The sequence below is a fragment of the Cebus imitator genome, unplaced genomic scaffold, assembly GCF_001604975.1.
Source record: "Cebus imitator isolate Cc_AM_T3 unplaced genomic scaffold, Cebus_imitator-1.0 Scaffold7, whole genome shotgun sequence".
Taxonomy (NCBI): Eukaryota; Metazoa; Chordata; class Mammalia; order Primates; family Cebidae; genus Cebus; species Cebus imitator.
In genome coordinates, this window is record NW_016107322.1 from 7,542,532 (window position 1) to 7,595,545 (window position 53,014).

Genomic DNA, 53,014 nt, shown 5'->3' on the forward strand with positions numbered 1-53,014 from the left:
AAAAAAAAAAAAAAAAAAAAAAGAAGCAAAAAGATCTTAAGAATTTATTCCCCCAACAGAAATGTATTAGAAAACAGATTTATAACAGGAAACTCGTAGCATAAAAAGTTCTAAACCTTCCCAATTAATTGTATCGAGCATTCACATAGTAGTGATTTTCCATGCCTGGTGTACATTTTTCTTCTTCATAATAACTCACAATAATTTTGAAAAGGTAGGTCTTCCACACAATCATGGCCAGACTGAGCACTTTAGGAGGATAAAAATAATTCATTCAGTTATCGAAAAGGATGAACCTAGACCAGAAAAAATTGATAAGAAAATTAATGAAAATGGACATGGGTTGTTAGTTACTAAAAAGTAAAGATACAGATATTTAGGTGGTGTTATAATAAAATTAATGAAAATGGACATGGGTTGTTAGTTACTAAAAAGTAAAGATACAGATATTTAGGTGGTGTTGTACTGATGTAATGATTCTCAGACAACAGTGATTTTGCCAGTCCTCATCAGAGGACGCTTAGCAGTGTTTAAAGACATATTTTGTTATCCCAATGGGGAGAGGTGGGAAACTGCTGTTAGTATCTAATGGATAGAAGTTAGTTGCTGCTGAACATCCTGCAATGTGTAGTTCAGGCCACAAAACAAACAATTATCTGGCTTTCAATGCCAGTAGTTTTGAGTTTGAGAAACTCTGCACTAATGTAATAATTAAAAAGGGATTAATGTTAATAGTACAGTCATGAAAAACAGAATCAGCCTATGTATGTCATACATATACAAGAATCCAATATATAGTAGAGTTAATATATTAAGTCAGAAACAAAAATAATTTTTTAAATGGTTCTGTGATCATTGCTTATTTGATATCAAAAGATACATTTTTACCTCATGTCACACACTAAATAAAATCCTAATTAAAATGTTGTATGTAAAAATCAAATGTGGGAAACACAACAGATGACTTTACATTACTATTTATCTTCTTGTAATGTGAAAGAGTCAATATAGAAAAAAGTAAATGGTATAATGCAGGAAATTTATAGATTACAATTCATAAATTTAATACATGTTTTTCTAAATATAATGCATGTTTATATTAAAATGTCTTAAATTTTATAAGAGAAATGAACGACAAAGTACTTAGATTATGAGGGTTTACTGTAAGTGAACTATAATGATCTCCTAAAATAATTGATAATAATCTCATGCATTTAATTAGCACTTTATATTTGCTAAATGGGCAGTATTATATATTGTTCCTGCTTTATATTCATTATTCTTCATAACTAACAATATTGGGTAAATATCACCCATTAGATGAGGGTACTTATTTTACCCTTCTTTATGTTTATGTGGAATAATACTATCCAGTGTTACACTTAACCTTTCTCTGCCTTTTCACTCATTCCCTGAGGTGTCTAAACCCCTAATATTTGATGTAATAGACTGGGAACCTGGGAAATAAAGACAAAAAGTAGAATTTGGAGATCAAAGTTATACAACAAAAATTTCGTGGGTCTAGGGCCCATCAGTTTTGCCCACAGATTTCGCTACACTTGAAACACACCTGCCTTTGATCATTCCAGTTTCTTAGCTCTTTTAAAGGCTTACCTGAAATCATCCCTGTTGGCCGTTTTGCATTGTGTTTCACAGCCAGAGAGTTTTCCAGCTTGGAGTCATTAGATTTGTCGTGCATCAGGGCCAAGGAATTGGATCTATTATTTGAAATCACAAGTTTCTTCGGCCTTTACATTCTCCTGAAACCCTAATTACCACCACCCCATAATTATGCTTGAGAGTGTTGGAGACTCAGGCTATGCCTATTTTTATAAATTTGTGGTAGTCTCTCTTAAGAAACTAAAGGAAATGGGCTATAATCTTCACTTGGGTGGTGACAGAGAAAAAACTGGATGACATCAATGAAAACACAGATGCCAACAAAGTATTTTCAAACAGCTTGATTCTTCTAAAATGGCTTAGGCTTAGGATTTCATTTGGCACAGAAGGAGTACATGTAAATGGGAGAGTAGATAGGAAAAATTCAGGATGCTTTAGATGAATGAAAGATTGTGACTCAGAAAACAGAGTTAACTCAAAGAAACAACAGAGGACAAACTGGCTGAGTACTAAAACTTCAAGATACAAAGGGCGTTTGAATACCCAGAAGCTCAACTAGACCCATAATGAGAGAGAAAAGGGAACTAGAACTCAAACTACATATCTACACCGACTTAGTTTCATAAAGCAAGCTAGGGAGTAATTCCTGGGGAAAGCTGATATAGAGGAGTCTCAAGAGACTCAACTAGAGAAGAAAGGGAGGAGATTAGATGATTCCCAGAAGGAGCCATAATTTAGGAAAATATCAATAAGGTCTATTTCAAAACTTCAGATAAAAACTATTGATAAATTCTCCATCAACACTATAGGTAGAAATTGCAGGGAGGGTCCTGGCATGATGGCTCACACCTGTAATCCCAGCACTTTGGGAGGCCAAGGCCAGTGGATCGCCTCAGGTCAGGAGATTGAGAGCAGCCTGGCCAACCTACTAAAACTCCGTCTCTACTAAAAATTTAAAAAATTAGCTGGACGTAGTGGTGGGAGTCTGTGATCCCAGTTACTCGGGAGGCTGAGGCAGGAGAATTGCTTGAACCTGGAAGGTGGAGGTTGCAGTGAGCCAAGATTGTGCCATTGCACTCCAGCCTGGGCAGTAAGAGTGAAACTCCGTCTCAAAAAACAAGCAAGCAAGCAAACAAACAAACAGCTGCAGGGAGAGAATCTGTAATGAAAGCAATCAAGACATCAATGATAGACTGTGTAAAGAAAATGTGGCATATATATGCCATGGAATACTATGCAACCATAAAAAAAACATGAGTTCATGTCCTTTGCAGGGACATGGGTGAAGCTGGAAATCATCATTCTCAGCAAACTAACCCAAGAACAGAAAACCAAACGCTGCATGGTCTCACTCATAAGTGGGAGCTGAACAATGAGAACACATGGACACAGGGAGGGGAATATCACACACCAGGGACTGTTGGGGGGTGCGGGGCTAGGGGAGGGATAGCATTAGGAGAAATACCTAATGTAGATGGCAGGGTGATGGATGCAGCCAACCACCATGGCACATGTATACCTACGTAACAAACCTGCATGTTCTGCACATGTACTCCAGAACTTAAAGTACAATAAAAAAATTAAAAATAAAAGCAATCAGGAAGGACCCAGTGGGGGACATGAAGCTGCACCACCCATACCACCTTCAAGGAAGGATTTGCCACCCAGTTGGTGAGATAAGTGCCAGCAAAAAGCCTTTAGTTGCCAAGCCCTCCCAACATTGCCTCAGCTGCTGAGAGCAGCCTGGCCCAAGGCCACACATTTCTGTGGTAGCCTACTGCAAATGACTGGTAGAGTTGGGGTATGAAGACCAGACCATTTCAGTCCAAAACAGGATAGCTCCCATTATGAGAAGGAAGTGATCTCTTCACTTTTCCCTCTGTCCATTGCTGCTCACATCTCTTCCTTGTCACTGGTGTTGATCCCAAGAGCATTCTCTAGGAAATAACCTACACACTGAACTCCATCACAGAGTCTACTTCCTGTAGAAACTGACCTGTGATACACACCTTAAAGAGTGAGAGAGCAATATCAAAGGGTTGTATAAAGTATGGACAAATGTGACTGTGGAAGGATAATAAGAAGTAGTGTATTCATCCATGTTCTCTGGAGAAATAGAATCAATAGGATATATGTGTATGAATATAAATTTACTATGTAGATTATTAAATGTATATTTATTAACATATTTATCCTTTTTATATAAATCTATTATGATATAAATTATGTAAATCTAATAAAATATAAATTTATATATATTTATGTTATAAATTATATATTATATAAATTTAATGTAATATAAATCTACATAAATATAAATCTACTATGTAGATTTATTATATATAGTATAAATAAATATAAATAAGTTTATATTTATTAATATAAATTCTGAACAAAAAGCTCACAAATCACCAGTAAAGAACTAACTCATATAACCAAATGCCACCCATTCCCCCAAAAACCTATGGAAATAAAAAAAAATTTTTTTAATCCCTTTTGGGACATCCACAGAGTAGAAACATGAGTAGAGGGACCAACATATTCCTTGTAACATCTCTAGGCCTTTTGTTCTCTTAACCCACTGTGCTTAACCATTAGCTCAGTGGCCAAATAGGAACAAGATAGTCCCCTTGAGAGGAAGAGATTAGCACTGTCTCAGGGCAAATAGCTTCCACCTTTAAAAGCAAATTCCTCCAAAACCAAACAACACTCTTGGATTTCCTCCTAGTCCTATTAGTAACCAGTTTATATTTTCTTCCCAGGAAGCCATGAAATGAGACAGAATGCTGAAGCACAATGCCATGAACCCAAAAGTGAGTTTCAAGGTGACAGAGAATTACCCCAACTCTGAGAGACAGACTTCCTATTTCTAAGGAAGTTCTCTAAGGGAAGGCACAAAGTATCACTCAAGTGCTTTGTGGTATACTGACTTCCCTAACTTATAAGGGAAGTTGGCAACCCTTTAGATATGTTAGAAATTTTGTAAGGTGAAGACTACAGCAACCAAAGCAGCATGGTACTGGTGCAGAAACAGACACATAGACCAATGGAACAGGATAGAGAACTCAGAAATAAGACCAAACACCTACAACCATCTGAACTTCAACAAACCTGGGGAAAAAAAAAAAAAAAACAAGCATTGGGGAAAGAATTTTCTATTTTTAAGTGGTGTTGAGATAACTGGTTAACACCAGTTGAAAATTTGAAACTGTATCCCTTCCTTACACATTATACAAAAATTACAAGATAAAGACTGAAATGCAAAATGCAAATCACAAAAACCCTAAAAGAAAAACTATGCAATAGGCAATACCATTCAGGACATAGTCATGGGCAAAAATTTTAAGATGTAAATGCCAAAAACAATTGTAACAAAAGCAAAAATTGAAAATTGGATCTAATTAAACTAGAAAGCTTCATCACAGCTAAAGAAACTATCATCAGAGTAAACAGACAACCTTCAGAATAAGAGGAAATTTTTGTAATCTATCCAACTGACAAAGTTCTAATATCCAGAGTCTACAAGGAACTTAAACAAATTTCCAAGAAAAAAAAAAACTTCATTAAAAAGCGAGCAAAGGACATGAACAGACACTTCTCAAAAGAAGACATTTACGCAGCCAACAAACATGAAAAAAAGCTCTGGGAGGCCGAGGTGGGTAGATCATGAGGTCAAGAGATCGAGACCATCCTGAAATGTATTTAGGTTCTTGAGGAATTAGAATTATATTAAGTATTTCCTACATATTTTACAAAAACGGCTTTTCTGAAAACAAATTCTGTCAATGAACAATATCAAATAAAAATATCTTTCTTTTGATTAATTAACCTGGCCACAATTCACAGTGATTCATCCTGTTTTGTGTAGTAGAAAAAATCATTAAAAAAGGAGCTCCAATGAGGTTTCTGTTGTTGTTGTTGTTTTGTTTATTTAATGAAACTGGCAACTGACTTTTATTACCCATCTGTGAAATTCTGTGGGCCAAAATAATCTATTTTATTCTCAAGGATCATGTCTCAGCAAAATACCTATACACACAAGTGTGTGATTAAAACATTTTTTAAAAAAGCTGCCCATCATCACCTCTGTGATACATCTCAAGAAGGGTTCCCTTCCTGAGAGGGGATTTAGGGAGAACTCCTTACTTTTTGAAGCAGAACTTCCTATTATTTTGAATCTTGGCTTTTTACCCCTCTGTTCTCCAAACAATCAACAACATCCAATATCCACTGTTAAGGCACACAGTAGGCATTTTTGTATGAGGGGCTGGTATTCAGGGTGAACCTGTAGATGGAATATGGACACAGGTATGATTCACAGAGGTAATGGATGAGCTACAGCTATAAACCACATAACAACATTTCAGTCAACACCTGAACTATATGACAGCATATATGGTGGTTGACCATATAAGATTATAATACTATGTTTTTATTGTTTTTATGTGTAGATAAGTTTAGATATGCAGATACCACTGTGTTACAATTGCCTATGGTATTCAGGAGAGTCACATGCTGTACAGGGTGGTAGTCTAAGGTATACCATATAGCCTAGGTGTATAGTTAGTCAAAGTCTAGGTTTGTGCCAGTATACTCTATGATGTTGGTACAACAACTAAATCACCTAATTACACATTTCTCAGAATGCATCCCCATGATTAAGTGATGATGATTGTATTTTTGACAAAAAGCATGCTGAGAGAAGAGCCAAAGGGTCAAGGAGAGCTATTGATCAGTCCTAACATATACCGAATGTCCTTGACTCTATACCTTTTACTGGAAGCTTGATGACTACAGCTGCTTGAATTAAGATTGTCAGAGTGAAGTTTGCTTACCATATAGTTAACTGGTTGTTACTCTCTACTGGATTTGATAAATCAAAAAAAATTCTGCATACAAGAATAAGCTGGATTAATAGCTAAACCCTGTTTTTAAGCATTTTGTTTGTTTATTTTTGTTTTCTTCTTTTACAAAATCTCAAAGGAAACACATGGTTAGAATGCAAAATAAGAAGTCTTTTTTTCTGGGATTAGTGTTTCATTTGCCTCTATAGTTCTTAGGTCTGAAACAATTTTCTTAGCCTTCTGAAAGCTGCTTAGAAGGATTGATAATTCTGTATAATGATTCTGTATTTATCAACTGCTATTTGTCTTTCAGAAAGCTGCAGAATTATAAGATTGTAATTCTCAGACACAAGTAAAACATTTATTTTTCTTTTCGATTTCTTGCTGCAAAAATGAATTTTGTAAAGTATTTTAAACATTGGTGTCTCCACGGTAGCAGAGGAGGCGATGAGTCAGAACATGAACCTTTTCTTTGTGTAGAGAAAACTGCAGAATAAAGTAAGATGTTCTGTTGAACACTGAATATCTAGGCATGTCCATCATCACTGCACTCTGGGATATGAAGATAGCTGGCTTGGATTTGCTAGGAAGAATTTTAACTCACTGTTCTTGCTGTATCACTTTGTAGCAATGTATCCTTTACAATGTAAATGTAAAGGATAAATAACAAATTTTAAAAATGAGGAAATAAGATATATTCCTCTTAACGTTTTCTACAGGATAAAGAAATATTAAAATACATTCTTGCACAGATAACTTGAAGGAGGCTATCAATTATCTGATTCAATGGATAAACACCAGGCACAGAGATATGAAGAGCTGAACATACTGTAGCATGTCCTTTTGTTAACTTTGCAAGCTGTTAAACCATGCTGCTGTGTTGAGTGTTTTCTCATTTTTGGGGAAGAGAGCTTTGCTTTTCAGTGTTTGCACTGACAGAATGTTGGTGTATTTCCATGTACCTGCTCATTAGTACAAATAGAACTCTTGAAATAAATATGGCATAATTTTTTTTGGTCTAGAGGGAAAATCATATTTACTAAGCATTTATAAGGTACTTAGGATAATCTTAGTACTTTAGCTTCAATGTAGAAATAAATCATTATTTCCCACTTTGCATATAAAATTGTGCAAATTTCTTTGGCCCATGATTCTATACTTAATATGGGATGGCTATAAATTTCAGGTATTCCATTTCTTGAAGGAATATTAAAGGACCTGTTACTTAGGGAATTTAGCACTACTAGCATATGGTAATTTCTGAAAATGTTCTAAGTAACCATAAAAGTCAAATTAAATGCATATGTACCTGCAATCAGATTATCATTACACACTTGACTTAAGTATTAATAAGCAGTGAATATTCAGGTGAGTGTTAAAGATAATTAATACCCAGTTGACTTTATTTAATTAACCGAGAATCAAGGTACCTGCCTGTAATCCTAGCTACTCAGGAGGCTGAGGCAGGATAACCGCTTGAGCCCGGGAGATGGAGGTTGCAGTGAGCCAAGATTGAACCATTGCACTCCAGCTTGGGAAACAAAGGGAGACTTAAAAAAAAAAAAAAAGAGCTATAGTTACAGAAAAGATGAGTTTACTTTCAGGATATTAGGCTGCCATTAAGAGAAGTTATCATCACTAATGTGATTTTATAAGATGTTGATTTTTTATGTTTAAATTAATTATGCCCTAGCATGTCTTTATATGATTTTTCTAGTTAAAAAAGTGAAAATGACAGAAAATATCAGTATTTTAAATTTATTTTGGGATAACTTTAAAACAAAATCAGTCTGTATATTTTTCCTTTACCTGCTTGGTTTGATTTTTGCTTATTTTGCATCTCATGAATAAGATTATAATAATGTTGATGGGAGTGTAAATTAATTCAACCATTGTGGAAGACAGTGTGTTATTTAATAACCTCTTGCCATTTTAAGAAAATGACTGTAATTAATTTGCTTCACTCAGCTTCTAAGATAACCAGTAGTAGAAACAGAAAAAAAATAAAACTCACAACAGCCATGATAGTAATCTTGTCCGGGTCTGGGAGAATTTTCTGCAGACTGCCTGGCTGATGGAATTGAGAGGCCAATGAGTCAAGCTGTGAGAAGCAGCAAGCCATCCTCTCTTGATTTTCTGCCACTTTCTTCCTGTTTCTAAATTCAAATATCTTTATCGAATAGTAACCTTGACAACTACTTCTCTACTGCCTAGATGCTACCTTGTCATGTTAACATCTAAATCTCAAGTGAACTTTTGCTACATTAAATTAGAGACCGAAATTCCTATCACACAATAGGATGGAACCAAGGGCTATCCAAAAGTAAACTTGTGGTGGTAGCTTACTATTTTTTGCAAGATGTAATGTCTACAGGTGAGAAACAGGAAGGGGGTCAGGAAGACCTTCTGTCATGGTGCACAGTGGGGATTTTACAGATCCATGTATGTTATCTGGTAAGAATGTTAAAAAGTCAGGGGTGAATATAGAAAGAACTCATTTCATTTTTGAAGGACCCAAATAGATAAAAGCCTTTTCAGCAATGAAAGAGCATATGAACTCAGCCCAAGGTCCACACATGGCCTTCTGAATACAGGAAAGAATAGGATTTGTACCCTAGTTGAAACACAATGGGTATAAACTCATTCCTCATTTCATGTAATTGGGTAAACACTGCATCTGGGAGAGTTCTCCTCATTTAGGAATGAGTGTACTTATAAAAGAGAGAATATTTTTTTCCCATTGTGTTGGTTGCCGGTTCAATGTATTGATAGTTTCTTTTGCTGTGCAGAGCTCTTTAGTTTAATTAGATCCAGTTTGTCTGTTTTGGCTTTTGTTGTCATTGCTTTTGGTGTTTTAGTCATTAAGTCCTTGCCCATGCCTATGTCTGAATGGTGTTGCCTAGGTTTTCTTCCAGAGTTTTCATGGTGTTAGGCCTCATGTTTAAATCTTTAAAATAAAAAAGAAATTTTTTTTGCCATCTACTTATCTGACAAAGGGCAAATATCCAGAATCTATGGGGAACTTAAAGAAATTTACAAGAAAAAAACAAACAAACGCATCAAAAAGTGGGCAAACGATATGAACAGACACTTTTCAAGAGAAGAAATGTATGCAGCCTACAAACATGAAAAAAGGCTCATCATCACTGGTCATTAGAGAAATGCAAATCAAAACCACATTGAGATACCATGTCACCCTAGTTAGAATGGCGATCATTAAAAAATTTGGAGACAACAGATGCTGGAGAGAAGGTGGAGAAACACGAATGCTTTTACATTGTTGGTGGGAGTGTAAATTAATTCAACCTTTGTGGAAGACAGTGTAGTGATTCCTCAAGGATCTAAAAATAGAAATAACATTTGACCCAGCAATCCCATTACTAGGTATATACCCAAAGGATTATAAATCATTCTACTATAAAGACATAAGCACACGAATGTTTATTGCAGCACTGTTTACAATAGCAAAGACTTGGAATCAACCCAAATGTCCATCAATGATAGATTGGATAAAGAAAATATGACACATACACAGCATGGAATACTATGCAGCCATTAAAAAGGATTAGTTCATGCCCTTTGCAGGGACATAGGTGAATCTGGAAACCATCATTCTCAGCAAACTGACGCAAGAACAGAAAACCAAATACTGCATGTTCTCACTCATAAGTGGGTGTTGAACAATGAGAACAGATGGACACAGGGAGGGGAACATCACACACCGGGGCCTGGGGAGTGGAGGGCTAGGGGGAGAATAGCAGGGGATGAGGGGATTGAGGAGGGATAGCATTAGGAGAAATACCTAATGTAGATGACAGGGCAATGGATGCCACAAACCACCCACAAGGCACGTGAATACCTGCACAATCTGCAAATGTACCCCAGAACCTGAAGTATAATAAATTAAAAAGAGAGAATATTAAAATGTATAATACAGCATCAGAGAACAAATCATGATGTTTCAGAGAGGAGGCAAACTCCAAAAATATTTACTTAAAGAAATGTAGTGAGCATGTTTATTATTCTCTTCAGGACACAAGATGCTTCGACGTTAGTTAAATATGAGAAGAAGGCTACAAGAAAAGAACAAGTTGGTATGAAAGTGAATAAGATGTAATTTAAAAAGAGATAAATGAGATAAAGAGTGTTTTTGTATATTCCATAAGTAGGAAAAAAAAGCCAATTTAGAAAAATGGAATGTATTTCAGTGAGAAGAATGTCACATTTTAAATATTTTATAAATGAGATGGCAATAGTATTGATAGGGTTTGGATTTTTGTCCCAGCCTAAATCTCAGGTTGAATTGTAAACTCCAGTGTTGGAGGTGGAGCCTGGTGGAAGGCAACTGGATCACAAGGGTGTTTTCTCCTGAATGGTTTAGCACCATCCGCCTTTGGTATTCTATAGTGAGTTCTCAGGAGATCTGATTTTTTTTAAAGTGTGTAGTACCTCTGCCTTCACTATCTTTTTCTTCTGCTCCCACCATATAAGGTGCTGGCTCCTGCTTCACCTTCTGCCATGATTGTAAGTTTCCTAAGGCCGCCCCAGAAGCTGACCAGGTGTCGGCATCCTGCTTTCTGTACAGCCTTTGAAACCATTAGCCAATTAAACCTCTTTTCTTTATAAATTACCCAGTCCCAGCTACTTCTTTGTAACAGTGCGAGGAAAAACTAATGCAAGTATTGAGAAAAATTCTAAAATTATGAAGGCAGAATTATTAATTTGATACAAAGAATAAAAGTATATTCACACTGGCATCAGACTTAATCTTTGGGATTTTTTTCCTTGCATATCCATTGATAGTTTTTTTTTTTTTTTTTCTTTTGTGAATCACTGGTTAATGTTAGCTGTTATTTTTAAAGCTAAAACACATGGACACAGGGAGGGGAGCATCACACACTGGGATCTGTTGGGGGGAATAGGGGAGGGACAGTGGGGGTTAGGGAGTTTGGGGAGAGATAACAGGGGGAGAAATGCCAGATATAGGTGACGGGGGAATGGAGGCAGCAAACTACATTGCCATGTATGTACCTATGCAACAATCCTGCATGTTTTGCACATGTACCCCAGAACCTAAAGTGCAATTGAAACAAAACAAAACTAAACTGAAAGCTTTTACTTACATAACTGACTCATACATGCTGGTTCTTATTTAAAAGTGCAAACAATACTGAATTATAGAGAGGAAAAATAAGTTTTTTTTATCTCTATAGCACTTATCATAATTATAACGCTTTAAAGTTAATCACTTTCAAATAATATACTAGAAGTACTAAAATGGATCCTTCTGAATCCATTAACTCTTGGAGATATATGTTATTATATAATACATATACCAATTAACAATTTGCACAAAGTTGTCTAACATAGTACTATCTACAGAGGTGAAAAATATTCAAATTTCTGAAAATAAAGCAAAAAACAATTTTATGAAGTGTGGTTTATTTAGGCTACCTTAGCCTAGGGTTTAAAACACGATCATATGAACTCTCATAATCTCTATCTTGTTCTTGTCCATATCTGTTAATGGAAAAACAGGAGGTGGTCAGGGAAGAGTGGGATTAATGAAATTTAAATATAGAGAAGTTGCATTTTTTGTTGATTGGGTCAAGTTTTACATACAACAACGAAAGTGAATGTATTAGGGAGGGTAAGGCTTGAAATTATTAGAGAAGAGTTTAGGAAATCAAAGGCTCAGTGATTTGGGAGAATCACCTGGGTCTTATATTTGAAATCACCGAGAATTTTGGCAGGAATGGTGTTCAAAAGACTGGCAGTGACCCAGGAGTTAAATTCAATACATGGGAGCACTATGAGGGGTGCAATGAGGGGGCATGTCAGGTGTTATTAACATAGCGCCATGCCAGGGAAGAAGGAGCATGATCTGGAAGTAGCAATGTTGAGCAAAGAGGCAACTTTCCCTCCTCCAGGCCGAGTTGTATGAGGGGGATGCTAAAGAAAACAACCACTACTCAAGAAAGCTGCAAGGGAACCAGTGTCTTTAGGAGAGAATCTAGTTTCAGTCTAGGAAGGTAAGAAAATAAGTTAAGGACATAGATGATTTTATGTTGAATGACTGTGAGTTCTTAAAACACAGCAAAAACGCTCCAAAATGGAAAGGTGTGAGATATGAATCTGAGTTAGGATGTTCACATACCCAATGATGCCTATGGTATGAGAGATGAGGGATGGCCTATGTTTTTAGTAGTAGTTGAGGTAAATAAAGACACACACTATAATAAGATTGATCTTAATGGTGTTAAGGGAAACAGTGAGGAAGAAGCTTTAAGTACAGGGGTTGGAGTTGGAAGAAAAGAGTGGCGAGGCTCTTACCAGATCACAGAGATATGGAGCTCTACTTGACCCCTGCTGAAGAAAGCATGGAGACCAAAGAAAGGGATGTCTTGTCATTACACACCTGTCCCTTTTGAAGGCACTCCCAAGTAATCTGGCCTACTGTGGGATTTATAATTCTGATTTTTTTTAAAAAGCTATAGATTCTTGGGACCAACTTGGACTCTAATTACTTTAGAAAATACTGGGGTGCCTAATATAGCTAAATATTTGGAATTAGAAAGCCTGAGAACACCAGGCTGGATCTGTATGAATCACTGTGAATAAACATGGTGGGTTCAGAATAAAATGGGAAGAAACTATTTCATCTCCCTGAATAAAATATAAAAAAATATGAAAGGTGTTTATTGAGATAAACAGTTCTTTTGAGGCTGGGCGTGGCGGCTCATGCCAGTAATCCCAGTACTTTGGGAGGCTGAGGCAGATGAATCATTTGATGTCAGGAGTTCAAGACCAGCATGGCCAATATAGTGAAACCCTGTCTCTATTAAGAATACAAAAATTAGGTGGGCACAGTGGTGGGCACCTATAATCCCTGCTACTCAGGAGTTTGAGGCAGGAGAATCACTTGAATCCAAAAGACAGAGGTTGCAATGAGCCGAGTTTGCGCTACTGCACTCCAGCCTGGGTGATAGAATGAGATGTGGCTTGTGGTAGCTGGAGTGTAGGTATGAGGGAAGAAGTCCAAGAAATAGCTACCCAGATGGCCAACTCTGAGAGAAAACCAAAAACCAACAATAAGCAGAATTTACAAATTCTTAGAACAGCTTTAATGTAAATTATTTCCTATGAGTTTTTCAGACTGAGCTTTAAACATATTGATTTATGGATATAGTGCATGATTAAATGGAATTTTTATGTTTAAAATTAAATGATTGGTAAATAAATTTACAGAATAAGCTTTAAGGCTCTATAATTTTACTCGCCCTTTAAATATAGGGAGGGACCAGTATCTATGCAGATATAAACTTCCCAGTTAACAGATATGTATCAAAGAGATGAAAGGCAGATCAATTCACAGAGATGCATTTAAATTGTTTAGGGAGCCTATGGAAAGTTATTAGAGCTGACTAATGAAATATGGAAAATAAATCAGGTCTCTCCTTTCATCTTACTGGTTTTAAAAGCAAATCAAACCAACCTGATTGCATTAAAATTCTGAATGTTGAGTTGGCAGAAATACTACACACTGATGAAGTTTAGAAGTGGGTGAAGAAAATACTCCTTTCCCTACTCCCATATTTACCTGAGTTCTGAAGGTAAGAGAAATAAAACAAAAGAGTGGTAGATGGAGGGCAAAACACAGTTATTACTGATAAAGCTTGGGAGGGGAATGTATTGAGGGAGAAGATCCAAATGGCTTCCAATTATTGGATCCCAAAGTTTAAAAAGCTTACTAACCCCATAAGAATAGTAATGGTAAGATATACAGTATGGGGAACAAAGAATACCTACACCTTGAGGCCAACTCACTGCCAGGAAGGCCAAGAAAAGAGGAAATCCTTCTCCTTTGCCCTAATAAAATAAGGATGGCTTTTTCCCATGTCCCAGCAGCGGAAGCCTGGATGTCTCACACTGAAATACAATTTCAGTTATCTATTTCAGTGTAGTAAATTACCCCAAACGTTAGTGGCTAAAACCCCCAAAATTTATTGTATTTCATGATTTGCTCCCTGTGATGATGATGGGGATCATGTGGTAATGTTCAGCTGGTGGGCTGATTCAGAGGTCCAAAATGGGTTCACTCACATGCCTAACCATAGCAGGGATCATTGGAAGGCTGGGTTTATCTGGGCTCTTTTCCCTGTCCATGTAGCCTTAGTACTTCTCCACATGGTCCTTCCAGCAAGATAATTGCATTTCCTATGTGAAGGCTCAAGACTACAAAGGCAAGTATTCCAAGACACAAAATAAAAATATTCGTCTTTTAAGGACTGGGCTCAGGGGTTGACATAACATCATTTTGGCTGAGTTTTATTTGCCAAAGCAGTTGAAGAGCCCATTTGGATTCAAGGCGAAGGCATGTATACCTCATAACTACATGAGATCAACGTCAAATAATTTATGGTCATCTTTAATGGGCCATTGCCTTCCTCTGACCACACAAAAATACATTCAACCCTTCCCATGAACCTTGTGAAGTTCTCATTGCATTATAGCACCACGCTCAGGCCAGGTTTTAAGAGGCCATCATCTAATTCAGGTCCAGGTATCGATGAGGTGCTCTGACTAATTGGCCATGGTTCTTCTGTATCTGATGAGCTGTGAATTAAAAAGACAAGTTTTTCTACCTCCACACAATGGTGAGATGAAGAAAGGTAAGTGCAGTAGAAACGCCAGTTCAAAAGTGGAGAGGATACAAAGGCATGGCTGTTATTGGTCTTAGTAATTCTGACATTCAAGGTTGGGAACAGGTCTGCTTCCTGGAGATGATTCCCCTTGTTTCTTGCTACTGCCTTCTGTGCTATTGATTCTGACCTCTGGGTCCTTCTCCACGCAGAATGGCCAATTTTTGCAATCAAATAGCTGAACAGATGAGGCGAGCCACATCCCTGTCACAGGTCCTGTGAGGGGGATCAGGAAACTCTCCCGTTTCATCCTTAAAGTTTTTGAGGTCTTGACAAGAATATTTATAGCAGCCACATGCTTGTGATTTTTATCATGACTTTCATTTAGTGTGCTGTATTTTATATTTGCTGAAGCTGTTTTTCTTTTTGAGAATCTTTTGCTTGCAAAAACTAGGGATGAAAAAACATTTTCTTTTCAATTCAGAAATCTCTGGATCCTTTATATTCCTTCTAAATTCCTAAAATATAAATTAAAATGGAACAGTTTCTTTTCTAGCCTCTCTCTGCCCACCAATGTTGTATTTAATTACAGGAAGCTAGAAAAAGCCTGGTGTCATTTTTCTCATTCAGTCCACAAAGCTCTCCAGCTAAATCAAAAAGTTTGCTGGATATCTTATTTAATGTCCATATTACAACAGAGAACTGTGTGGCCAAACTTTCCAGTAAAAATATCCTCAGTGTTTTCAGCATCCTTATTGTCTCTTGAAGCCCCTTCCAGCTTTAATAGTCTTCTCGAGTCCCTTTCATCTTCTTCTTGCTATCTTATCCCAGAGCCGATGTGTTTCAGGTTTTTATTGTGGTAATACCTTTACTCTAGGCACCCAACTTTATAGGTTACAACCAGGGAAGAAGACTTATCATGAGTGATAAGGAATCGGGATTTATTATAGGGTAGACAAATCAATAGAAGAATGTCACCACTGCATTTGGTGGTCAGACTGAAGTTGCTATAGATCAATAAGGCCAGGAGTGGAAAAAAATACAAACCACAAATGTGAAGTCTGAAAAGTGTAGCACTAGCCTCGTTATATTCACACAGTACAAAATTACTGAAATGTATGTGATTTCTTAGAGGAGGGTTAACTCATCCCCAAGTCTAAATTTTTTACTGTTCTTTTTAAAAGCATATATATTTATGGGGTGCAACATGATATTTTGATATATGTATACATTGCGGAATGATTAAATCAAGCTGTGTAACATATCCATCACATGTACCTATTTTTTTTGTGTCATGACAACATTTAAAATAGACTCTGTAAGCAATTTTTAAGTATTACGTACATCCTTATTAACTGTAGTTATTGTGTTGTACAATAGATCTTGAGGATTTATTCCTCTTAACTGAAATTTTCTACAATTTGACCAGTGTTTTTCCATTTCTCCTCTAAACCCCTAACACCTTGACACCTGGAAACCCCCATCCTACCCTTCACTTCCATGAGTTTAACTTTTAGATTCCACATAGAAGTGAGGTCATGCAGTATTTTTCTTTCTGTGCCTGGCTTATTTCATTTAGTATAATGTCTTCCAGGTTCATCCATGTTGTTTTAAATGACGTTTCCTTCTATTTCATGGTTGAATAATATTTCAGTGTGTATGTGTGTGTGTGTGTGTATGTGTGTGTGTGTACACATATACTACATTTTCTTTGTTCATTCATCCATTCATGGACACTTAGGTTGATTCTATATTTTGGCAACCTTTTTTTTTTTTTTTCAAATATTAGGAGCTAATAGGATGCTCATGAATCTCACAGCACTGACCAGCCAACTTAGTCAAAAGCCAATTCCTAGTTGTGAGGGCTGTTATTACAGTACCCAACATTTAGCACTGCCAAGCCTACTGCAAGAAACTTAGTTGGAAATGAGTGAAAATGAGTAGATGCGAAGTAATCTGGGTTCAGCTCTGAAAGACTGTTAGGGCTGTTTGTTTAATGCCAGGCTATCAGTGCTTATCATATAGATAGATAGATAGATAGATAGATAGATAGATAGATAGATAGATAGATAGCAAATTTAAACTCATTTAAGGATGTTTCCTAGTAGAAAAATTTTTCTGATGACCATATTTACCATATTTTTTGGGGAAAATTCACCTAAACATATTCTCTTCTTTTTCTGCAAGTGTCATTTGAAACACTGCTACTATCTTACAAAGATTAGACATTTGAAAAAATGTATATCTATCTTTGCAATCCAGAAAGCGCTCTTAATTTTCATTTTCTGAAATTTCATTGCTGCACTAAAGGAGAGCTTAGTCAAGGAATGTTGCTTCCACAAGGATTTTTAGCTTCCTGCCTCTACCCTTTGTTATAGATTTGCTTAGGCCTTATCTTAGTCAGTTCAGGCTGCTATAACAAATATATCACAGTCTGTCTGGCTTAAACAGTAAGCATTTACTTCTTACAGTTCTGAAGGCTGGGACGTCCAAGATCAGAGTGCTGATAGATCTGGTATCTATGAGGGCCTGTTTCCTGGTTTGCAGATGACAGCCTTATATTTTCACGTGGTGAGGATCACGTGAGAGAGAGAGAGGAAACAAGCTCTCTTATGTTTCTTCTTATAAGGAGTCGTCTCATTCATGGAAGCCCCATCCTGATGACCTAATTACTTTTCAAAGGTCTCACCTCCAAATACCATCACAGAGTATTAGGCTTCAACATATGAATTTTGTGGCAACCCAAACATTCAGTCTGTAGTAGATCTACAAAACTTTCCTGGCTTCATGTTTGTTTCAGCTAGAAAAAATTTTCCCAGCAGATTTCTCAGCTGAAGCCAGATTGATGCTTCTGGTATTCATAAATCTAGCAGCCTAGAGAGAACAAATCACTCTGCTATGTGCTACAGTTCTTCCTTAATTTTCAAATAACTTTCAAGTACATGTTCACTTAAGACACAATGGCTATATACGTGTCAACCTGTAATAATTATACTGCCTTGACTCTCTCCAATAACACTTGGTATTTCCACTCTAGCCAGAGGTCACATTATATGAAATCCAGAGCAGGCTCTTCCTGGTTTCTAGATGCCACAGAGCCACACTATAAAGCTCTCTACATGATAAAACATTTTTTTTAACATAAAGATGTTCAAAGACTATGGGATATTTAGTCCTTTTGTTTTGAGTATTATGTATCAATACCACTGGAAATAGGTTTGGCTCATTTTAATAATTGGTAAATAATATGCATAATAAAAATAAATTTTTATGTTACAAGAGCTATCAGTTGAATAAAGATGAGAGAGAAGAAAAAAGTGAGAAAAGAAAAAGGGAGAGTGATTTAGATTGTTCAGTTTCCCTTATTATTTATTTCTAATGATATATTTACGTAAATGTTCAAAAGTATTGATGCTGTTTTATCCTCTTCATCCTGAAGTCTACTGAAAACTAGCAAAGTTGGTAAAAGTGTAAATTATATTGTCACAAGAGTGCAGTCTTTTCACATATATATTTAAAAAAAATTGCCAGTATTGTAGATCTTTCACCTTACATTGGAAAAGAGGGGATGCGAATCCAAAGCAAAGTTAACTCTTCAAAGTCATTATTTTGTCATGTTCTTTAAAAAATTATTAGTAAGAAATTATTGAATTTAAAATATTTTACATCAATAAAATAAAACAAGCAGAAAAATACATTTTAATTGCAACAAAATTTTATTAGCTTAAATGGTTAATGGAAATTTAAAAAAACTATGGAAATAGTACATTTGGAAGCTAGAGTGATTAAAACAATGCGGTGTTGTTGTAAAGCCAGATAGCTGAATCAATTAGAATAAAAAGTACAGAAACACAAGCAAGTAAGGATTTATTATACAGCTGAAGAGTCACTTTAACCTATTGGAGAATAAATGAGGTAGGCCCTTAACTTGTAACACAGAATAACATTAATTGTTAGTAGATTAAACATTTAAATGTGAAAGATGAAATAACATGCCAGAGGAAAAGCTAGAAATATTCACATAATTTAATAACAAAAAAGCCTTCCTGAGAAAATCACATAAGGAATGCACCGAAGTAGAGAAAATAGACTTAGGCTTGAGTACACACTGAAAATTCTCCAGCTCAAAGATACTTGAGCAAAATAGAAAGCAAGTGACAAACAGGGAAACTCTACTTGCAAAAATTACAGATGCCAATAATTGTTACTTTTTCTATACAAGGGCCTCTTAAAAAAAATTAAGAAACGGGCACGGTGGCTCAGGCCTATAATCCTAGAACTTTGGGAGGCCAATGCAGGCAGATCACCAGAGGTCAGGAGTTCGAGACCAGCCTGGCCAACATAGAGAAACCCCGTCTCTACTAAAAACACAAGAATGAACCGGGTGTGATGGCGCATGCCTGTAGTCCTACCTACTCAGGAGGCTGAGGCAGGGGAATCTCTTGAACCCGGGAGGCAGAGGTTGTGGTGAGCCAAGATCGCACCATTGCAACTCCAACCTAGGCAACAAGAGTGAAACTCCATCTCAAAAAATAATAATAGTAATAATAATTAAGAAAAACATAAGCCCCCCAATAGGAAGAATGGACCAAGAACTTAATTCACATAAATCAGGAATTGACTAATAAACAAGAAAAAAAATCAACCTTCTTTTTCTCATATGTGTTATTTTATAATAAAGCATATGAAAATGCAAATATCAACAAGGTAGCACTTGGCTTATTAGATTGGTGATTAGCAAATATTAAAGATATTAAATATCTAGTGAGGGTAAAATTGTTGCAAAATATCTCATATACAGCTAGCAGAAATGTAAATTACCATAATCATTCTGAAGAGAAAACCCAGACAAGAACTATTAAGCAACTTCCTCTAATTAAAACACTATAAGTGACGGAATTCAGATTTTAACAGAGAGATCTCTAGGAGCTGGATCTATGACTTTTACTTTACAAAAATTTTGTATTAAAGAGTGTATTACTTAGAATCCAAAGCAAATACCTAACCAAAAAGAGGGAATGTACTGTAAAACTACTAGATCTTGGGAAGTCTCAGATGTCTTTATTATTTTCTTTTTTTTCTGCATTCTCTGCATACCACTGTTAATCTATTTTGTAAAGGACTTCATGTTTCACTTATCCACAAGATGAAAACATGGCTAAAGACAGCTCTTGGATTTACATTTTCTGAATGTAGCCACTCATTCTCCTTCTCCTTTGTATTTTCCAGCAGAATCAGCCAGGATTGGCCCACTTTGGATTGAACAGCAATACTGACTTATCACTTTTGGCCAGAAGAGGAAGATTGCAAGGACGACTAGCCTGACGTGGGTCACATAAGCTTAGCTACTTCAGACATATGTGACCTAAAGAAGTTGTATCCTTTAATCAAAATGGTTGTTGCAATGTCAATTATGGTAAGAGAGGGATTGGTTTGTAAATGAGATTATTTAATGTGAAGCAATCCATAATAGGTGTCCAAATATTTATGAACTTCAAAATGAAATACTAGACACTGAACCATGTTGAATTCGACAATTCCACCTTGTCAGGTGTCTTGTCAGGCAGCCGCTATGTTCTCTGTGCAACAATCCTGCCTTATATTGCAGTTTTCTTTCAAATGTCAATACAGTCATGCCCCAATTTCAGATTTCTTCAAGCAAGTTTACTTAAAGTTTGATTCAATGAAAACCGAATCAAGCAAAAACAAAAAAGTGAAGTATTCAAAAATAGTTCAGAAGGTGACATTTCATTTTCATTCAACTTTGTAAAAGGTAGGATATTTTTGCATTCAAAATTTATTTACATTGTTTTGTTTTGCTATGATACCTCTTTTCTTAAACACACATTCACTTCATTAATTTTTTTAAAATTTTGTTTCTATATTTTCTAAATAGTATATATTATATCAATAAAACATATTTTCCAAATAATGCATATCCTATTTAAACTTGGGGAAATAAAGAACTAAAATAGGATGATTTGGGTGGTCAAAGAATATAAAAGCAGTATCATAAAATGGTTCTCTTGCATGGAATATCACAGGAAAGCCTCCATTTTGTTTACCTGAAGTAAGTTTAATAGATCTGAAGTTTACACCAAGCTATGGCATAATATTTACAGAGAGCCTCATCCTCAATCTAGTAGGTCCAATATTATATCTAAGAGACTAGTAACAATGTAAACAGTTCTAGCAAAGGCTAATCATCATTTCTGTTAAGCAAATTTTCATTCAAAATCACTTTCCAGTTATTGTAGATCTTGCAGGTAAATCTTTAGTACCACCAGTGTGGTAATAAATATTAAGGTCACTGGAACAAGTCTCACAAGATTTGTATTCTATTTTTTCTTTGTAACTTCCTCATCTTTATGATGTTATTCTCAAGGCTAATGTTTGGAATATAATAGTCATCTAAATAAATAGTAGTTATTGTGATTATTAACCTCTTACAGCTTAGTCCCTTATTCATTCATTCATTCATTCATTCATTCACTTTCCTACTCCCAAAACTGAGTAATGAACATTATTCAATTACTCAGCAGTAAACAAAGAAAGCTTGCTAAATGTTATTTTCATATTATTGCCTGAAAATTTAGTTCTTTGATACAGTTCAGTGAATTTAATGTTCTTCAGAGAAGTACATTATGGTATCCTGCACAAATTTTTTCATGTGGTTCCCAATTACTCCTGGAATACAGTGGATCAGAATGACTGGCTAAGTTCTACTTGGATGGACTTGGTTGAGGGGGAAGAAGCTGGTGGCCGGATGTTCTGTGGGTGGAAGGTGGGAGTAGACCCAGTTTGTTAGAAAGACAGGTCTGGAATTTTCATTGAAGTAATGGCCTGTAACTTCCTCTCTTCCATTTTCATGTAAAATTCACAAGTTGATCTTTTGGAGCTTCTTATATTGTTATTTTTTGAATATGATATGTATTTTAATTTGGCTTTACTTGTATGCATGTATTTGAAAGGTGGAAATTGCAGCAAATGGCTGTTCTGATTTGCATCTTTATAAAGAAAAACAAATTATAGCTCCATAGATCCATATCTTTGGAAAAAGAGATCCATTAATTTTTTTGTGTCTCTGGTTTCAAACACTTGTTTCTTATAATTCGATGTCTTGTAAGATGGATCCCTTTGGAAACACCACTTGTCTTACAACAGGACTCGGCATAAATTTCTTACCATCCTATAGATGGGTTGAAGAATAGACTTCATTGGAGAAGTTCAGAGCAAGACAAGATAAGGCACAGTTTATTATTCTTCATTTATTTCCTAAGAGAAGCTTGCTGAAGTTGCATATGGTGGGTTTGTGTGCTGTTGCAGAGGCCACTGCTGCCTTGAACTAGAAGATCCTGGGCACATGTGAAGTTTCAGTCCTTCCTTCTTGTGGGTAGAACTGAGGAAGCCACTTGTCCCATTGGAAATTGGGCTTGGATTTTACCCTTCTGGCTAGGAGGAGTGGGAGAAAATCCTCATTTCAGCTATTTCTTTGTCAAAAGCAGATACCTGGGCCATTTTCAGGAAGTCTAGCTCCTTACAAAAAGCTGACAATTTACTTTCCTTAGAGGCACACTCATTTATTTATTTATTTATTTTTAATTAATGACAACAGCTAAATTTTTGGCATTATTTTAACGTGTGTCATATTTCTTCAGATTTTTCTGACTCAGATTTTATTTAGTTGGCTTTCACATTTCAAAATATCTTTAACCATATCTTACTTAAATTCCCCCAATTTTATTTTCCATGTTTCATTTATGCCTTTTATTTTCCTACCTCTAAACTGGTCATTTTCCTAGAAAATAATCTCCTTATTCTGGATGTTTCAAAATACCACTAATTCTTCTAAAACTCAAGCTTAATGTGACCACCTGCTAAAACTTATTTTGTTACCTCAGGTGGAAATGGAATCTGCTTCCCTGGAAACCATTACTGAGTGTGCTATGTATTCTACGTAGAAGGCTGGCATCTCATTCTACAAACTCAGCTAAGGTAATGTAACCTTTACTTCAATTTACTTTCTGCTTCAAACTCCCATTCCAATGGCTGGGGAGGGAATAAATTAAGTCAGTTGGAATATTCACTCCTTTCATCAGGACTGCATCCTCTGCAGGATTACCTAGAGTCAGAATATAATTTCTTTTTCTGGTGTAATAAGCCTTCAAACAAACAAACAAACTTAAAATTTCTTAAGTTGTACTTTTTAAAATCTAAAGATTTTATCTCTTTATATATCATAATACAATAGTTCATGATCCAATATTTATATGTAATATTAAAAGTAATAAAATTCTAAGAGGAAACTTTTTTCTTAATTTTTGATTGTAAAAGAGTTTTCTAAGCATAATTATAAAAAGCCAGAAACCATAAAAAAACTGATGTTTGACTATACATTAATGATATAAGAACTAAACTCTTCTGGAAAGAACACAAAAAGCAAACTGGAAAATTTTGAAAAACATACACAAAAAACAGAGAGTTAATTTTCTTAAGACCTTAATAAAAATGATTTTTAAAATAAGTGAATAAGTACACAGAAGTTCTCTTTAAACATGACATATGAAAACCAGACAGTTTTAACTCCTCTTCCTCTGAAAATCCAATTACAACAAATGTAAAGAATTCAAAAACAAACTATTAAATCACAGAGAATGAAAAAAGAAACCACAAAATTTTAGAACTTCTTTAGGTCTTTCATTAAACAAACCCAACAAAAATCTTTCTTGATCATTTATTTCGAGTTGTGTCCTTTGTCTCTGCACCACTTCACAAGACATTTAGGTAAGTTGTCTCCTTTTTGCAGTCTTCCCTTTACTTATTTCTATTCTCACTTGAAATAACTCCAATCATGCCTTTGTCAGAATCATCCATTCAAAATGTCTTAGATCAAGGATCATGGCTAACTCTAATGATCAATTCTCTGTCTTTTTTTTTTTTTTTTTTTTTGAGATGGGGTCTCACTCTGTTGCCCAGGCTTGAGTGCGGTGGCATGATCTCAGCTCACTGCAACCTCTACCTCCCAGGTTCAAGTGATTCTCTTGCTTCAGCCTCCCAAGTAGCTGGGGCTACAGGCACTAGCCACCATGCCCAGCTAATTTCTGTATTTTTTAGTATAGATGGGGTTTTACCATGTTGGCCAGGCTGGCCTTGAACTCCTGAGCTCAAGTTATCTGCCTCCCTTGGCCTCCCAAAGTTCTGGGATTACAGGCGTGAGCCACCGCGCCTGGCCAATGAACAATTTTGAGTACACACCCTGCCTGACCTGTCAATAGAATTTGATACAACTCATCATTTCTTCCTCCTTAAAGTATTTATCTCATTTGTTTTTACAGACATCACATTCTGTTTGTCACTATATCTTGTTGGCTGATCCTCATCTCCTTGAGGGACAAATACTGACTGGTAAGACCCAGGGCAATTCTTGGACTTGTTTCCTTTCTATCTTCACTCACTTCTTAGACGAACTTATCCAATCTCTAGGTTTTAAATATCATGAGTATGCCAATGATTCTAATGCCCATATCTTCAACCTAGTCCTCTCCCCTGGGTTCCAGACTTGTGTGTACAAATTCCTATCTCCTATTAGCTGTCTAATATGAAAATCAGAATGAACATGTCCAAAACTTGCTCTTCCATTGTTTCCTCTATATCAATTGGTAACTTCATTGTTCCAGTTGCTCTGACCAAAAACCCTGGAATCATTGTTGACTACATTTGTTCTCTTTCCCAATGTTAGGCTGCTTAGTGAACTGTTGGCTCTACATTTAAAATATATCAAGAATATAACAACATCTTACATTTCTGTTTCTACCATTTGATCCAAACAATCATCTTTTCTTGGCTGGCTAACTTCAATGTTCTCAATATTTCTATCCTTGTCACACTCTCACTCTTACTCCCATTCACAAAAAACCCTCACTAAGAATATGTGTCAAAGTCCATACAATAACTTCTAAGGTCCCTTAGTTAACTTCCTCCACTGCTTCCTTTCTTTTCTCCCGGGAATGCTTCCTCTATGGGTCTTGCATCTGCTGTTTACTCTGCTTGGAATGCTCTTCCCTCAGCTATCCACATAGCTTACTCTCTCTCTGGCTTTTGCTCTTTAATATCTAAACCTTTCTCTGCATTTTTTTACTCGGCAGTTATCAGTTATTAAAATCTGATTTTACATTTAATTTATCCTAATTATTCTATCTTCCTCATAAATATAGGTTCCATGAAAGCAGGAATTTTAATCTTTTTTTAATTGCCATATCCTGAGCCCCTATATTCTCAGGGGGATTGGAGTAATTGGCAAGCTGCCAGCCATTTTACTTGCACAGGCTTAAAACTTGATGCCACCTAAGGAAAGATAAAGTGCAGAGCTGAAAATATGAGAAAGTCTTAGAGTTTGTACAGAAAGCTGTTGAACTCCTAGATCCCCGCCTTTATTCTGTGTAGTCAGATGATTCCCTCTTTTCTTCCCAGGATTTTCTTGAGGAATGATGCTTGTCTTGCACTCTCATTCTGCTTTGTGTTTACCTATATTATGTGATAGCACTATCCTGATGTTATCTGTCTTTTCATCAATACCAGCAGACCAGTAGCTTCTGGAATGTTGGGACCATACATTTTTAGTAATGTAGCCTCAGCACCAAAATTAATATTTAGAATGGCATTCGTTCATTGTGGATTGACTTGCTTAATGGATATTCTAAGCAGGAAATAAAGAGAAACTGAACGAGGTCACAATGAGGAGCTAACGACCTAATAGAAGTGGATATGGGAAGTTGTCTAGAATAACTCTCAGAATTCTGATTGACAAGTTCTGATTGCAGAGTGAGTCTGCAATGTTTTGTTTGTGATTAACCTTGGAGATTGGAATAAAATCAACAAAGACATAGCCTGGGTACGTGTCTGAGGTGAGGGTTATTTTTCTCTCCAGGATATTACTCTTTTCATATGACAAGAGAAGCAAAAACATTATTAGGATTCAAATGGTGTATTGAGGGTTCAGGCAGTAGATAAATATATTCATTCCAAATAAGAGAAATTGACCAAAACAAAGAGGCTACAGACCCCACACAAGTCTGAAATCCAATAGGGCAATCATTAAGCCTTAAAGTTCCAAAAGGATCTCCTTTGACTTCATGTCTCACATCCAAGTCATGCTGAAGCAAGAGGTGTGCTCCCATAGCCTTGAATAGCTCTGCACTTGTTGTTTTGTAGGATACAGCTCCCCTCTTGGCTGCTTTCACAGGCTGGTGTTGAGTGTCTGCAGCTTTCCAGGTGCATGGTGCAAGCTGTCAGTGGACCTACTATTCTAGAGTTTGAAGGACAGTGGTCATCTTCTCATAGCTCCACTATGTAGTGCCCCAATGGGGACTTGTGTCAGGCTCTGACCCCACATTTCCCTACTTCACTGTCCTAGCAGGTGTTCTCCATGAGGGCTCTGCCCATGCAGTAAACTTCTGCCTGGACATCCAAGTGTTTCCATACATCCTCTGAAATCTAGGAGGAGGTTCCCGCACCTCAATTCTTGACTTCTGTGCACTCACATGCTCAACACCACATGGAAGCTGCCAAGATTTGGGGCTTACACCCTCTGAAGCAATGGCCTGAGCTGTATGTTGGCCCCTTTTAGCCATGGCTGGAATGCAGAGCACCAAGTCCTGAGACTGCACAAAGCAGCAAGGCCCTGGGCCTGGCCCAAAAAAACATTTTTTCTTCCTAGGACTCTGGGCCTGTGATGGGAGGGGCTGCCAGGAAGACCTCTGACATCTCTTGGAGACATTTTCCCCATTGCCATGGTGATTAACATTTGACTCATTACTTAAGCAAATTTCTGCAGCTAGCTTGAATTTCTCTTCAGAAACTGGTCTTTTCTCTTCTATCTTATTAGATTGCAAATTTCCCCAACTTTTATGCTCTACTTCTCTTGGAAACATAAGTCCCAATTCCAAACTATATCTTTGTGAATGGACAAAACTCAATGCTTTTAAGAGGACCCAAGTCAGATCTTGAATGCTTTGCTACTTAGAAATCTCTTCCACCAGACACTCTAAATCATCTCTCTCAAGTTCAAAGTTACAAGATCTCTATCTAGGGCATGGGCTAAATGCTTCCCGTGTCTATGATACAGCATAGCAAGAGTGACCTTTACTCCAGTTTCCAACAAGTTATTCTACAAGTCTCTATGAAGTTCCAAACCTTCTCACATCTTCCTGTCTTCTGAGCCCTCCAAGTCTCTAAGGAGTTCCAAACTTTCTCACATATTCCTGTCTTCTTCTGAGCCTTTCAAATTGTTTCAACTTCTGCCTGTTACTATCCAGTTCCAAAATCTCTTTCACATTTTCTGGTATCCTTATTGCAGTGTCCCACTCCTGGTACCAATTAAGTGTATTAGTCCATTCTCATACTGCTAAGAAGAAATACTTGAGGCTGGGTAATTAATCAAGGAAATAGGTTTAGTTGACTCCCATTCTGCACTGCTGGGGAGGACTTCAGGAAATCTATAATCATGGTAGAAGGCAAAGGAGAAGCAGGCACCTTCTTCACAAGGCAACAAGACAACAAGACAAAGTGAGTGCCAACAGGGAAAATGCCAGACGCTTATGAAACCATCAGATCTCATGAGACTCACTCATTATCACAAGAACAGCAGCAGGTGGGAAACCACTCCCAATAATCCAATTATCTCCACCTGGTCCCGCCCTTGACATGTGGGGATAATGGGGATTATAAGTCAAGGTCAGATTTGTGTGTGGACAGAGCCAAACCATATCAGCTACATAAAGCAAAATTTAGTTTTTCATGTTGACTAGATATAGACTAATATTTCTATTTCAAACTTTACTGTATTATATATTTATAACCAAGAGTAAAATTCAGTTACTCTTTTTGTTAAAAACATATCTTTATTTTTTTAAATAATAAATACTTATAAAGTGCTAGGCAACATGAAAAAGAAACTGGCTTTTACTATTGAATGGGTGGTTAACTCCCAATTGAGTTGCAAGACTCTTTCAATTAGCTTTAGTAAATATATAGTTTCATCACTCTAGTTTGTAATGAGTTATACAATACACAAAATGCCCAAATAAACAATTAATTTTACATGTATCCTATTTTTCTTCTAAAATAAATGAACCAAAAATAGGAAACTTGATTTAGACAATAAGCATTACATATCATACATTAATAAATTATTCTATTTACTTGCTCATTTTCAAGATTTAAATATGTGAATATATGATCTCAAACTTTGCTAGCAAGAGATGATACACACTGACATAGCCAACTGATTTTCATGACATACAATTAATAAGTGAGAAGAAGCAGGTATCTCTATAAATACACAAATGTATACAAAAAAAGATCCAAAAGTTGATAATTATCTTTCCTTTGGTATCATTATCGTATGTCCTCACTTTATAAACCAGAAGAAGAGTATGGCTCAGAAACAACATATTTAGATACTAAGAGAAAGGGGTACTAATGCCTGTTTATTACATCCTCAATAGGAACAACATGCAATCCTTAAATATCTGCACTACTTTCTTTCAGAAAATCCGCCCTCCCACATAGAATCCCAGCCCATTTGTAGTTGAGTGTTGGTTATAGGTGATAACCAAAGGGAGCATGGTGCTTTATCAATGTGTTCAATAAGTGATTTTTGATTAATAGTTTAGTGAAATTTCATCATTGGTACTAATAAAATGACAAAAGTACACATTGCCAATGGATCAAAAATATCATGACAAATACAAAATTAGTACATTATATTATTTTTAAAAAGCTTTTGTCATTCAAGGCAAAAATTGAATAGCAAACTAGAGATAAGTCATATTACTATATATTTCAAAAGACAAGATAGCCACGAAATTGGTTATTTGATGGAATAAAATCTTATTTTTTTCAAAAGACTACTAAAATCAGTGTGGGTAAGTTTCATTTGTAGGTAATACTAGTATCTTTTCTTCTTCTTAGACTTTCGGAACTTTTGGTGACATTCGTTACCTCTGTTGTTGTCTGTGCTACTATCACTATCACTTGTTTGCTTTTGTCTCTTTCGTTTATTCATCTGATAAAGGTCAGAGTCACTTGGTTGTTGGTGAGTCCACTTATATGAGCTGGGCCCAGCCTCAACATCTGGAACATGATTCACTGAGGAAGACACAGATGTACTATTAGGAAGTGGAGTTGTCATCTCGTAGTAAGGAAGCTGCAGTACTGGATTATATGCATGCCACTGCTGTGAAAAAAAGGACATTCATCTACCAAAACTAATCCAAAAGGTTAAGGAAAAAAGTTAACAGTTTATGTGTATTATACAAATAGCCATGAGTAAACTAATCTATGTTTTGGTATAAGAAGGCAGTTAACTCTCATAGAAATGTAGGTGTTTCATTAAAGGGTCAATATAGTCAAGGATGTGTATAGCTCTACTAATCTACAATGCAGATTAGTGCTATGTAACAGAAATAGTTTTTGTTTCTGTTTTGAGATGCTGTCTCACTTTGTTGCCCAGGCTGGACTACAGTGGTATGATCTTGGTTCACTGCAACCTCCGCCTCCTGGGTTCAAACAATTCTCCTGTCCCAGCCCCCTGAGTAAATGGAACCACAGGCTCATGCCATGACACCCGGCTTGTTTTTGTATTTTTAGTAGAGACAGCATTTCACCCTACTGGTCAGACTGGTCTTGAACTCCTGACCTCAGGTGATCCACCTGCCTCAGCCTCCTAAAGTGCTGAGATTACCGGCATGAGCCACCATGCCCAGCCTATATGTAGTTTTAAATCTACGAACTGCAATACAAAAGTAAAAAAAAACACGTGAAATTAAACAATGTATTTCATTTATCCCACTATAACACTCTAAAATGTTATAATTTTAACATGCAAATGATATAAAATTAATGAGATATTTTACTTTTTCTTCATAAGAAGTCTTCAAAATATGGGGTATATTTTATAAATATGGCATATCTCAATCTGAATGCTAAATTTTTATTGAAAATACCTAATCTGAATTTAGATTACATCAAATTTAGAGTTGAAAAAATAGTCACATGCCCAAATTGTTTCAAATATACTTAAAAGTGTTCTGATAACTGAATCAAGTATGGGTCATAAATTTTAATTTAAATTAATTGAAATTAAATAAAATTTTAAAATTCAGCTGCCTAGGTACATATGTAGCTAATTGTACATATTGTATAGCACAGTTATTTACTGTTTATGTAGATAGGAGAGATGCTTCCTTTAAAAACACACAAGCTCTTAACTTTAAATTTATATTTAAAGCAGATTAAAAATGAATAGAGATGCCATGAACTTGTGTCTCTCTCCTACTCCATCTCTACCAAAAGATAAAAAATGCTGGGATGAAGACATTTATAGTTTCAGATGAGAACCGATTGTTTACCGTATCTTACCATAATTAAGAAAAGGTTTTTGTTTTTAAGTTCAAGCATTATTTTCCAGGGAAATTTTTTCTGTTTAAAAATTGAAAATGGATATTTAAAAAATCTAAAGCTCATGTATATGTTGGGTATTTGCAAAAATAACAGTCTGTGAATCAGAAGACCTGGGTGAGTCCTACACCCATCACTAACAAGCTGCAAAATCTTGGGCCTGTTGATTGACAACCTTGGACTTCAATTTCTTATTTATGAGGAATAGAAAAAAAAAATTAAGTTCCCCTTTAACAATGAAGTCCATAATTAAGATTTCTAAGTCAAAACCAATTTTTGGTAGTCTCTGGAAATAATTTAGTTTACCTGACCAATTGAGAACCTTCATAATAGTTTTGTCTTCAATGAAAAAGAGTAATTTACATTAAAAATCCATGTCCAAAAGCAATCTAAGTGAAATTATTCAATTCTGCAAACTTTTTTTTTTTTTTTTTTTTTGAGACAGAATCTTGCTCTATTGGCCAGGCTGGAGTTGTAGTGGCAGAATCTCAGTTCACTACAACCTCTGCCTTATGAGTTCAAGCAATTCTTATGTCTCAGCCTCCCCAGTAGCTGGGGTTACAGGTGTGTACCACCATGCCCAGTTAATTTTTTTCCATTTTTATGACAGACAGTGTTTCACTGCATCAGCCAGGCTGGTCTAAAACCCTTGGCCTCAACTGATCCTGCACTGGCCTCCCAAGCTGCTGCGATTACAGGTGTGAACCAACATGCCCAGCCACTGCAAACCTTTTTTAAAACAGTCATTCACATTAGAACTCTCTATTCAAATTTCACGTGGACTGCAGCGTATCATCACTGCCATCTGTCCCTTTTCCGTTGACATCCTGGCCATTTGCTGAGGCATTACAGGTGAAATTTAGGATGATGGTGTTAGGGCAGAAGACCACTGGAGGACAACGCTAGGACATCTTGTGTTTTTATCCCAGTTTAAATTTGTGCACCATATGTTACAAATAGTCTTCATGGTCTTCATAGTTTGTATCATATTATATGTTTAATAAAATGCATATTAAACTTACCATCTTCTGAAAGAGAAAATATTCTTGAGGTAAAGAAGTATTATTAATTGGGAAACACTGTATGGGGAAGGAAGATCTGCCCACCATTTCTTCATTCCTTTGAGATGAAAGAAGAAACAATAAAATCTTAAAATTTCTATGTACAAATGTCATTTTCTCTTAAGAAAAACATAAACTCTTCATAACTACAAACACAGAGAAAGCAAGCTTCTCTGACAGCATTCAGTTAAAGAGTAATTAATTACCTTAAACACATACACAAATAATCAGTTATTATTGCTGATAACATAGTGACATAGCAATAAATAATTAACTACTAGATATTGAAGTCTCAATACTTAGAGTCAAATTTGGCTTTTTGATAGAAAACTGATGGATAGTATTCTATTCATATAAAGACAAGCAACACTTAGCTATTGAAAGGGTAAAGCAAGTTGTTAGTATTCACTGAAGGTATACTTCAATCTTTTCCAGATATTAAAAAAATTTAAGAAGTTGGACATTTTCATCAAATTTAAAAAAAAAGTTTTTATTTTACTTTAAGTTCTGGGATACATGTGCAGAACGTACGGGTTTGTTACACAGATATATGCGTGCCATGGTGGTTTGCTGCACCTATTGAGCTGTCCTCTAAGTTCTCTCCCCTTACTCCAACTTATTTTTAAAGACACCTTTACTGCTGAACTGTAAAACTTATGCTCTTTCCTTAACTAATTGCTGATGCTAACATGAACACATTTGCTGGCGTCCTCCACACATTAATTAATAAAATACCTAATTTTAAAACTGTACCATTTACACCTTTATAAATGTAATGTGTGCTTCTATGGAGAGGTGACAAATGCTAGCCAGACTCTACAGCTACTCTTCAATAGTCTACATGTTAATTTTAATGCTAATACTATTAATTGTTAGGAGAGGGAGTGTACCATGAAGAAAGCTAAAATCAGCACAGGAAGGTGGAGACAAAGATGAGTCAAGAAGAATGACAGGAAGCAGTCAGATGGCTAGGCAGAACACCATTTATAAGTGGTGAGAGCACTATTACAGAAGTCAGCAGGAGCAGAATTCCCATTAAGAAAAGAATTAGGTGTCAGTTGTTATGGAAGAGTAAACTGGATATAGCACTGAGTCTTCTGAATTGCTCATCACTTTCAATGATCAATTTATCAATTTTTGATAACTTTCAAAAAGAGCAGCTTCTATAAAACAATGAGTTTTTTAGCAAGAATGGGAAGAAAAGAATGTGAGGGATGAAACAGTTTTCAGTGACAGAAAGAGAAAAATATAACAACCAGTTAAGGAGACAGTGCTCAGAAAGTCCAGAATGGATGTGGAGAAAGTGATGGCAAGGAACAAGATGAAAGGTGGAATGAGGTTACCCAGTGGGGAAGCGATGACTCAGTAGCAGAAGTGGTGAGATGAGCACCACCAGGAAAACAGCTGCAGATTCTTTAAAACCACTATCTTTCTTCAGGGCATGCAAAGTTGTCTGCATAGAGGAACCCCATGTAAATTGGGAACTGTGATGGGCTGACATGTCTCCCCAAAATTCAGCTGTTAAAGTCCTAAACCCTAGTATCCCAGAATGTTCCCATATTTGGAAAAAGGGTCATTGCAGATACCATAAGTTAAGATGAGATCATATTAAAACAGGATGAGTCTCTAATCCAATATGAGTGGTATCTTGCTAAAAAGGGGAAATTTGAAGACAGACTGTTTTAGTCCATTTTTTGTTGTTATAACACAACACCTGTTTGGTTGTAACAAACAGGTATTATAATAAACAGGTATTGTGTTTCCTATGAAGAAAAGAGATTTATTTTGGCTCATGGTTCTTCAGGTTGGGGAGTCCAAGATCAGGTGGCTAGATATGGTTAGCTTCTGGTGAGGGCCTCATACTATGTTACAAAATGGCAGAAGTCATCACAGGCAGGAGGAGCTCATGAGAGATGGTCAAACTGGCTTTTACAACAGAACCTACTTGTGATAACAAACCCATTTCTTCAATAACCAATTAATCCAATAATACAAAAATGAATTAAAATATACATGAGGGCAGAGCCTTCATGACCCAATCACCTCCAAAAAGTCCCACATCTCAACACTTCTGTACTGAGGACCAAAATTTCAACACAAGAACTTTTGAGGGACACATTCAAACTACAGCACAAATACCCACAGGAAGAACACCGTGTGAAGACAAAGGTGGAGATCTTGGTAATGCTTCTACAAGCTGAAAAGTACCAAAGATTGACATCAAACCACCAGAAGCTAGAGGAGAGGCATAAAACAAATTATTTCTGATAGCTCTCATAAAGAAGCCATCCTGCTGACACCTTATCTTGGATGTCCAGCCTTCAGAACTGTGAGATAATGAATATCTATTGCTTAAGCATTCTGTTTGTGGTACTTTGGTACAGTAGCCCTAGCAAACTAATACAGGAAATATTCATTAAAAGTGGAAGGTACATGAAACAACAAGACGCATTAAAAAAACAGTTCCAAGGAAGACCAAAGACTAGACTGTTATATAAGTATCATTTTTCTCTGCAAATCACATTGGGGACATGATAACCCATTTTTATACTTTCTTTATAATGTCAGAAATACTAGAACAATAAAGTACTATCAATGAAATGTCATAGCCAAAATATACACATACCTCAGGTCGTCTACTCCAGAATTTATGATGACTTAGAGTCCATTTATCAAACTTAACTAGAAAATACCAGAGTTTTACTGCTATATTCTAGTGCCCATCTAGTCTTTTCTCTTTTGTCTAAGTCCTAGCAATAGCTTGTTCCTTCCTAACTCCTGCAGAAGAAGAGATATCTTTTCCCACTTGGTATTAGTAGAAAAAAGGAGCTCTTACATTATATACATGGCTCGATCCATGAGACTATAGAGTGTTTCCTCCTCCAAAGTAGTAAATCCCTTTTTATGCTAACATTTGCAGAACGTTGTATGCTCAGTATTTTAGCACCTTGTGTTAATTACAAAAATCAATTCTCACACTAACCTTGTAAAGTTTTATCCTCATTTTAGAGATGGAGTACAGAGTGGTGAAATAATGTATCCAGTTCTTGTCTGAATCTCTGTCTTGCCTCTGCTGCTTTATTAACAGTGTTAATTGACTGTTAATAAGTGGCAGAGCCAAGATGCAAATTCAGGCAATCTAATTTCATCACCTCCTTTCCTAGCTTCTGATTTCACTGATGTCGAAATGCTGGGGTAAATGAAGATGAGGATCACACTGTTTTATCTGGGGTGCAATACTGCTCCTAAAGAGAAGCCTAGATATTTGACAGCCCAAGGGGCCACTCCCCTATGCTCAGAGGGTTGGGAGAACTAAAAGGGATAGGAGGGTCAGCTATTGTTAGTTTACTTGAGAATATTCAGTTCTGCTCCAGAAGACAAGAAAAAGGGAATTATGGATGACACTCATACTGTTAACATTTCTAGTGTTTATCATAGACTGTAAGAAAGCTAGCAGAACAATACTTCTGTCTCTATATATACATATGTGGATGGATGGATAGTAGAGCAATACTTTCTCTCTCTCTCTCTCTCTCTCTCTCTCTCTCTCTATGTGTGTGTGTGTATACACACACACACACACACACACACACACACACTCTGAATAGAGTATATCTGTTGCTCCCCTCTATATAGATATAGGTATCTATCTATATATACATCATTGACACATGATGTATCAGAACATAATATACCCTGACCTATTCTACCAGCCTGTAAGTTAAACCGACAGTACCAGAGAGCATGATAAAGCCAGACATTTAAAAAATTAGAAATGCAAAGAGAAGGCAAAGCAAAGCACTTTCCCTTTGCAAGAAAGCATTGTTTTGGTTATTCACATTTGTGTTTAGTACAGCAAGAGAAATTAAAAAAAAAAAAAAAAACAAGTGATATATCAACAAGCCTGAACCACTTAGAGGAGTCTGCAGAAGTACTGCAGCCAGCAGGGGAGGCCAATACAACAGAGAGAAACAAGACATGTTGATATTAGTGTAACCAGCAATCAGCTAGTTGGTCCTTCTGCCCACTTGGATCTTATCCTAAGTGTGGTAAGTTATCCAATATCTTTCTTCTTGCTTTTCACTGTTTTAAAAATGCATTTAATAAAAGGTATAAGTTGAACATTTTCATTTGGTGTGGGAGCCTTTTAGTTTCATGATCTCTGGGATGACTTGCCAGATAGTGTACATGGAGGCTACCATTGCATCAGAAATCAGGCTATATAAAATTCTAGAACAGTTTGAAAATTAACACAGAAAATTATTTCAAAAAGTAAAATAATTAATTGAATAGCTTAATTTCGGAAGGCTTAGTTTCAAAGCTAGCACTTTATTATCCTGTGACCTTGAGAACTAGCTGACTTTTGCAACTCCAGTTACTCAAATACAAAATATAAATAACAGTGTCTCTGTGATTCATGATGAAACCTTGTATGCTTAAATGATTTAACAACTATAAAAAGCATGTGGGAAACTACAAAAAAACTACAAATGTAAGCCTCTACCTCCTACTACTGAAAATATTAAGACTAAACTTTAAATGAAAATATTTTCTATCGCTTTTAATGGCTCAGAACAAAAGGATTCCTTAATTTTATTCTTTGCCTAAAAAGTAAAGTTTTACTATAGCCCAAAATATATTAAAACTCCTCTTAGTATAAGAACATATTTGCTTTACCTTTAATAAGAAACGTTTTTATAATTACCTGTAGCTGTGTGAATTTATCTTAACACAGCTCTCAAAACCTTGGTTAGCTGGTTCAGAAGAGCGAGAACTCCCTTTCAAAGAAACAGAGTTAACAGGTTACTTCATGGTGCATTGTTTTGGAGTTGTAATATTAAGTCATAAAGTAACTCAAAATATTTTAAGACATAGTAGTGATTTAAAAATTCTATAGTCAGATAAGATATATGCATATCTGTCTGACCTCTCAAATCATATTTACAGATTGTTTACAGTACTATAAATCAATGAATTAAAATCAAGCTTTGTCTAAAGCAATGACTATACATAAGAATTACATTGACATGGGACTTTGTAAGATACACGATGGTTTGTTCTAGATACCTGTAAACTGAAAACGGCAAATAAACAAGTGTTATTTGCCTCCAGTGTACAAGGCAGGAGTTCTCTAACCTGCATGGACAAAAGCCAATTCAACCTTATACATGATGTGCCAGAACATAACATACCCTGGCCTAGTCTACCGACATTAAAAGCAATGGCAAAACTGCAATTATTGTTGCACCAACCTAATCCCAGACTAGGTATTATGTTAACCAGAAAGTATTGGAGAACATGATGCAACCATGTATTTAAAAAAAGAAAGGAAGAAAAAAAGAAATGCAAAGAGGTACACTTTCCCTTTTCAATAAAGTGTTATTTTTGTTATTAGTATTTGTTTTTAGTATAGCAAGAGGAATTTAAAAACCAAGAAGTGACACATCAGTAAACTTGAATCACTTAAAGGAGGCTGCATATATATTGCAAGAATTACCACATGGCCTCTATTAGTCTCCTGAAACAAGAAAGGGCTAGAGTAATGGTATAGGGTTCTCTGGGCAGCTAATCATGAATGATTTGTTCCTGACGTGTGTGCAGGAGAAGGTGCTGAGGCCATTCATGTCAGGAGGCTTTTTCTGCCACTAGTAAGGGTAACTCTACAGTTGCCTTTGGCCACTTTGCTCTTACAGGGGCTTACCACCGGAAGGTAGAAGGTTTCCCCGGAAGGACAAATGTCCCCTGTGTATCTTCCAGAGAGCACGTATTAAATATCATACATTAGCATTGACAAGATTAGTAAATACTCTTGCTATATAAATGCTACAGTTGTGTGACCCCAGTTTATTTAGATTTGATCAATTTATAAGGGCCAATGGCAACCATCATAGCCACTTGCTGGTTGATATTAAAATGATTATCTTATATTTTATTTTTAGAAAAAGATGCTAGAGGTTTGGTAAGACTAACCACATAACATTATGAATTAGACATGTGTTCTGAGAAAATGTAGCAATTACCACAGAGATATTTTTTCTTTTTTGATCTTACACTATATAGGAAACAAAATGCTTATGCCTCTAAGAATAGTACCAACCACAAAACACTTTGAAGATTAATCAGTGACAGGACCTACCAAATCGATACTGCACATTAATTGGTCTTCCATATAAACGAATTCCATTTAGCAAAGCTATGGCATAAGATACCGATTCTGGATGCTTAAAGCACACAAATCCAAAAGACTTCGGCTTTCCTTCTCTGTCTTTGCATATAGTCACCTTGGTTAGTGGCCCCGCCTATAAGAAACTTAAAAATTATTTTCTCATAAATCCAAAGATTTTTTTTTATACTCAAACAAATTCAGCTTTAGACTAAAGAAATGTGTTACCAACATTTTTATGTATCTCTGCTAATAATGCATCTTTCTAATAATAAACATTACACTTCCTCACACTTTCTTTGTATTTTCTGGCTTTTTGGGGAAACATTTATGGTATTAAGGACAGAAAATTCTAGGTACTAGTTTCGAGCTGTAAAAGAAATGGTAGACTATTCTTCTGTTAGGCTTAAGAAACCAACTTAGAAAACACATAAATCTAAGATTAAAATACTGCTTCATCTCCATACATACATGCAATACTGAATTACAAAATTAACTGAAATGAGAAACTCAATATTGGTTGAGTTACCCCCAAAAAGCTGGCAATGTTATATAATAGCTTAAATGTTCTGTCACAAAGATTAAACATCTTTACAAGAAGAAATAAATATATCATGCATTTTGATTTGGAAACTCCATTTGGTAAATTTCCAAAGGAAAAATGTTTAAATATGTTTAAGACTTTTAAATAGATTGCATCATTTATAAGTTTGAGACTTTAGAGAGGCTCTAAATCTAACTGGAGGTATTATTCCATGGCACATTATTAAAATGGAATAAAATATAAATTATAAATATTCATATTATATTGATAGAAAAACCTATAATATGCAATGAAGATTTAAAAATGCAGAGCCAAATATCATAGAAAAGTGTTAATTACAACTAACAAAAAAGTTACATCACAGCCATAATAATGATTACAGGAGGCACTTACAAACACAAACAACTGATTTAATGTCGAAGGGTTCAGACTTTAATAATGGATGATTTTTCTCTGCAGAGTTGCATAAATACACAAACTGCTTTTACTCTAAATTAAAATAGTCATGATCATCTTTAAAATAATTCTGCATGCTAAGATTTAGTCTTTTCCTTTCATTCTCTGTGCTCTCCCAGGGACTAGCTTCCCTTCCCTTCTGGCTTCAAGGACCACCTCATCAACAAATCTACTTTTTCCACTGTGTCTCTTTCATGGAGACACCTTCTGGAGACCTCTACATTTTTGTACTTCAAACTCAATGTATTTGAAACTGAATTCATTATAATTTCTTCTCCAAATCTTGGTATTTTAAGTATAATGATGATAACATTCATCAATGTGACTGATTTTTGATGATAACATCATCAAATGACTGACTTTCTCACTTACAAATATAATCAGAAATTTGAAAGAAAACAGTAAAAGGATAAATATACAGTAATATAAATAAAACCAATAAAATTGGTGATTTTTATACCAATATTAAATACATGTAATCACTATGAGACAGAATATGATTACATGATTTGAATTTTGACATAAATAAATTTAGATAATCCAAAGCACTTTTAAAGATAAAATTCAACATGAAGACTAACATGTAGCAACAATCACATCATCTTATAGTATTTTTTAAACCACAATGAAATACATAGTGTGACAGTTGTCAAGTTTTACTGGGTGTCTAAGTCTAAAGTGGAAAAGAAACTCCACTTCAGCAATTCTTTTCAGTACCTAGACAAAAATAAGAACTTATGCTTCTTACCTGATCTATTAAATAAAATTTACAATTTGCTTAGGTGGAAGAAGGAAATTATAAAAAATGAGAAGATAAAATCCATAATCTGGTGGATCCACACAACTGATACTGATGGAGTCCTGATTGACTAAACATGTGTTTGTACTGGATAATGCAATCCCACCCTAGTCTTCCTCTCTCCTTTTTTTTTGGAGGCTCAAAGTCAAAGAAGTCTTTTGGAGAAAAATAGTTTCAAACGATACAGAATGAAAAAACAGACATGGATCAGAGGTGATAAAAAGGGGGCAAGTTTAAAAAGATGAATTAAAAGAATGAACATAAGTCTTAAAATCAACAATATTTTTCAAATAATAAAAAAGTTTAATGTTCCGGAAAGGAGACTGTATTCCTGGAGCGAACCCTCTCTACCAAACTCTGTGTATCTATAACTTAAAGAGGGTTTCTTTAGTTAAGTGTGGAGACAAAAGTAAGTCCTTTCACAACCAAATAAAGAACCCCTTTCACCCATTCAATCAGAAAATTTAGTTCTGCAATGGTCTTTCTCCTAACTTTCCCTTATTCTGACAGGAGGAAGTAACTGTAGGTTTCTGTTGATGTTATTATGAATACTAACAACAGTATCATTAGCAGTAGCAGTGGTAGCAAAGAGTAAGTGTTGACTTAGCTCTAGTCATTTTACCATTAGGTCATATATTCCGACAGCCACATTATATTGCAGATACTATTACTCTCTTTTGACATATAAAGAAACTGAGGCATTGAGGTATTCATTGACAGGCTCAGAGTCACACTGCTGACCTCAGAGCTCCGACTGGGAACACTTTTCTATGTGCCCTTCTTGTTTTATAGATTGTCATAAACACTGTAATTTTAAGTTCTTCCTTTTAGGCAGATGAAAGGGTCTCTTCAATTTGTATTCCCCGCATCTTCCCGTTTGCCCTGGAATTCCGGATCATTACACGGTTAGGGGAATGGCTGAATGAGGGTATCTCTTTGGCAAGTGAGACCTAGTTGTATAGGACAACAAGATACGTGAGCGTGTTTACAGGACACAACAGGCTTAATCCTAGAGGTACCAGGTCTCGAAGTTTCCGAAGGTCTTCTTGGTATGAATTAAAGGGCCTTGGCCAGGGAATCAATTGGTCACAGTCACGGTAAGTTGGCTGCCGAATCATCTCAAATCTCACTTATGATGCTGGAATAAAAATACTCTCCGCATAAGAGGCTTGAAGTAAGGAGCAAGGTGTAAAAGGAAACATTATAAAAGCGACCCTCTCCTTTTGCGGGACGTTAGACGTGCTTATTTCCTCACGGAGTACAGTGACCTGGCTGTTTTCGATTCTGCCCGAGAACACCCGAGGCCCAGGCAGCCTCTGGGAAGCCCGAACTCAGAAACGCAGGGCGGGGGAACCCCATCCCTGCCCACCCCCAGGACTCTGAAGCAGGATGGGGACATGGGATCACTCCGTCACTATACTCCCCAGCCGCTCACCTGGAGACAGGTGCGCCAAGGCGAAACTAAATTAAAAGCCCTGCTCAGGACGGGGCGGAAGGGGGCGGGGCTCTGGGTGGCCCAGGTGAGCGCTGCGCTTCCGGCCCAACGCGCTCCGCCCCTCCGCCGCCCCTTCCCAGAGGACGGTACCTGAAGGAACAGCTCGTACAGAATCTCTTCCCGAACTCGGGCCTCTAAATTCCCCACAAACACCGTCCTGTCGGCCTCCTCCTGAGCAGGGAACATCCTCCGGTCTTGGAGGTAGGATGAAGTAGGAGACGAGACACCGCCCCTTCTCCGGCTTTACGGCGCCGCGCGGATGAGGGGGCGGGTCCGGCGCCGGGAGCGCGCGCCGGGGGCGGGGCGAGGCTTCAGGGCCACGCCCCCAGGGCACGTGGGGAACCGACCACCGCACCAACCCCCTTACCGAGGGCAGGGCTGAGCGGTGGGAGAGTGGGTGAGAGCAAGAAAGATGAATGCAGAAAGGGCTTTACTAACCTTTAGCTCGTGGGGTGGCTTCCTTTTATTCTGGCACATTAATTGATTTGGATTTATTCAATCAACATTTTAAATAAAATGACTGTAGAGATGTGGTAACTTCATTGCTCCCAGGCTAATGCGAGGAGATTCGTTTGTGTCCAAAGAATAAATGGACAAATCATTAAGATATTAAATTATTCGTAATTTTTGAAAGAATCGATGCTTGCATGAATGTGGATACAACAGACTACTAGAATTAAAGTTTATTTTCTTAGAAAGTGCTCCCTGGATGAGTTTTTGAAACTGGCCACAGAGGTTTTACGTGGACTGCAAAAGGAACTTGAACTTGGGAAAGCTAATACAAAGAGATATACTGGAGAGAGTAGAGCAAGAATTTTTAAGGATGGCAACTGGGGGTTTGTGGCAGGATCAAATGGCTGTACTTTGTTTCAGGGCTGTACTTTGTATATGGTATACTATGTTAAAGGCTTAGTTCTTTCTTGGGATAATTTTTGCTTTTAATAAAAATCTTAAAAACAATAAAGTTACAAGAAAGGAGAAAGAAAACTTAGAATCTCAGTACTTTGATAAATTAACTGTTAGCTTCCTTTCTGTAGCTACCGTATGTCTACATAGGACCTTGAGATCATCTCATGAATAACATATAGGTAATCAGAGCATTATTTGGCCTTTAGTTTGGCATCATGATGAAATTTCATTTTGAATTGAGGAGGTGTGCTTTTATCTGGGTGATGGACCAAACAAAAAAAAAAAATCTTTTCTAATGAAAAGGTACACAATTTAGGAAGTCCTATTTTCTAATTGAACTCTGACATTACACAGTTTTACGACTTTGAACAAGCAATTTCTCTCTGGAATTCGGATTCTGTCTCTTAAGGAATGGTTTGGACTAAATATAGTTACTTCATTTAATAGGTACTTTCTAAATGCTTAATTCTTGGAAAACAAGTATAAAATTCTGACCTCCTAAAGCTTATCTTATGCGAGAGACAGCCTTTCCATCCTCACAAATACAATATAAAGTAGTTACCTTCAATAACTACTGAATACTAAAGGTATCAGTAGTTACCTTCAACTGCTATATCATGAAGGTATATATCCTGTCTCCATTTTTTTTTTCCTTTTCTTTCCACTATCATCAGTATAGTTGTGATATAGTAGGAGGGAGTTAAGGAAACACATTGTAGGCAAATAAATATGTTGATCAAATGAATGGATACTTGCAAGTCTCTGTGTAGACCTCTTGATATATTTGTAGCCATTTACTTCATAAATCGTATCAAACCAACATATTTACTCCTTAAATTCCCCTCAGACACTACTTATATGGAAGCTGTATCTTCTGGTTTCACTTTAAACCATTGCATGTATATGAGTGTATAGGCTATAAACCTTTAACTACACTTGTAATTAATGTTCATATTATATTTTTCTATTGAAATTTGCATCCTTCTTTGCCTACAAATGTGCATAATTTTGGTGTCATAATGTCCTCTTTTGGCTGTACATGAGTTTATAGTGCTTATAATTATAGAGCACTTAGTCAATATTATAAACTGAAAGTCAGCTCCTGTAGTTAGCAAGATTTTCAGAATTTGATCTCAATATATCATTTATCTAATGTAAGCATACTGTGTTTCTTAACTCATATTGAATGCAGGCATGGTAATAAATCTAGTGGGTTAAAAATAATTCACTTCAAACTTTCAGTATTTACTGGACCGTTAGTCATATGCAAGTTTTAATGGGTTAAATACATGTAGCATTCTATAAAGAACTAGCCTTTCTTCATATCAGGATATCTGATGTCACTAGCTGAATGAACATATAATAAATGGAAATTTCAGTACCTAGGACAATCTCTGGCACACCTGTGGGCATATAACAAATAGTTATTGAAATAAAGATTGAATAAATAAATGTCTTAATACTTAATACTTTGTGTCCCCAACAACAAAATCTGTGCCTGGAAATCAATAGGTGCTTAGTGAAAGTTCCAAAATGAATGAACAACTGAGTGAATGAATGAGTGAATGGGGGAACTTGGCCAATTACTGTTAAGGGATTTTATTGCATGATTTTTTAAATTGAACTCACTTTGGTCTTCACTTTTTTTAACCCCCACTTTGTCTTTATTCTGATTTTTCCTAACCATATTTTTGTCAAGTAAATACAGTTTTTTAATCATTTTACATGTTTATTGTAAATATTATAAATAAATATTTTTAAAATTTAAGGAAGTAAGAAAGTAAAAATTACAAATTTATCAGGCAGAGATAACTATTTTAGAGGAAATCCTTCCAGACTTTGAACTATGCACATATATATGCGTATATATTTCTCACTTTAGGAAAATAAACCATGCTACATCATACTGTTTTTCAGCTTTCCCTCTGCCCTCTAAAACTGTAATGAAGACCTTTTACACCAATAAATACTGATCTATCTATATCATTAATTTTAATCCACAGTAGGTACCTAGTTAGACTAATCTCTCATTGTTAGATTTTATATTGCTTTCATTTTTTGACTATTACTGGAATGCTGAGATGAACGTCTTTGCTCAAATATTTGTGCATGTGCACCATTTGCCACATATAAGGACCTTCGATGTTTGTGTAGAAAAGTGTTTTGGATTTCTGTAGGAAATGTCTTTGATGCTTAATTGCTCAGTCAAAAAGTAAGATTGTTAAACATTTTTACACATTGACAAATTAATAAAAGGTTGTCACAAAATATATTGAGATAAACAATGATTTTCCATCGCAATAAACAATAATTAACTACCACGTATAATTACTTGTAAAGTACTTGAAGAACACCTGATGCATAGGGCTCAATAAATTGTAAATCTTCTTCATCATTGTTATCCTCACATCATCATACTGAACATCGCCTTTGAGTTACTGTTTACATTGTAAGCATGTATGTAAGCTACTGACAGTGATTTTTTATATCCAAGGAGGACTAAAGTGCTTAAACAGATTATGTCTTACTAAATTGCTGGCATTTTATAACTTTGTCATTCCCCAATATTTTGCTATTTAATGCAATAAACATTAATGACCTCATCTTTCTCATATTGGCAGTATGTAAAATACATGATAATGAAGAATCATAATTTTAAATTTGGAATCTGTATTATACTGTCTGATAGGCCAGTATTTTTCAGTATGAACTCTTCAGAATTGTAAAGATGAAAGTAAATGTGCAAGAGTCATATTATAATGCTGCATTGAAAGCACAAAGAAAAAAGGAAATTGTAAGTGAAGGAGGAAAGATTTGTATTTTAATTTATTAAGTATAACTTGCTAGGAAAAATTTGTTTTAAGATTATCTTTCTTCCCACATTCTGAAATGATGTGACTTATTTATATCTTTGTTAGAGAGGTATAGTTCTTACAGCTAAGTGCTGTGGAAAGACCTAGATTATTTTTTGGTCTCCAAACAGATTGTAGTGGTAGCATTGTTTTAAAAATGGAAGTCTCGTGTAAAACACCCAGAGATCAAATAGTCAAAATAATGATGGAATTTCCTCAGAAGTTAAATGTTCATGATTTTTTTAAAAACTAATACCTCATTTTGTTTGTGGATCTTCTCAAATTCTTTCCGAGACCTCAGATTAGTTTCTGTGGGTTTATGACATATATTAAACACTTCTGTTCTTACTGTATTTTTGGAACTTTATGGAGACTTGAATTTTTTCAAAACAAATTTAATTTTTAACCTTGTAATTCCTGTACATAGAACAACTCTCAATTTTTCTTGCTTACTAAAGTCCATGGCTGGTAGGAAAAGAAGATAATTAAGTAAATATGTAAAAAGAAAAAGTATGCTAATTTTAAAATGGTTGTCATAATTAAAGACAATTTTTAAAAAATTCACCTTTTAACGTCAAGAGATAAGCCAAAATTTTGAATTTTAAAATAGCCTCTGCTTTGGGGATATAAAATAACATAAATATGAAAAGCTCGTATTTTATACTTGACAGAGCTTGATGGATGTAGATTTCATTACTGATTTACATATATAAAGACATCTCAGTTTGTAATCCAAATGAATATAAACCACAACTTTTTCTGACACTTTCCATTTCCAGCATTTTCTAACATCACGTTTGTATATTTTCCCTGACCACTTCTGAAATCCTGAGGTTAAAAAGGAATACAGAAAGATGTAATTAGATTTATCATTTCCTTAAATTCAACTTGTGTAGCTGAAATTTTGTTTGTGCCTTATTACAGAGCCTGTGACTTAAAAATCCTTCCCACAGCCACAAGCTAAAATGGGAGAAAACAAACTACCTCACCTTTTTCAACCAAGAGGGAGGAGCAAAAGTCAGTGAACTTTTACAGTAGAACCTGGCAGCCCTTGATGATCCTACCAAAGAGAAACCTCAATGAGTCATAGAATTTCCTTTCTGGTGAATTGAGTGCCGCTTTTGCTTTTCTCAGATTCCAAATGAGAGTATACATTTTTCTTTGTTTGATGTGCTGGGTAAGATCTGGTAAGATACTTATTAACAATGTGATTATCTTTAAAAATTACATATACAATAGTGTAGTCTGTATTCCCGGATAAAAATATTATGACATAATAGAATAAAAAGATGCTATGACTATTGGTACTAATTATAACAAACATTACTATGAAGAAAACTTCCGTGTGTGTATGTGTTTGTGTGCATGTGTTTAATAAGTTGACATTTTGCATTTTATGTACTTGCCAGTTAATTAGTAACTAGGAAAGCTTTTTTTTTTTTTTAAAGATATAAATAGAGAATAAGCAGAAACACTCAAGAGAAAGAATAATTCAGTAACAGAAATTATTTTGGTATTTTAAATTACGCTTTAAATAGCTTGTTTCAATTTTATTTAACTAGTTCCACTTTTGAAGAAAATTATTACTTGGGTAAATTATCAATGGCAAAACAAACAAAATCATCATATATTACAACTTTTGCTCTCATTCAGTATAACAAAAAACAAAGCTGGTTTATGGTAGTAAGGTAGAACTTTATTCTCCTGCGCTGTTGGTGTACAGTGATAAAGTTTATCAATATTAATAGCATCATTTTCTGCTTTATGATAAAGTAGAATTACTTGTTTGACTTTGTAAGTAGAACAATTTGTTCTACTTTATGGTAATAACAGTTGCAAATTTAAAATTCAAGATGAATAGTTTTCCGTAGGGGTTTTATGAAAGCAGATAATTTCCTTTATGTTTTAAACTTACTTGAAATTTGTTAATGCATGCTCAAATAACTTTAAAATTAACTAGAAATTAACATTATTGTGTTTTCAATTGGCTATTTGAGATAATCGTAATTCTGGAAATGTTTGAATTTCATATTTAAATACAGAATCTCGATACTGATATGCAGTTTATAATTTATATTATTACTCTGAAGTTTCTTGATAGGGATTTTATGTTATTGTAATGTATAATAGTGGCACCTTAAGTTGAAAGTCAGAGAAATTTGAAGTCTAGGCCCCTAATTATCATTTTTAATAGTTATAATCATTTCAATATCATCATTTACATTGAAAACGTATTTGGCAGACTTTCTGATATTATTGTTTTGGTTAGTATTTACTTAGTCAGTTGCCTAAATTTTCAGTTGGAAAAATTGAAGCATAATTGCTTTGTATGTTTCTCTCTGCATGGAGAGTTTAATTCTTGTATATGATGATTAAAATAAAATAGTATAACTTTTAGATATTAACAGTAGGAGTAGAAAATAAGTGATTTAAAAATTGTACTGATCCTCAAAATAATTTTTAACCCATGTAGACTCTTTAGGCTTTCTTTCATTTTCCTTGAATCTCTACTTGATTAAAAATTTTTGTTGGATTTCAGTTTATTTCATGTAAGTGTGTTTTATTTATTATACATGCTCCTTTATTCTCCGCTAGCGATTCTGATATATACCTCCAGGAGGCGCATGTTTCATACTTGTCAACATGAAAATCATTGATTACATCTGCCTTTGATTACAAATGACCTACAGAAAGTAGATTAGTCAGGTGTTTTTAAAAATTGTAAGTAGAATAAAATGGGAGAGGAGCAGTAGCTCAAAAAACTTTATGCAAATATGCAGTACATCTATGTATCTATATATTCAAATTATATGCATATATGCATATTTATTCTTAGTACAGTTGCCAACTTATAGTAACTATTTAAACTGGAATTTTTGTTGTTGCTATTATTATATTGCAAGGGTCATTAATTTTTTTTTTTATTTATTTAGACAGGGTCTCGTTCTGTCACCCAGACCGGAGTATAGTGGGGAGATCATGGCTCACTGCAGTCTTGACCTCCTAGGTTCAAGCAATCCTCTGGCTTCAGCCTCCAGGTTAGCTGGGACTACAGGCACGCACCACTATGCCCAGCTAATTTTGTAAATTTTGGAGAGACAGCATTTCACCATGTTACCCAGGCTGGTCTCCAACTCTTGGGTTCAAGTGATCCACCTGTCTCAGCCTCTCAGTGTGTTGGGATTACGGACGTGAGCCACTGAGCCAGCAAGGAAATAATTTTGTAAACTACCAGATAGTAAATATTTTAGGTTTTGTGGACTATACAGTCTTTTTTGCATCTACTAAGCTTTGTCACCAAAGCAAGAAAGCAGCAGTAGATAATACATAAACAAGTGAGTGTGCATGTGTACTAATACAACTTTATTTATGGACACTAACATTTGAATTTGTTATAACTTTCACATCACCAAATATTATAATTTTAATTTTTCCCAACCATTTCAACATGTAAAAAACATTCTTAGCTTGTCAACCAGACTGGGCCACAGGACATAGTTTCCCACTCCTGTGTGCCTTGGAAGAGATGTTAAAGATAGATTAATTCAGGTGTCTGATTTCACAGTTGAGGAAAGTGAAATGCAGAATAAAATGAACTTATTTTTGTAAAATGGAGTTATTTTTGTAAAGTTATTTTGTAGTATGTGATATAGGACATCTAGGAATCATGTTAAAGTGTGAATTTTTATCCGTAGGTTAGAGATGAAGCCCAAGATTAGCAATTCTACTAAGCTCTCAGGTGATACCTGTAGGTACACAGATCACTTTGGAGTAATAAGGGGGTAGGAAGTTATAGAGCCTTAGAAGCCTGTTTGTAGGGCTGTAATCTTTCTAGAACCCATGGGATTCTGAGATGACTGCCTCAACAAAATAATTATTTTTCTCTAACTTGTATCAGTATTTTTCTGATATGATCCACGATTAATTTCCCTTGACTTACTAAAATCAGATGCCCTCAAAGGATTTCAATTTATTGTACCAAAATCTCTTTAAACAAGGGTTACATGAAAGAACATGAAATTTGGAATTAAAAGATCCAGATTCATGTCCTAGTGGCATGTTATCTTGGGCCAAATCACTTATCCTCTATGAACCTCATTTCCTCATTTCTAAATGCGGTTAATAGCTGTAATACTATCTCGCTCCATTGCGAAGCTCAAAGAAGATAACATAAATGTGGATTTGGTCACATATAAAGCACTAAAAATTGGATTCGAATAATCTACTATGTTTTCTTCCATGTTCATTTTCTCTTTAATTATTTTAGATAATTTCCAGATGTAAGGCTTCTCCATGTGTGGTTCATGAACTAATGTATCAGAATCCCTAAGGTTACCCCATTAAAAATGCAGATATAGCTACAAAATCAGATTCTCTGGGGATGGCCTCAGGAAACTACATTCTGAAAATTCGTACATTCCCAGTCATTTTTTTTACATCTATTTTAAAAATCATATTTGGGAATTCCTGGTTTAAAGACTTGTTAGATACATACTTTATTTTGCTTGTGTAGTCAGATTCATTTTCAACAGCTTTTCAACCATTTGCATAAATGAGTTACTGACTGAATATCTTGTTTTTTCATTAAAAATTGACATAATTGTGCATATTATTTCTATACATAGTAATGTGTTGATAGATGTAATACATAGTGATGAGATCAGCGTAATTAGCATATTGATACCTCAAACACTTATCATTTCTTTGTGCCGGGAACACTCAATATCCTCCTTCTAGCCATTTGAAACTGTATAGTATTGTTAACTATAGCCATTCTTCAGTGATGTAGAATATATTAAGTCATTCTACAGTGATGTAGAAAATATATTAAGAATATTTTCTCTTAATGGTCTCCTGCTCAGGTTTTTGAGATATAATTTTTCTTGCATTCTAATGAGAAAGATTTCTATATCTGTTAATAGATATCTTTGCTGATTATATTGGGTGATGATTTCTTTCTCTCATATTTATCACCAGGATCCTACTGGTTTTGGATCCTACTGGATCCTTTGGATGTATTGATTGGTATTGATATGTATTAAATTCTTGTCAGGATTCCAGGTGGTAGGAATGTGCATGTATAGATTTCCCACACGATTTGCACAGTGTAGCATGCATTCATATTGTATTGTGTTTCAATATATTTCCCTTCTACACTTCCTCATTCTCTGATATTTATAACAAATGAAATAACTTTTCCAAGTATCTTTCAGCTGTTGATGTAGGAATGCAATGCAAGTCTTGCTTCTCCTTCATTGCCTTCCTTTTTTTCGTTAATCTAAACAATTGTGACAATATTGTGTATATACTTGAAAACTAGGATTATTGTAAGAAATAGATATTATCTCAGTATTAAAACAATACTTGTTAACTCTTTTTTTGCTATGCTTTTCTTGGGATAGATACTTTAAAGTGGAATTACTGGCATAAAGTGTACTAATACTTTTGTTAATTTTTGGTATGGATTAAAAAATTATTTCATAAGTATTCTTATGAAATTAAAGTGCTAGAAGCAGTATGAACATACACTATCACCTGGGGTGGGAACACTTTGGGGATTATTTGCTTATTGTGACGAAATTAGAATCACAAAAATCTGTGAAAAAGAAAATAAAAGGCAGCTGTCATTTCATTGCCTCAGAATGACTATTGCTATTAATCTGGTTTAGTTATTTTATTTTCTGCCCTAGTTCTTTCTTGTGCAGGGAGATAATCATGTAGAACAATGTATAAATAGATAGTTAATAGTGACAGAATGCACACATGGATGAAAATGCTATAAGAATGAGATTTAAGATGTTTTACATTTTTGTCCCATTATACATAACCCAGAGATTAATGTTTTTACATTTAAAACAAATGGTTTGTAAGTCCCAGAAAGAAAATTAAGAAAAAGATTTGTTAAGTTTATATGTGGTGTAAACACATACACATGCAAAATTTCAAAAGAATGTTGTATCAACTTACAATCTCAACATTCACGTTATATAAATACTTATTATTAATTTTTAAAAGTATTTTAAATGTTATAGGGAAAATATTACTTGATTGTTTTGATTTGTATTGATGACTAGTCAGGTTAAATATTTTTTTCTAATGCTATTATATAGGGACTATTTTGTAAAACTTTTCTTAAAGTTTGTAATCAACCTATCTACTTTGATTAGTGCCCATTGAACTTTCTTTATTAACAGTATTATTGCTTTCACTCACATCCATTACTATTATATTTTGTACAGATAAAAAAGTTTTCTTAATTTTTGAACAAATCACGTTTATATTTTCCATTGTAATTATGTTATCTTTGGTTTGGAAAATCTTTTTACATAATTAATGCATTACTTTATTGTAGTTGTTCAGTAAATTATGTTGAAGGACTATGAAATGAAATCCTTTCTACCCTCCACTTTCAATTCTGTTGTTTGCAATAAATACTATTGCAGTATTCAGCTTGACTGACATTTTCTTATTTCAGAGAATAAAAGACCATGCCTTGAATTCTCTCAGCTAAGTGTAAAGGATTCCTTCAGAGATTTATTTATTCCAAGAATAGAGACAATTCTGATGATGTATACAAGGAACAACCTAAATTGTGCTGAGCCACTGTTTGAACACAATAACTCACTTAACGTTAATTTTGACACACAAAAGAAAACAGTCTGGCTTATTCATGGATATAGACCGGTGGGCTCCATCCCATCATGGCTTCAGAATTTCCTAAGGATTTTGCTGAATGAAGAAGATATGAATGTAATTGTAGTAGACTGGAACCGGGGTGCTACAACTTTTATTTATAGTAGGGCAGTTAAAAACACCAGAAAAGTTGCTGCAAGTTTGAGTGGGCACATTAAAAATCTTTTGGTAAGTCTGGGAATTTAATGTATTATACATGCTATACAATATGCAGTGTGTTACATTTAATGCCACAAGGTTATAATAAACTAAATACTTTTCTCCATAAGCATTAACAATTACTGGTTTGATGTATTAATGTATGTAGCCATCTTTTCTTTGTCAGGCTCAATGAATAATTCTATACCTGGACATATGCTATCTTTTTTAAAAATTGTATTAAAATTTAGTAAATATTATGCTATATTTCAAAATCTTCTGAGATTTATTTGAACTCTACCTATACCAACTTCAGAATAAAATAGCGATTCTACGTGGGCAGGGAATATAAACTTTCTAATTATAACATTCTTTAGTTATCTTTTAAAATATATGGCCAAAACATTTGTAGATAATCAAGTGTGAATTGGTAAAAGTAAAGAAAAGTCATTTTTGGGGGACAGGGTCTCACTTTGTTGCCCAAGCTGGAGTGCAATGGTGCAAACTCGGCTCACTGCAGCCTCCACCTCCCAGATTCAAGTGATTCTACTGCCTGAATCTCCCGAGTAGCTGGGATTACAGACACCCACCACGACGCCCAGCTAATTTGTGTATTTTTAGAAGAGACGATTTTGCGATGTTGGCCAGGCTGGTCTCAGACTCCTGACCTCAGGTGATCTTGGCTTCCTGAAGTGCTGGGATCACAGGCAAAAAATCATTTTGAAAAGTAGCAAACTTCTGTCAACTTTGGAGGTGGACCTTAGACTCATTCAAGTCTGCTCAGGATTTGAATGGATCAAATAAAGTTCAGGCCGGTTCTATGTTACCTGTGAATGATTCTTGTCAGACCTTAGGGAGATCTATGTTTATCCTAAAAAAAAACATAGGTAGTTGTGGGTGCTTGAGAGAAAAAAGGGTGATACCTGGTTTGGGAACATTCTTGGGCTTGAAATTTGTCCTTGAGTTGTGTTGTGCTGAACTTTCAAGACTCTGTTAAAAACTGAACAAACATAACACTTTCAAGAAGCAGTTACATGTAGTGGCCACAGGTCAGACTGAATGGGTTCAAAGTGTATATCCATCTTTGATCAACTGTGTGATTTTGAACAATTATATAGCCTCTCTGTGCTGTATTTCCTTTTTTGTTTATATAGAATAACAAAATGGGCCGGGCGCGGTGGCTCAAGCCTGTAATCCCAGCACTTTGGGAGGCCGAGGCGGGTGGATCACAAAGTCAAGAGATCGAGACCATCCTGGTCAACATGGTGAAACCCCGTCTCTACTAAAAGCTACAAAAAATTAGCTGGGCATGGTGGCGCATGCCTGTAATCCCAGCTAC

The 53,014-nt window shown here is 35.5% G+C and overlaps 2 protein-coding genes across 7 annotated transcripts in view; one reads left to right on the top strand and one right to left on the bottom strand.

Moving 5' to 3' along the window:
- Window positions 1–27,991: 27,991 nt before the first annotated feature.
- On the bottom strand, window positions 27,992–41,360 carry RBM11 (RNA binding motif protein 11). Its single transcript, XM_017539887.2, has 5 exons — window positions 41,174–41,360; window positions 37,763–37,925; window positions 36,332–36,404; window positions 31,588–31,684; window positions 27,992–29,342 (listed from the first exon to the last, which is right to left on the bottom strand). The coding sequence occupies exons 1-5, from the start codon at window positions 41,267–41,269 to the stop codon at window positions 29,055–29,057; spliced, it is 717 nt and encodes a 238-aa protein (XP_017395376.1). The 5' UTR covers window positions 41,270–41,360; the 3' UTR covers window positions 27,992–29,054.
- A 4,515-nt stretch (window positions 41,361–45,875) lies between these two features.
- The window catches only part of LIPI (lipase I), a 48,291-nt gene continuing 41,152 nt past the window's right edge, over window positions 45,876–53,014 (top strand). For 5 of the 6 annotated variants that reach the window (XM_017539414.2, XM_017539450.2, XM_017539424.2 and 2 more), the window contains exons 1-2: window positions 45,876–46,031; window positions 51,320–51,705. In XM_017539414.2, the coding sequence (XP_017394903.1) occupies window positions 45,986–46,031; window positions 51,320–51,705 (432 nt within the window). In that variant the 5' untranslated portion in view covers window positions 45,876–45,985. The remainder of the gene's footprint in view (window positions 46,032–51,319; window positions 51,706–53,014) is intronic. The other variant, XM_037742690.1, reaches the window with a different exon arrangement.

Coding starts and splice junctions, on each gene's coding strand:
- RBM11 (XM_017539887.2), bottom strand. CDS start 41,269: ATGTTCCCTGCTCAGGAGGAGGCCGACAGGACGGTGTTTGTGGGGAAT. Junction 36,405..37,762: donor TAATGTGCAGTATCGATTTG/GTAGGTCCTGTC, acceptor TTTCTTTGAAAG/GGAGTTCTCGCTCTTCTGAA. Junction 29,343..31,587: donor ATTTTCTCTTTCAGAAGATG/GTAAGTTTAATA, acceptor TTTTTTTCACAG/CAGTGGCATGCATATAATCC.